General features: G+C 47.4%; 3 protein-coding genes across 4 annotated transcripts; 2 read left to right on the top strand and 1 right to left on the bottom strand.

Annotated features, from left to right (window-relative positions):
* The first annotated feature begins 10,961 nt into the window (after nt 1-10,961).
* LOC127210011 (zinc finger protein 709-like) lies at nt 10,962-18,501 on the top strand. 2 transcript variants are annotated; one of them, XM_051169685.1, is made up of 3 exons: nt 10,962-11,241; nt 16,387-16,513; nt 16,720-18,501. In XM_051169685.1, the coding sequence occupies exons 1-3, from the start codon at nt 11,185-11,187 to the stop codon at nt 18,255-18,257; spliced, it is 1,722 nt and encodes a 573-aa protein (XP_051025642.1). In that variant the 5' UTR covers nt 10,962-11,184; the 3' UTR covers nt 18,258-18,501. The 2 variants fall into 2 exon arrangements, with proteins under 2 accessions (XP_051025642.1, XP_051025643.1); XM_051169686.1 differs by lacking the exon at nt 10,962-11,241 and adding an exon at nt 14,521-14,599.
* A 12,745-nt stretch (nt 18,502-31,246) lies between these two features.
* LOC127210013 (zinc finger protein 709-like) lies at nt 31,247-36,713 on the top strand. Its single transcript, XM_051169688.1, has 4 exons — nt 31,247-31,521; nt 34,498-34,624; nt 34,792-34,852; nt 35,578-36,713. The coding sequence occupies exons 2-4, from the start codon at nt 34,591-34,593 to the stop codon at nt 36,692-36,694; spliced, it is 1,212 nt and encodes a 403-aa protein (XP_051025645.1). The 5' UTR covers nt 31,247-31,521; nt 34,498-34,590; the 3' UTR covers nt 36,695-36,713.
* Nucleotides 36,714-40,922: 4,209 nt separating this feature from the next.
* On the bottom strand, nt 40,923-63,269 carry LOC127210021 (cytochrome P450 4F3). The gene is made up of 13 exons (XM_051169699.1): nt 63,131-63,269; nt 62,562-62,760; nt 55,820-55,964; nt 54,705-54,758; nt 54,491-54,618; nt 50,379-50,500; nt 46,346-46,616; nt 43,780-43,846; nt 43,447-43,576; nt 41,968-42,101; nt 41,815-41,879; nt 41,445-41,527; nt 40,923-41,100 (listed from the first exon to the last, which is right to left on the bottom strand). Exons 2-13 carry the CDS (start codon nt 62,757-62,759, stop codon nt 40,923-40,925), a joined length of 1,575 nt encoding a protein of 524 aa, XP_051025656.1. The 5' UTR covers nt 62,760; nt 63,131-63,269.
* Nucleotides 63,270-70,550: the final 7,281 nt, after the last annotated feature.

Raw genomic sequence — 70,550 nt, 5'->3', positions numbered from 1 at the left:
TGGGTGAGGGAGCAACGCTAATGCCCTCACTTCTTCTCTGAGAAGCTTTTGCATTCAAGAAAAACATTCTTAAAACACCAGCTTGTCCCCTCGTGACTGTTAGAAGTTAATTCTCCACAGTGTATTTTGGTCTGGTCAGGTAGACCCCGGCCCCTTCTGTAAGTGGTACAGAGTCTGCTGACATCCAGATGGACAACAGCGATTAAACAAACACCATGTTGTTAGCATAAACCAACTGGCGTTCCCAGGCTGGTGGGCCCATTGGCATACTGGGTTGTAGGTCATAGGAAAGGCCCAGCAACACACCGGGCGATCACATACCTCTAGGATTGCTTTACCATACAGTTCCAACCCAGCATCAGAGTTGCATTGTGGAAAAAAAAAGTTAAGCATAAATGCAAGGTGAAATTATGATAACTTCTGTATACACATTTGGAAAATTCAGTGTGACACGAACGTGTTACGAGTGTAGATGTGCAGGGCTATGAATCTCAGCCATCCTTCCTGGGAGTGTGGGGCGTGTTTTAGGAGTCTGTGACCTTTGAAGATGTGGCCGTGAGCATCACCTTTGAGGAATGGACTGGGCTGGATTCTTCCCAAAGGAAGCTCCACAGAGACGTGATATCAGAAATCATCAGAAATCTGAATGCTATAAGTAAGAGTGAGACATTCCTCTAGTTAATCAATGAAATAGTAAGCACTTGGCTGACCAATGCAGGTCCATGATTTAGAATGTGAAAGATGCTTTGTCATATTATGACAGTAAACTACCTAAAATATAATTCCTTTAATACTGTAATGATTCATTTTAGGGAAAAAACAAGACCAAATTCTTGAAGATGATTATCAGAATTCAATCAGGTATCCGCCCATTACATTTAAGACTGCAAACAAACAACGTGAATATCAGAGAACGGAAGAGAAACCGTGTGCATGTGAGGCATGTGGAAGCTGCTTCATCTCTCCCCAGTGCTCGGTGATGCGTGTGAACACTCACAACGGAGAGAAACTGTATGGATGTAAGCAATGTGGGGAGCCTTCAGTAGAAATGGTTATGTTCAAATTCATGCAAAAATCACACCGGAGAGAAATCGTGTATGTGCAAACAGTGTGGGGAAGGCTTTGTGATGCTTGCAGGCATTCAGAGACATATGAGCACACACCATGGAGACAAACAGTTTGTGTGTAAGCTACGTGGTAAAGGCTTTCACTGTTCCAGTGCATCTGTGACTTGTACTAGGAGTCACACTAGCAGGAAGCTGCATGCACACAAGCACTGTAAAAAAAAAAAAAAAAGCCTTCGCTTATCCTAGTCTCCTTCACCGACATGAAAGAATACATAATGGAAGGAGACACTCCGAATGCAGGCAACGTGAGAAAACTCACTTATCTCTGTAGCCTCCATCGACATGAAAGAATTCATGGTGGGAGAAACCCTATATATCTCCCTTGGATACCATGAAAGAATTCACAGTGGAGAAAAACCCTATGCATGTACATTATGTGGGAAACCTTATAAGGGATCGAGTTCCTTACAAGCACATGAATGAATTCAGACTGGGGTTCAATCCTATGGATGCAAGATTTGTGAAAAAGCCTTCACTAATCGTAGCTCCCTTCGATATCATACAAGGATCCGCGGTGGAGATAAACCCTACATATGCAAGCTGTGTGGAAAAGCCTTCTCTATCATCATCGCAGTTCCCTTCAGTGTCACGAGAGAGTGAACAGGGGAACTTGTGTGTGTAAGCTCTGCAGTAAATCCTTCACTCATAGCAGTTCCCTTTGACACCATGGAAGGCTTCGCAGTGGAGAGGAACACTGAGTATGTAAGGTATGGGAGACGGTCTTCACTAGTCACGGTTCCCTTCAGTTCCATGAAGAGACTCACAGTGGATAGAAACTTATCAAGGAAAGGTATCACCTGTAATTGCAGCACCTGGGAGGCAGAGGCAGGTGGGTCTCTGTGAGTTCGAGGCCAGCCTGGTCTACAAAGTAAGCCCAGGACATCCAGGGCTACACAGAGAAAACATGTCTCAAAAAACTAAAAACAACAACAAAACAAAAACTACACTGATCACTTGCAATGCCAAGGAAGAGTCACAGTGGAAGCCAACCATATGTATGCAAGCTATGTGCTGTATGAGAAATCCTTCACGTGTCTCGGTTCCTTTCAAAGCCATGAAATTATTCACAGTGGAGAAAACTGTCACAGACATGAGGACAAGTTGTAATGGCTTTGCTTGACAAAATTCCAGAAGCCTCCGACTGTCCAGCACGATCTCTAGACATCCAGAACAACTGCTGAGGCTTTGCTTGACAGAGTTCCAGAGACCTCCGGCTGATCACCACTGTCCTTAAATATTATGAATGGTCCAGGTGTAATTTTGCCTTAAAACTACTCTGAAATCTGCTTTTTTTTTTTTTTTTTTCTTCTAAAACTGTCTTTCTATTTCTCAGCTGTGGAGGAATGCCTTGAGTGTGTGTAGTAGTTGTCAATAAGGTAGCCAATCAGCTGGGCAGAAGGACAGGAAGTGGGAGGGAGGATTTCCGGGGGATGGAGACAAGAAGAAGAAGACGGCAGAGGAAGTGGATGGAAAGAGAGACTGAGGAAATAGAAGCTGCCCCTGGAGTCATCAGACTGGCAAGTTACAGATTTGTATGTGGGCTTTGAGGGTTTTAGGATTAGAGTAGCTCAGATTCTGCCCAGCTGGTTAAAGAAAACTACTGCCTTAATAATTTACTGTGTTAATGTAGGAAGAATAAAAGGTACTTCTACACTCAGATCTAATGAAATTCACACAGAGAAAACTTTTCCCACAAAGAATGTTGAAAGAAGGCCTCTGGCCAAAGACTTGAGACAATGAATCTTGGCTCTGGCCCTTGTGAGAAGTCAGGCAAAAAATGCTTGAAAGAAAGTTAGGACCTTGACATAACAGTACCTGGCTAGGTACTGTTAGCTGTAGAGAGTTCCTTCAGAATCTGCTTTGAGAGCAATTGAAGGTAGGGTTCAAACATCATGCTTTACAGATATTTTACAATAAAGGACACCTTGGCAGTTAGCCTAGGCTTGGATAGCACACCTGTTGGTTTGGCACTGGGAGTAAGTCAAGTTTTTTCTTTATTAGAGAACATTTAGCTCAAGCTATGTTGCTATGACAATCATGTAAACACGATGGCTTTGGCCAGGAAAATTTATGATTGAAATTTCCTGGCTATTGTTTAAAAAATAATGATCAAGCCGGGCAGTGGTGGCACACGCCTTTAATCCCAGCACTCGGGAGGCAGAGGCAGGTGGATCACTGTAAGTTCGAGGCCAGCCTGGTCTACAAAGTGAGTCCAGGACAGCTAAGGCTACACAGAGAAACCCTGTCTCAAAAAACCAAAAACCATCATCATCATCATCATCAAGTCATGCTGACCACTGATTAGAAATCAATTGATCTTTGCTGTATGCTTTATTGTAGTTATCTAGAACTGTTTGTATTTCCTTGTTAGTCTGTTCTCTTGCTTTGTTGATTTTTAAGTCTTCTATTGACTATAAAAGATGAGAAAAATCATGATGCAATCTGCAATAAAAATAATTGAGCTTCTTTTAAATAAAGTAATGGGGTTGGCTCAAGTAGTAACAGGCAGCTAGCAACAGCAAGCAACACAGAGAGACAGAAAAGTAAAGTTCTCCTGGGCTTTCCATTTGTGTTGCGTATGCTGGGTCTAGTGGTTATTTCTTCCTCCGTTCTCAAACTCTTCTCAACAGCTCGTTGCTATAGCCAGTTGTTCCCCCATGGTTGGTTTCCCTTAAGCAGCTGTTCACCGCCTGCTCAATTCTCTCTACAGCAGATCCACCAAGACTTTCTCTTTTCTCCTCTTCACTCTTCCCAGGGCTGGTCTGCAGGAAGAAACTCTTATGAACATGAGCAATGTGGAAAAGCGTTTTCTTTTTTAAATAATGTCCAGACACATGAACAACTTTACACTGGAGAGAAACCCTATGTGTGTAAGCAAACTGGGAAAGTTTTCAAGTATCACACTTCCTTTAGATGCCATTAAAAGGTCCCTACTATCAGGGCTCCGTGGTGCACACCTCCTATCCCAGCACTCGGGAGACAGAGGCAAGTGAATCTCTGTGAGTTTGAGGCCAGCCTGGTCTACAAAGTGAGTTCAGAACAGCCAGGGAAACTCTGTCTTGAAAAACAAAAAAACAAAAGTTCATAGTAGCCAGGCACGGTGGCGCATGCCTATAATCCCAGCACTCGGGGAAATGCAGGTGAATCTTTGTGAGTCTACAAAACACGTGTAGCCGCAGCTACACAAAGAAACCCTGTCACACACACACACACACAAAGTGAGTCATGTGTGGGACAGCCACGGCTACACAAAGAAACCCTGTCAAAACAAAACAAAAACAAAAACAAAAAAACCTCCACAAAAAACCCTACCAAAACCAAAAAGAAAACAAACAAACAAACAAAAATAGGTTCCTAGTAGATAGCAGCGCTGTGTATGTAAGAACCCTGTGTGTGGGTGCTGTTTACCACAGCTCCCTTCAATACCATACCTGGCCTCTGGTGGAGAGAGACCAGACAGCTCCGTTTGGCGCAATTAAAACATTCAGAGCATGTAAAGAAGGTTGGGAGGCAAAGCCTTCCTGTCTGGAGTACTTACAGAAACTAAGCAAGTATACTTCACAGTGAACCCCTCTGAAAGGCAAACTCTGGGAAAGCCCTGTTTTCTTAGGTAAAGTTTTGAATATGTAAACAAACCCATACAGGAGAAAAACTATGACTAAGCAGCATGAGAAAATCTTAAAGGTTCTTGTTCCCTTTCAAAATATAAAATCAGAAAATCCCTGTTCTAGAACGTGGGAAGGCACCATTGTCACAAGATTTTTTTTCTAGGAAATATAACAGTTCAAATGAAGAAAATTCATATCAATGTAAAATGTGGGAACACCTGTTTAATTTAAAAAATATGAAAGAACCCACCATAATGAAAAAGATTATTTTGAAGATATATAGATATATACAAAAGTATTTTGTTGGCCATTTGAGTATGCCTGAGTCAAATCATGTAAATGTGAAGTATAAAATAAAATTGTTTATTGTAAGAAATAATTTGAAAAGTATGAAAAATTGCCCAAAATATAATTCTACCAAAACATGCATACTAAGGGGTAGTCTGATGCTAAGTCATTTGTAAACTGCTCTGGAAATTTCCTAATGTTGAAGAATTTCTGTAAGGATTATAAACATAATGTGCTTATTAGTGATCTGTTCCTAAATCAGGTCTCTGAAATGTGCATTTCTAACTTCAGTCTTCAAAATAAATATGGGCCATTGAGATGGCTCAGTGGTAAAAGCACTTGTTGTGCGAATCTGATGGCCTGAGCTCGAGCCCCCAGAATCTACATAACAGTCAAAAAGTCAAACCAGTTCCACAAAGTTGTCTCCTAATCTCCACATGCGCAGCGTGGCACGAGTACATAGATACTCACGCATCATACATATGATAATAAAGGTTAAAGAAAATAGCTGCACGAAAGCCAGGTTTGTTTGAACAATAACTATTCAGCAATAGCAATACAGAGTTTAATAAGTAGTCATTTTGAATCAAATTATATCATAAACATTTAGTTTTTTGCTTTATGTTTAAGCCATGATAAATTCATTAGTGAATGGGGTGGTTTTCTAACATGTCAATAGAGTTTGTTTTTATATAGATTTTATTATGGTTAATGAGTATTAAAGATGAGTTATTGAGTTCACTTTGACAACACGTATACTAAAATTTCTACTACCAAAAAATATGGTCCCTGCATGAAAATAACATCCATATTCATGAAGCTCTCCATATTTTTAAATGATTTATTGCTGATGTTCTTATTGGAGTGATGTGATCATTTCTTTCATATTTATTCTGTCTTACAAAATAGAATAACTTTTGTGTGTGGATTCACTAGTTTTATTTTTAATGTGTATTTTCCTCAAATAATTTCTGTGCAGTTTCATTACTGTTTCAATCAATGTGTTGATAAATGTAATTTGTGTTTGAGGCAGAGGTGACCATGCTCAAACTATTTTGTATGAAGTTTTCCAAGAACTGGTAAGAAAGCAAGAAAACACCCCTTACGTCTGACCTAATGCAGAGAAAGGTACAATCCATGAGAAAGTAGACAGACAAGGGGCTTGGAAGTTCTGTGTAAAAGTTATAATAATTAGGGACTGCTCTGCCTTTGAACAGTTTAAATTTTAAAAGTCTTAGCCGGATGGCGGCAAAGCAGTGGCAGAGCACACCTCTAACCCCAGCTTTCAGGAGGCAGAGGCAGGGGGATCTCTGATTTGAAAGCCAGCCTGGTCTACCAAGCAAGTTCCAGGACAGCTAGGGCTACACAGATAAAACTAAGAACAGAAAGAAAGAAAGAAAGAAAGAAAGAAAGAAAGAAAGAAAGAAAGAAAGAAAGAAGGCCACTCCTCATCCCTCTTCAGATGAACTGACTCAGAACTGGTAGAGACACTTGGTTAGCTCTAGCAAAGGTGCCCATGAATACCAGGAGGCTTTCCGGGCAATTGAGAAGGTGGGCTTTGTCAAGGCCGTGGAAGCGCCAGAGCCACTGTTTGATGTGCACTGGGTCCACCAGATAAGAAGTGGTCTTTAGTTGCTTTGCTGAACTTCAAAGTGAAACACGATCTTTACAAGGTTCTAAGGCGTCAAGGGTCATGCAGGAGGAACAGCAAAACAGCTTTAGAACTCACGGAATGTGGCCCACATAGTTAGCACAACCACAATGGGTGTCTCAGAGAGGCAGAGCCCCGAGCACCATGTGTCCTGAGGACTTTGTGCTGTTGTGGACCATGACTCTGTATATTGTCTCTGCAGTCTCCACATCCTTCTTAGTTTATGAATTGTATAAAAACCCTACGGGGTCTTCCAGCCCCTCACTGAGCAGTAGCATTGGCACTTACAATAATGGTGCTTGATCATTTTCAGGCGTAGCTGCTGGAGCAGAGTAAAGATTCAACCAACACCCTTGGAAAGAACTTGGAGACTTAGATTCTTGGCCATGACCACCTCCCTTAGAAACAATTTGGAAAAATAGATAGCGAGGTTAACTTAAGATGTTTTTGGGTGGCTCTGCTGTAGAAAATCTTAGGGAACTATTTGAAGTTCAGAAAGGTGCACTCTGAATAGCTGGCCTGGGGACTTTCTGAGGTCAGGGATATGAACCGTGGCAGCCCGATTTGCACTGACTGGCGTGACTCTCACCAAAGCCAGGCTGCTGATCAAGGTGATGATTTATTTGTTGTACCCATTTTGCCCTCCCTGATATGATTTAATAAGAACTGTTAATGAGTAGATGCGCACCTTGAGGATTTAAAGTAGAAATGGCTATTTTTATATAAAAGTTTAGATTTGGAATTCTTTCAAGATTTTTATAAGATCACCTTTTAAGACAAATAAGATAAACGATCCTTTCTTTTTAACAACAAATTACAGCCTGCCACCAAAGAGAAACTGGCTGAAAATTTACCTTGCTTATATAATTACACAGTCTATAACAGGGGGTAAAATGTTTCTCGTGTAAGGTATTAGGGACATGTTGTTTTCTGATGATCATTCACTAAAAGAAAAACAATGTAATCATGATGTAACTTCATGCTTAAAAGATTTTTGCTAAAATGTATCAGCTGTGGGAGGAAATACAGTGGTTAGAGCCTGCTTGCTGGAGTCTGCTCCACCCACCCAATATGCATGTGTGTGTGTGTGTGTGTGTGTGTGTGTGTGTGTGTGTGTACAGTTAGTTGGAGTCTGCCCCATCCACCCAATATGTATGTGTGTGTATGTATTTATGTAAAGGTAGTTGGAGCTTTGCTCCATCCAACCCAATATGTGAATATACATGTATGTATATATGTGTATGTGTAAACTTGCTGGGCCTTCTCTTGCTTCATCCATCAAGTGTATGTGTGTGTGTGTGTGTGTGTGTGTGTGTGTGTGTGTGTTTGGGTGTGTGTGATTCTTTCCCCCTTTTCTTTCTCTATTCTCCTGGCCCCAGTAAATCAAAAGAGTAAAAGAGTATTCCAACAGCCACAGGGAGAACTGGCTCCAGGAAATCTAGCTTTATTCCTTCAGAGAAAAGTCTGCTGAATGATCAGTCACTGACTCTATGCCCTGCCTCAGTTTACCCTGTGGTATAGAAGCCGGCCTTCAACACTGAGGTTTAAAAAGTTCTGAGTTCATGATATTTTGAGGATCTGCTGGATATGAATAATTTAGGCTAACATATAAATCATGTTCGTAAAATGCTAAAACACTGAGGGGCATGGAAAGGGGAAAACAAAAGATGGGACCTATTTGAGTCACTCGGATGCTGATGAAGCAGGATCTTTATGGAACCAGAGTCTGTAGCGGGAACCTTGGAAGCCTAAACAACAATCTATCAATGGTTAACATCCATCTTTGTAATGAAACATTTTCAGAAAGGATGGCCTATGTGTACAAAATAGAGAGTTACAGGGTATCCCTTACAACGCCTGGTTATGGAGTGTTGTTAGGTCTCAGGCTTAAAAATATTGGGCTGGAGAGATGAGTCAGTGGTTAAGAGCACTGTCTGCTCTTCTCAGGGTCATGAGTTCAATCCCAGCAACCACATGGTGGCTCACAGCCATCTGTAATGGAATCTGATGCCCTCTTCTGGTGTGCATGAAAACAGAGCACTCATACACATAAAATAAATGTTAAAAAAAAATATTGTCACCTTCTCAAGCCTTGTTAATGTGGATGCAACAGGCTATTGTATAAGAGTTCAATGTTGCCTTTCCCTCTGAAGAATACCAGCATATAACTCCAGTTTTCATGTGTTGGCCACTCATACCAACTCCAGCTGGCAGGGAAAGACTTCCCTGCCAAGGGCCCCTTCATAAACTTTGTTCAGACTGTGCTGAAGAAAAGACCTAAAGCCTCAAGGCGGGGAAAGTGGCCACTCTGCAGCCTAAGGAGTAGAGACTGAAGGAGGGGCTTGTGCACTGTGTTTTCAGATGCTGATTTCAGTGTCCCAAGATCTAGTTAACTGCCCTGCCACAGGCATTGTTATGAATGTTGAGCCATTTCTTCTACCTATGTGGTATAAGGAATGTTCCCCTACTATCCCTGATTGGCTAAATAAAGCCAACTACACACCTAAGCAGGGCAGAAATGAGGTAAGCATGGCACAGATTCTAGGGCTCGAAGGACAGCAAGGATAGCTGGAAGGAGGAGGCGACACAGCAGAGGTGAGAGGAAGCAGAGCCGCCACAGCTTAGCATGGACAGAAGCACATGGCTGGGTCAGCATGGATGCAGGAAAGCTGCCCAGATGGCAATCATGTGCAGATATGTATAGATAATGGACAGCCTGGAGGTGGGATAAACCTCGCCCTACAAGGAAAAAACAAAAACAGGGCTGGAGAGATGGCTCAGAGGTTAAGAGCACTGTCTGCTCTTCCAGAGGTCCTGAGTTCAATTCCCAGCAACCACATGGTGGCTCACAGCCATTTATAATGAGATCTGATGCCCTTCTGGCCTGCAGGTGTACATGTAGACAGGTCACTGTATACATAATAATAACTAAATAAATCTTTTTTTTTTTTTAATCCCTGAGCTTGCCCCAACACTTAGGCCACATGATCCCTCCAACCCCAGGCCAGCCTGGAAAGCTCTGCTCATGCCCCGCACGTGGGAGGCTTGTTGTGCGGTGTGACTGTGTCGCATTTCCTGGCTCCCAGCTACCAGGATACCTTTCCAGCAGAGCAGTGCGGAACAGTGGCTAGAGCAGAACTTCTAGGGTCAGCCTTTCCCTTCGGAGCTGCAACACTTACATTTAGCCCAGTGAGTCAATGTTGTATTCACTTAGTGGCGTATTTATCTTCTCTTGAATGAAAATCGGTAAGACTCGGGGAGGCAGGGAGCTATTGCCTCATTCCAAATTGTTCAAGAGTGGCAGCAAGCGATGTTAGGATTCTGCTTCGCTCCGCCTACCTGTGATGTCATTGCCTACCTGCCACGGGGGCGTGGCGTGGCCTGCCCAGGGCTATATAAAATGACAGACGTGTGTGTGTGTGTGTGTGTGTGTGTGTGTGTGTGTGTGTGTGTGTGTGTGTGTGTGTGTGTGTGTGTGTGTGTGTGTGTATCTTACCCTTCCTCGCTTTCCTCTCCCCGTACTCATTTAATAAACCTTCTTCTTTTTTTTAATATTTATTTATTTATTATGTATACAGCATTCTGCCTGCAGGCCAGAAGAGGGCATCAGATCTCATTATGGATGGTTATGAGCCACCATGTGGTTGCTGAGAATTGAACTCAGGACCTTCAGAAGAGCAGCCAGCAGAAGCTGCTTTTAACCTCTGAGACCCATATCTGGTATATTCTTATCATTTTCTTATTCTTAAACAAAAAAGGAGATACGTGTATCTCTGTGTTCTGGGCTAACCAACCACTTCTCTGAGCACATGGATTGTCTCCATGGGACGCTAAGTTTGAAATTCTGGTGACTTCGTTTCCAAAGTTGTAGGTGTGCAGAGACACCACACACAAACACACTTAGAGTCAGGTGGACATCCTGCTTAAATGCACTTATGTCCGAGGTCAGCTGACCCTCACCTAGAGAAGACTGGGAATGACTGTGCTGGAAATGAGTAATAGTCAGGTAGGGATCGATTTTGTCACAAAGGGCTCCGTGTGTCCTGTCAGCTCAGGGAGTCCCGGATTGCTCAACCGTGTAGCATGGAGCTGACCCCGGGAATAGTCCAGAGGGCCCCTGAAGCGGCCGTTGTGAGTTGTCCGCTGGAGACCGCGGGCAGGCAAAGCGGAAGGACGTCACCTGCCATCTTTGTGGAGTTGCCCTGGTTGCGGCTGTCAGTTTATGGAGTCCCAAACTGTTCAGCTTCGGTGCCGTTGTTGCTGTTGTGTTTGTTTGTTTGTTTGTTTGTTTGTTTGTTTGTTTCGTGACCCCTAAACCCAGTGTGGGGGTTAGGTCTCAAGGGGACGGGGATTTGAACGTCAAAAGTGGCGATCGGGTGCAACTTGATTTTTCAGTAGCGTCGGAGGATGGAGCGGAAGTTCTTTACCCGCCATCTTTCTTCCTGGCAACGCCGTCCTCGTAGTTTTGTGTAGCGGGTTGAGGGAGTCCCGGGTCGCTTGCTGCAGTGCTATGACTGCTAAATCCAGGAGCCCGGGGAGGCCGCGGGGAGCCCGGAGTGCAGCCATGGTGAGCACGGAGGACGAGAGGCGGGATCGCGCCGCAGCGCGCGGGACCCGCGGAGGCGGCGGCTCGGGGGGGCCCCCAGCGCGGCGCGCGGTGCGGGGTCGCTTTGTTCTGCCTAGTAAGCCGAGTTTCCTGTCTTTCCGGCTCCTGGGAAGCAGCATCTGAAATCACGATTTTGTCCCCCATCTAAATACTTTTTTTTTTCTGATTGACAGTTGAAGCCCCTCAATTCCCAGGTCCTCCCCCACATTTGCAAACTAGCTGGACCGGGCGATCCACCTCTCCCTGTGAGAAACAGGAATCTGTGGCGGTCTGTGATGCAAGTGGACTGTTTGTAGCGATTAGTTTAATTTTTTTATGCTGAGGTATGACTTTATATGAAAAGACCATTACAAATACGGAGAGGGCCCTGGATTGTAAGGTGTGGAAGTATATCAAGGGGCAGCTAGAAGAAAAGGCTTTGCTTGGAGTGATAAGTCAAACAGTATTAAGGCGCTGCTTTAATAGTGCTTTGTCTTTTCTGATCAGCCAATCATTTGCAGGCAACAAGTGAACACTTTGTGAATTGATTTTTCTCCAGAGTCTGAGACAGCAGTCTAATTTCAGGCATCTCCACGTAGAAATCCATATTGCCACCATCATTTATTGAATATTGTATTCTTTCTTTGGTGTATATTTTTGCCACCTTTATTGAGATTCCGCTGGCCAAACGTGTGGGTTTATTTTTATATTCTGTTTTCCTTTGGCCTATATATTTATGACACTACTCTGTCGAGTTTTGTTCTGTTCTGTCCTACTTTGTTTGTTGTCATTACAGACCTGCAGTGTGTTTTGAAATCTTTTTTGCTGCAGGCCACCCCGGGTCTCTTGCGCGTTACTACCAATTTTAAAGAATTGTTTCTAGCCAGGCATGGTGGTGCACGCCTGTAATCCCAGCACTGAGGAGGCAGAAGCAGGCGGATCTCTGTGAGTTCGAGTTCAGCCTGGTCTACAGAGTGAGTCTAGGACAGCAAAGGCTACACAGAGAGACCCTGTCTCAGGAAGAAAAAAAAAATCAACAACAACAAAGTAAAATGTTCTGATAATTAGATGGGAATTTCATTGAATCGGTATTATACTTTTGAGTCATTTTAGCAATATCGATCCTCCTAATCCATGCTCAGGGTTGATCTTCCTCTCTTCTAATGTCTTGTTTAATGCCTTTCTTGGTTTTTAATTGAAGTTTTCTCATACAATACGTTCTGATTACTTTCCCTTTCCCTCAACTCCTCCCCAGCCTCCCCACCTCCACTCACCCAGCTCCACGCCCTTTCTTTCTCTTTATAAGTTCTTTCTTCAGTGACCTAAAATTGCCTTTGTAGAAGATGTTCCTGTCATCAGTGAGGCTTGACTTGAACGTTTTAGTTTATGACACATATTATTTCTTCCTGATAGTGTATCTCTGTGAGATAGTTCATTATTCGCTGAAAGGGATATGTGCTGGGCACTGTGTGTTGATTTTGCACCCTCCTGCCTTCCTACATAGTTTAATGGTGTCTCAAGCCTTTGGGTGTCATCTTTTGGACTGTCCTTGTGTTTCTTGTATATGCATTACTTTTGCCTATGTATTGAAACAGCAATGGTTTACCCCCTCTGGTGTCTGTGAGTGTGTTGGGCAGGTTGCTGGCTGTCATTAACGTTATAATGGCTGGCTTTATGTCATCTTGACAGCGGCTAGAACCGTTGTGGAAGAAGGATTCTCAACTAAGAACATGCTTCCATCATACCACCCTGTGGGCAAGCCCATGATATTTCTTCTTGATTGATGTAAGAGGGCCCACATCACTGTGGTTGGTACCACTTCTGGGCTGGTGGTCCTGCTTACTACAAAAAAAAAACCAGGTTGAGCAAGCCATGAGGAGCAAGCCAGTGAGCGGTGACCTCCATGAGGAGCAAGCCAGTGAGCGGTGACCTCCGTGAGAAACAAGCCAGTGAGCAGTGACCTCTGTGAGGAGCAAGCCAGTGAGTGCTGACCTCCATCAGGAGCAAGCCGGTGAGGGGTGACCTCCATGAGGAGAAAGCCAGTGAGCGGTGACCTCCATGAGGAGCAAGCCAGTGAGCGGTGACCTCCGTGAGGAGCAAGCCAGTGAGCAGTGACCTCTGTGAGGAGCAAGCCAGTGAGTGCTGACCTCCATCAGGAGCAAGCCGGTGAGGGGTGACCTCCATGGCCTCTGCATCACCCCTGCCCTGACTTTCCTTCCTGATGAACTGTAGTTGGTACATGTAAGCTAAACGAAACTCTTCCCTCCCGAAGATGCTCTTGGTCATGGTGTTTATCACAGTAACAGAAACCTTAACTAAGTTAAAAAAGAAAAAGAAAAAAGAAAAGAAAAAAAACTTTAATTGAAACACGGTTGATGACTGCTACATTGTGAATAAATTTTCTCCTTAGATGTGGATCACTTCAAGTTTTGTTTATCTTTCCCATAATTACTTGCTAGTCTCTTTTTTAATATAATATTGAAGACTATACTTTCAGGGATCTTTTCTATAGTTCGTTAATATAATATTGATTTCTTGAGAATGTTATATATACATATAATGTATTTTGATCATATTCAGTTTCATTTCTCCTGACTCCTCCCAGGTTCACCCCCACTTCCCAACTTACTGTTGTACTTAATCTCTTTTTCAATATTACATTATATTTGGCAGAGGTTTCTTTTCATTTATTTATTTCATTTTGTATCATATAGTCATTCTACAAAGCAATTGGCTTCATTTTATTTTCCTCTATTCGTTCCACAAGTACAGGTCTTAAAAACCGCAGCACTGGTGTGTGCTATGGTGCTCAACTTTTTTTGGTTGGTTGGTTGGTTGGTTGGTTTTTGTTTGTTTTTTGTTTTTCGAGACAGTGTTTCTCTGTGTAGCCTTGGTTGTCCTGGACTCAATTTGTTCACAGAGATGAACCTGCCTCTGCCTCCCAAGTGCTGGGATTATAGGTTGCACCATCTCACGCCCAGCTCTGAGCTCAACTTTTTTTTTTTTTTAGTACTAGGGATCAAAATTAGTTCTTTCTGCTTATGTGGTGAGCACTTTACCAACTAAACTGTCTTCTTGGACCTGGGTTTCCTAATACTTTTTCCAAATTAAGTATTTTGCAAATTGACTATTTTTGATCTTATACAATGCAAGAAAGCATTTCAGAGTGTGTTTGGGTTTATTTGTTTGTTTTTGTTAGTTTGGTTAGTTCCTTGGCTTTTTTGTATGTGTTTTGGGATTTTCAAATGCCTAATCACCTAATATGTGATGTGGTTTAGAGAATTTTTTCATCTATGCTGAGAAGACTGTGTGTGTTCTTCAGTTGTTTGATCGAGTTCCTGTAAGTTAAGTGCATTTGATCTGTGGTCCAGTTTAGCTATGAAATTCCTTGGTTGATTATTTTTTTCTTCTTGCTGGGTGATCTATTTGTGATATCAGGGTATTGAAGCCACACACTGTTATTTTGTCTAAACCTTTTGCTCAGTACTCTTTGTTTGTAAAATGTTCAGCTCATTTGTATTTACATGAGAGTTTTTTATGGGATGTCCTCTTTATATTTAGGGATCTTCTGTTAAAGGATGTTTTGGGTTAGTAGTCAGCTGGATAAAGTTATATTGAGAAATTATTATATCACCTAACTAGCTGACAGTGCCGTGCCTCTCGTTTCTGTTTCCTTTAGCATTGGGGAGAGGGGGCGAATAAAATCTTTCTACGTTACCATAGTAGATTATCCTTCACAGGTCTTTAAAAGTATTTAGGTTAGACTGCCTGTAAGACGCCAAGTACAAGCTTTCCGGAGCTTTGGATGTGCACGGTTTCCTAAGAAAGAAGCTGGAGATGAAGCACTTGCTCCGTACTCTCCGTCAGGCCAGCTGATTAGAGACTGATCTTCTAGGGCCCGTGTCCATTCTGGTCAAGTAGGACCCTTCTGATAAGCACATCAGAACCTTGCAGACATTTAGAGGGACAATGGACTAACTAGCGTGTTGCTGCCCTAAACTAGAACACCAAGCTCCTCTCCACAAGCAGGCTAGAGAAATCCATCCAAATACCAGGTCCCAGACCCCAAGGAAAGTTGAAATTTTATCTTTTTTTTTTAATGCATATATATGGTTGCAGATATTTGCACAAGTACACATGCACGTGTGTACATATGTGTGCGTGCATGTGGAAGGCAGAATGACTTCCTTGGGAATGCTGTCCATCTTTTTAGAAATGCTCTTTTTGCCTGAACCCTACCAATTGTACTAGATTGGCTGACTACTATGTACCTGTCTACACCTCCCCAGTGCTGGGATTATAAGTGTGTGCCACCATGCCCAGCGGTTTTATATGGGTTGTGGGGGAAGGGCATTTCAGCTCAGGCCCTGTTTTCAAGCATTTCTTTCTTTTTGGAGGGTGGGGGTTGGATTTTTTGAGAGTTTCTCTGTGTAGCCTTCCAGGAATCCTACAGAGTTCTTGGGAATTCACTCTATAGACTAGGCAGACCTCAAACTCACAGAGATCCACCTGTCTCTAAAATCCCCCAGTACTGGGATTACAGGTGTCACCACCACACCCAGCTCTCAAGCATTTCTAAGATTAGTCTCTGGATAGCCTGTGCTAACTCTATAATGGATACTGACTAATGAGATTTGTGTTTTTAGACAGAGCCTCACTATTTAGCCCTAGCTGACCAGGAACCCAGTATGTAAGGCTGGCCTTAAGCTCAAGGAGATGTGCCTGCCTCTGCCTCCTGGTCCTGGGATTAAATCCTGGCCTGGTAGGATTTTTTTGTGAGAGGTGCAACAGACTACAGTGTAGCCTTTACTGGGGTGACCTGCTTTTCTCTGATAATGTAGTTTCAGCCTGGAAATCACATTCTTAAAGAGCATTAACTAGGACAGTGATGGATTGAACATTTAAACAATACAGCATTCTGTAAACATCGTATGCATTAAGCCAGGTATGTGGTGCACTCGGGAGGCAGAGGCAGGTGGATCTCTGTGAGTTCGAGGCCAGCCTGGTCTACAAAGCGAGTCCAGGACAGCCAGGGCTACACAGAGAAACCCTGTCTGGAAAAACAAACAAACAAACAAAGCATCATATGCATCAAGTCTAGATCTTCAATGCTGTGTCATTTTATAGGAGTCTGTGTCCTTTGAGGATGTGGCTGTGAACTTCACCCCAGAGGAATGGGCTTTGCTGAATTCTTCCCAAAAGAGGCTGCACAAAGACGTGATGCAGGAGACCTTCAGGAACCTGGCTGCCATAGGTAAGGGTGAGGTCATCGCCTTGTTTAGTTAGTTCATGAGTAAAGTGTATTTTTTTTCTGATCAGTGAAGCTCCGTGGTGTTTAAAGAAACAAATTTTGATGAACAAACCAATCATGATCATGTTATACCAAAAGCCTACTTAGACTCTAATATTTTCTATAGTGTTGTATTAACTCAAAGTGATTTTTCTGGATCTGCATTCTAGCAAAAAAACAAGAAGACTGGACCCTTGAAGGTGACGATGAAAATGTGAGGACAATTCTTCCCCTTGCAATTCAGACTGGATACAAACTATGTGAGCATCAAGACTCTTCAGAGAAACCACGCACGTGTGAGCAGTGTGGGCAAGTCCTCAGCTCTCCCCAGTGCTTTCGGGAACATATGAGGACTCACACTGAAGAGGAAACTTATGGATGTGAGCAAACTGAGGAAGGTTTTAGTAGACACAGTTATGTTCAAATACGTGAAAGAATGCATACTTCAGAAAAGCCTTGTGTTTTAAAGCAGAGTGGGAAAGACTTTTTGACTCTTGCTGGTATTCAACAGCCCATAATAACACATAATGGAAATGGGCCATATATATGTAAAGTATGTGATAAAGCCTTTCATTCTTCCAGTTCTTTCTTTACACACAAAAAAACTCACACTGGAGAACAGCTTTATATATGTAATCAGTGTGGCAAAACCTTCACCTATTCCAGTGGCCTTCGCCGCCATGAAAGGACCCATAGTGGAGAGAAACCCTACAAATGCAAGCAATTTCTGAAGGTCTTTCCTTCTTTGAGTAAGGTTGAGAGTCATGAGCAAACTCACAATGGAATAAAACACATGTGGAGTCACTGTGGGAAAGCCTTCAGTGACCACAGCTCGCTTCAGTCCCACGGGAAGAGCCACAGCTCAGAGAAACCGTATGTGTACAGGCAGTGTGGGAAAGCCTTCGCTTGTTCCAGTGCCTTGAGAAGACACGAGCGGATTCACACTGGTGTGAAGCCCTATGAGTGCAAGGCGTGTGGGAAGGCCTTCATTGACTGCAGCTCTCTGCAGTGTCATGAGCGCATCCACAGTGGAGAGAAACCTTATACATGTCAACTGTGTGGAAAAGCATTCAGCCGTCAAGGGTCTCTTAAATGCCATGAGCGGATCCACAGCGGGGAGAAGCCCTATGCATGTAAGCAGTGTGGGAAGCGCTTCATGCATCACAATGCCCTTAGATACCACGAGCAGATTCACAGTGGACAGAAGTCCCACGGGTGTAAGCAGTGTGGGAAAGCCTTTGTGCTGAGCAGCGCACTGAAAAAACATGAGCGAATTCACAGCGGGTTGAAACCCTGTCTGTGCAGGATATGTGGGAAAGCCTTTACGTTTCACAGCTCCCTCCACTGCCACGAGAGGACGCACACTGGGGAGAAGCCCTATGTCTGTAAACAGTGTGGCAAAGCCTTTATGTATCACAGTTCTCTGCGTTGCCATGAAAATATTCACAGTGCAGAGAAACCCTATGTGTGTAAGCTCTGTGGAACGGCCTTCACTTACCACAGTTCTCTTCAGCGCCATGAGAGGATCCACAGAGGGGAGAAGCCCTATGTGTGCACGTTCTGTGGGAAAGCCTTCACTGACCACAGCTCCCTGCGATGCCATGAGAGAATCCACACCGGGGAGAAGCCCTATGTGTGTAAACAGTGTGGGAAATCCTACAGCACGCACGGCTCCCTCCGCTACCATGAGAGGGTGCACTGTGTATAAGCTGGCTAGGAAGACTTTCTCCTCTTTAAATAAGTTGGAATCTCACAATTCAAAGCGGGGAAAACATTTGTTAGTAAGCAATGTGGATAAGCCTTACCGTGTTCTGGTTCCCTTAAGAAAGCATGAATGGAGACGATCTCTAAATATAGAATAAAGAAAAAGCTCCATTATGACAAGAACTTTCTAGCAAGCGTGATGGCGTACTGAATTTAACTTGTATCTGTGTAAAGAATGTGGGTTGCTTCTACTTCAGCTTTCAAAACCCATTAAATGGACAAGAAGATGGCTCAGTCTGTACAGCATGTACCCCAGAAACCTGAGATCTTGAGTTTAAGTCCTCAGAACCCATATAAAAGTCAGACATGACGGCAGCATGTGCCTGCAAGTCCCAGTGCTAGGGAGGCAGAGGCTTGCTGGTTAGTTAGTCTGCCCACATCTGTTCAGGCCCAGTGGGAGAGCTCTCAGCTGTAAAGAGGGACATGATTAAGGAAGACATCCAGCTTTACCTTCAACCTCTGGTCTACATGCAAGTGCAGTGTGCAGCCACACACGTATGCACACTCAGCCACACACGTATGCACATCACATACACACAAAGGAACACACTGTATCAAGAACCTTGATCATGCCAGGCGTGGTGGCGCACGCCTTTAATCCCAGCATTCGGGAGGCAGAGGCAGGCGGATCGCTATGAGTTTGAGGCCAGCCTGGTCTACAAAGTGAGTCCAGGACAGCCAAGGCTACACAGAGAAACCCTGTCTCGAAAAACAAAAAAAAAGAACCTTGATCAGAAGAAATCTGTAAGTCTTCAGTTGACCAGCATATCAAAGTATGCAGTCTAAACCTTATAAATGTAGAGTTGTCGCTCGTAGCATAGAGTGTAGAAGGCTGATGCAGTAGGACTCTGTTAACACAACTAGTGTGAAGAGCCTAGTATAAAGTAATTTGTGTGGAATGCTTCAGAAATTGCGCGCTTGAGAGGAAATGCCCGAGAGTTTATACATGTTTGTCAGTGGCACATTCTTAAGCTGATTGAACTGTGTGCTCCTAATTTTATTCTTGAAAATAAATGTTTCAGTGAAATTATTTAATAACATTGCATGTGCTTAATCTGTAGTTTCAGTATTAGTAAATTCAGTTAATTAACTGGGCTGGGAAAATGGCTTAATAGCTAAGCATCAGGACCTGAGGTCACATCCTCAGTGCCACGTGGGATGTCAGATGTGGCCAAACCTGCCTAGACCACCATTGCTAAAAGCAGGGACAATGCAGGAAGATTACTAATGCTCGCTGCCAACGCTTCTAGTTGAAAAACAAGCTCCAAGATCAGTGTAAGACCATGTCCCAAGCAAACAAGGCAGAGGTGGTAGAAGATGCCTGGTATCCTCTGGCTTCCACACATGCACACTAGCTGCTCACACGCACGTGCACACACACACACACACACACACACACAAGGCAATTCATATTTTGGATTTTCATTCTAGGCTCTTGTCATAGGTCATATATGTATATAAATTCAAAACAAATGCCTTTTTAAAGTGGATTTAACTTTTTCATTTTTAATATTTTTCTCTAAAGATTTCTGTGCATATTTTATAGTTTAACTGTTTTCAATAGTGTTTATATTGATACAGGTTATGTTTTTCATATATTGACAGCGTATCTACAAAATAATCATTAAGAGATCAACTTCACAATTTTTCAAATTTTTCCTTTCATGTCAGAGTCATTATTTCCAAAGTACTGGTGAAAATGTCTTATGTAGTGCAATCCTACTAACTAATGCTCCTTCCCTATGTAAATTTTATCACATTTATGTTGCAGCTTTTTATAATGTTCTTTTCACTTCTCTTACCAAAAGATACATCCCCCTGGTTTAAGTGCACTCTGGTCAAGAAGAATTCACCAGGACTAAGCCTTTGGTCACATTGAATGTAAGGGGTTGCAGTAATAAATTTACACATATATATGATTTGTTCACCAGGAAGACCATTTTCTTGTTTTGCTACGTTGTGTGTATGTGTTGTGTGTAAGCGTTGTGGCTCTGTGCGTGTGTAGGTAGGTGTGTGTGTGTGTACTCCCTTGGAGGCCAGAGGAGGGCGCCGCCGTTCAGCATCACTTTCTGCCTCCTTCCCTTGACACTGTGGCTCAGCTAAGAACCATCCCTCCGTGTCGTGTCTTTAGAGGACTCCGACTAAAGCACTAAGAGAGCAACATGTGGGTTATTAGAACCCTAGTAGCAGAAACCTGGGAAGGGGCTGCATAGCACAGCTCAGTAAAGCTCTCACTGACACAAGTTATGCCTTTCAGAGTAATTTCCAAGGATCTCTTGCTTGACAGCTTTGTAAAATAGGAACACAGAAGTGCTTTAATCATAACGTGAATTAGGAATATACTCTGTGTGTGTGTGTGTGTGTGTGTGTGTGTGTGTGTGTGTGTGTGTGTGTGTGTGGTGCTTTCATTTTTGCAAGACTAGGGAGTTGGTGAACCAAGGTTAAAACACCCACTCACAGGTGACATCATGTCGAAGCCGAGGTCTGGGTCAGTCTTCGCGGAAACTCTCCGTGGAAGAAGCTCTCACTGCTGACCTAGTATGTCAGGCTTGTGTTCTCGCCACCAGCACACACAAACAGGATGATAAATCCTGTTACGTGGTTTAGCAAATGTGATCTCAATTAGTCATTCTTTTTTCACCACTTCTCTGGCTCCGTGCTCTGCAGCACACCAGCGTGTGTTCTGGGCTCCACCTGGCTCCACTCCACGGCTGCTGCTACTCTTGGCGGTCGACCCACAGCACTGGCATCTCTAAAATGCTGGGGTCTTCTGATGCGACCAGACTGCACTTTCACCAACAGCCTCTCACAGGCCGTCTTCATGGTGCCAAGCCTCAACTGCATGACCCCTTTAACTTTGGACCTTCGACTGCCAATGAGGTCTCACCTTCACCAACGGCCTCTCCCAGTGCCAAGCCTCAGCTGCTCTCCATGACCCCTTCATGCCTTCAAAACCACTTGGGTGACTCTTAACACTACCAGATTTGGCCGCCAACACAAGGTACGACGTCAGCTGCTTCTGGGGCACAGCTTGTGTAAGATGACCCTGAGGAAACTCTTCCCTGAAGATTTCACCTCTGCGGTATTGGTGTCTTCTCAATCACCACTAATTCCTTAGCGCCAGCTACCCAGCATCCGTTGCCCCAGCGATTGCAAAGGGTTCCCCCCAACATTACCAGTCCCTTGTCAATCCCAGCAGATTCTCCATCCCCAGCTGACCAGAAGGACAGAATCTCCATTCAAAATAGCAGATGACCAGGATAGAGTCTTTAAACTTCACATGCCAGACTTCTGTCCGCTGCACTGCTGTCGACATTGTTATCTTCCAAGTTCCTACAGAACAATTCAAAGTTCCAAAGTCCTTCCACAATCCTCTCAGAAACTTAGTGCTTCGACTTCTAAGTGGATAAACATCACCTGCTCTCTCACAAGTCTGTTCCTCATCCCACACTTGAGATCTAAACAAAAGAACATGTTTATCTCTCCTTCAGTGGCCTATCACTGAAAAGGGAGCAGGGAAGACCAGAGGGTCCAGAGGAAAAAAAGGAGCTGCGGGTTGTGGCTGATTGGGGAGGTATTCATTAGTGTGATTAGTGGAGGAATCATCTGCTTTGGACTTTATTATTGTTTTTAACAAAATCTTAATCATTCAATTTTACCAATAAAGACTGGGGAGCCAGATGTTGGATCAGAGGCAGAGAAAGCACCCAGCTGACCTTCCTCCTCAGCTAACATCCCAAAAGGAGGTCTCCTCCACATCATCTCAAAAAACCTCTCAAACTCAAATGTCCCTCCCTTCTACTTCCCATGAGTCTCTCTATCCATCATCCTGACTCCCTCTTACTCTCTATGGTTTTTTTTTTCCCTGTGTTCACTTCCTGTCAACTGGTTGCTTGCTCCATCTTTTTGGCCTATGGTTGACTTTATTTAATCTTGTTCAAGCAGAAAGATCTTTGATTAAAGGTGTGTGCTAGAGCTGAGCCACACCACAACTAGAAACAAGTTTTTTTCAGTAAACACAAGCTCAGAGTTCGCAGTGTGCTCAAATATCCTGCAACACTTTCTGGCTAGGAGAGGCTGAGTGGGAGAATAGGGGTGTTGCAGGATTATTGTACACAGAAAACTTAATTGTTAGCAAAATATAAAAGCTTAAGTCGATGTCAAATGCAGTTAGGTGTGTCCTGAGGAGATGCAGCTTGGGTGTGCCTCTGAAAGCCCCCATAGACAAGAATGCTAAAGAATGGAAAGTTCCTGCTGTCTTAAGACAGAGCACTAGGATAATCTTATAAACACTGCAGGAGGGGCCTTGGAGCTGAGACTGGAGAAGACTTGGATATCGGGGATCTCTTTCCATTTCCCTGATTGTTCACAGTGATTGTAAAGATCCTGGGTACCATTAGACAGCCATTTGGCCTGGTTATCTAAGGGATATTAGATCAAGTGCAGGGTGGAAGGGATAGAGGTTTTCTAAAAGGCATGCCAAGGTGAAATGAGAGGGTATGAATGACACCATCCCCATGGGTGAGAGACACACACAGAGAGAAGTGTCACAGTTGCAGCCGAGGGCATCTTCAAAAGACTCAGAACCAAGGGAAGACCGACCCATAAGCAGGCCATCACCACACTTAATGAGGGTCAGGGCTAACACCCTGCGGAGACTCAGTGCCTGGTCCAGGAGCTTTCAAATGAAGCCAGAAGGTGAAAACACCAAGCTCAGGAGCAGGGCCTCATCCACAGGAAAGGGCTGGAACAGAGTTGGTGAAGAGGGCCAGCCATAGTCTTAAATACTGTGGCTGGCCATACCTCTTCCACCAAGAGTACCAGAGGAGTGCCAGATGCTTCATGGTTATTTCCTCAGCCTCAGGGAAACATTTACACCAAGGGGAAAACTTACCAAGTTCCCAATGGTGCCAAGCCATCAGTAAGCTGGAAGGCAAGCCTGTCGCAGGTGGACTGGAGATGAATGTGGCCAGGGTCCCAGTGTAGCTTTGACCCTAAGAGGGAATACAGGCAGAGAGCCTATCCAAGTCATTGAACCAATGAAAAGAGTTTTCTGGCACAAGGGTATCTTAGCAATTGGAAGCCAAGGAATACCACAAAGCCACACTTTGCAACAAACCTCACACAAGAGATTTATTAAGGAGATACACAGAATGGTGGCTGCCTCTGAGCAGGAACAGACACAGCAGTGGGCTGGGCAGAAAGGAGAGGCTTTATAGGATTTTTGGAGCATGAACAAATGAGCTGGTGAGCTAGTGGAGCACTAGTGTTAAGCTAGTGGAAAAGTACAGTGCAGCCCAAAGGATCGCTTGGTCATTAACCTTGACTCCCGGGGGTGGGGATTTCCAAGTCCTAGGTTTGAGGACAGGCCAGGGAAGGGGTGATTTTCCACCAACCTGTTATCCTACAGTCAAAGAAACACCCCACTCCGGGTACCAACTTGTCCTAGAGTTTCTATTGCTGTGATGAAACACTATGACGAGAAACCAAGTTGTGGGGTGCGGGGTTATTTGGCGTACACTTCTATATCACTGTTCATCATCAAAGGAAATCAGGACAGGACAAGAGCCTGGAGGCAGGAGCTGATGGTGAAGGCCACGGAGGAGTGCTGCTCCCTGGCTTGTTCCCCATGGCTTGCTCGGCCTTATTTCTTATAGAGCCCGGGACCAGCAGCCCAGGGGTAGCACCACCTACAATGGGCTGTGCCCTCCCCGCAAGCAATCACCAATTAAGAAAACGCCCAACAGGCTTGCATACTCTAGTAGAGGGATTTTTCTGAATTGAGGTTCCCTCTTCTCAGATGACTCTATCCAGCATAATTGGCAGCCTTCTTCTGAGTCAACACACGCCAGCCAAAAACCTACAGCCTTTGGAGACACAGCATGAATCCTTCCCACTCCCTGTGTGGGGGCCCCATCTAAGGACATCTACCTCCCCCACCAGCTCCTGTGTGTCTCTTCCACTCCTTCCCCTCCACTTCCACCTTCCTGAGCAATCTCTAAGTTTCACTCTGTAACCAAAGCATCTGTTTCCATCCTCCTGGCAATTATTTTTCATAAGTTTCTGTAGAAGAACATGATGGCACTCACAGAATCCACCAAAGCCAATCACGTTAAAGCTCTCCTCCCATAGCCAATCACGTTAAAGCTCTCCTCCTGCTGCATGAAGCCTGCTGGTCCTGGGCCCCTTAGGTCCTGGAGTCAACCCTCCACACTGTTCCTCTTCACCAGGAAGATGCCTGGGAGAGAATACACTTCCCTCATCTTTTTATCTGTCATCAAGATATGAGATAAAGGCTTGATGACTTAAAAGCCCCAGGTGAACTGAGAGGAGGTAGGCAGCAAAGTTGACTTGAATGAAGACACTTGTGGGAGCTTCTGATAAAGAGGATCCGAAAAGAAAACCTGGTATCTACCTCTTCCAGACTCTTCCACTCCCAAAGTTCCTCTTTTTCCACCTTACGCACACACACACACTCTTTTAAAGTCTCAAACTCAGGACAAATGGCTGAGGTGCCTCTAACATAGGCAGTCTCCTCCGTTCCTCAGAGAGGCTGCTACCCTTCAGATCTTTTTATAACGGGCCCCACGCCTTAGCACAACTGACTCCATAGTGGGAGCACTGTTCCGGCTGTAAAACTCAGCTAGTAGACAGCACCACCTGCCAAAACTAAAACAAAAGGCTAATCCACCAAAGCCTATGGTTCTGGGAAACCTTGCTTTTTTGCCTTCAATAGTTTTGCTTCTGGCTAACTAACTGTTCTTGCTAACTGAAGCATGTCAACTCAGGACGTGTTTTGGTTTTTTTGTTTTTTGTTTTTTTGTTGTTGTGTTGTTGTTGTTTTGTGCTTAAAAGCTAACCTTGAGAAAGGCTCAAGGCTACACTAGGATCCTGAACACCCTATCAAACAGAGAACCTTATCTAGCAATTCTGCACAAAAAGGACACAGGACATCTCAAGTACAACACAGACTAAGCACACAGTAGCCTTGGGGATAATAACCACAGCCCTGGGAGGGAGGGGAAGGGACGGTGGGTGGTCTGTGGTAGGCGGAAACCTTGTCTCCCGGACCTTGCTAAGTCTGCCCCTGGACAAGGACACAGAACTAGTGTTCCCTTTGTCCTCTCACCGGGGCCTTTGAGAAAGCCTTAGATTGGCCTGGCCCCCTGCTGTAGCTCTAGCTGGCCTTGAACTTCTAATCCTCCTGCTTCCATCTCCCCAGTGCTGGGATGACAGGTTTATTTTCCGCAAATAAAGCTGGTGTGTGTGTGTGTGTGTATGTGTGTGTGTGTGTGTGTGTGTGTGTGTGTCAGGTTTATTTTCCGCAAATAAATCTGGTGTGTGTGTGTGTGTGTGTGTGCGCGCGCGCCCGCGCGCGCGCGTGTCCCCTTCTTGGAGACGAGGTCTCCTGCAGCCTGACCTCTCACTACGCAGCCGAGCATAGTGTGCATAACGAGGTCTCCTGCAGCCTGACCTCTCACTACGCAGCCGAGCATAGTGTGCATAACCCGCATCGCCAAATCCTCCCGCCTTCTCCTTTAGCCAGGTACACTGGCCCAACCAGATCTGAACCACCTCCGGGGAAACAAGCAGACAGGTGCGGGCACCGATTTCCGGACTGTGCTGGAGGCGATAGATCCCGGGTCCTGTCCATCAGGGCGCCGGGACGCTCCGGAGCCAATCGGAATCGCGTACAGCAGAGCCGTCCAATCAGCAGCGGGCAGCCGCTCTTCCGCCGGGCGCCGCCTTGTGTTGCGCTCACCTTGGGTCTCGGCGGCGCACATGGTTGGTGGTGCTCGCTGGTGCTACCCGGCCGGGCGTAGGGTGGGCAGGATCGGCCGCGCAATGGTGAGTGCAGCGCGGAGACGCGGCGGGAAGCAGAGGGCGGAGGAGTCGCGGGCTCTGCGCACTGCGCAGCTCGGAGGTTCCCGGAACCTGCCGAAAGTTTGCAAACCGACTTCGGGGGCGCCCCTTCCCGGAGCCCGCAGCCGAACTGCAATGGGAAAGGGGGGTCACCGTGTATGTGTGTGTTCAGGGGTTCAAGTGGAAAGGAAGACGTAGGGTGCTCACCGAGTTAATTGCTCTTGGGGCCGTTTCTACTTGCAGCGTGATTTATCTTGTGTCTGGCCCTTTAAAGCATCCCCTGTTGCTGGTCCGCTGGCCCTGTGGGAGTGCGTTGGCCGTTAGAACTGCCTGACCTATGACCTTCAGTGTCGGTTGCCTCTTGGATTTCTGGGAACAGGAGAGGATATAAAAAGCCAGCAGAGGCTGAGAGAGATTGAGTAGAGCTAGCGAAGAGAAGGCAGGCAGCTAATGCAGTAAAGGAGGAGGCAGTGTGCCACTTGTGGACGTGGTTACCAGAGTGGTGGCGGCGCACGCCTTTAATCTCGGGATGGTTTCAGGCAGAGGCTGGCAGATCTCTTGAGTTGAAGGCCAGCCAGAGTGAGTTCCAGGACAGCCAGACAACGTGTCTCAAAAATACCAAGAAAAGGGGGTTGGAGAGATGGCTCGGCGGTTAAGAGCACTGCGTGCTCTTCCAAAGGTCCTGAGTTCAATTCTCAGCAACCACTTGGTGGCTCACAACCATCGTTATAAGATTTAATGCCCTCTTCTGGCATGCAGGTGTACATGCAGGCAGAGCACTGTATACGTAATAAAATAAAATAAATACCAAGAAAAAGAAAAAGAAAAGAGAGCGAGAACAAGCCGGGCACGGTGGCGCACGCCTTTAATCCCAGCACTCAGGAGGCAGAGGCAGGTGGATCGCTGTGAGTTCGAGGCCAGCCTGGTCTACAAAGCGAGTCCAGGACAGCCAAGGCTACACAGAGAGACCCTGTCTCATAAAAAAAAAAACCAAATAAATAAATAAATTAAAATATAAAAAAATTTTTAAAAAGAGCGAGAACAAAGAGTCCTGGATTGTTTACCGAAGGCGTCAGTGGGGCCACAGTTTGCAGTAAATGGAAACTCAATACTGTACATTTCTGATACTGTGTCTGACATTCTCAGATATTCTGAGTTTTGCAAAAGCTTGTGGCTGACTAAAAATTGTAGGATTTTTGATAATCACAAGATTGTGGGCCTTCAAAAGGACCAAAAAAAAAAAAAAATAGCTCTCAATAATTTAATTCTCCATAATCATGTGGGTGCTGGGAATTGGAAAAGCAGCAAGTGCTCTTAACCACTGAGCCATCTCTCCAACCCCTTAAGATGGTCTCACCCTGGAACTCCCAGAGAACCCCCTGCCTCTGACTCGCAGGTACCAGGGTTAAAGGTGTGGTCAGCTCCCTGCGATCTTCATAAGGGGTCATTTTGATCTCTTGAGTCTTTAACATAGGCTTTCCCGCTCCCTCCCTGGGGACGCAGTTCTGGAGTTACCAGGACGCTGAGACCTAAACCTAGAGAATTCCAGGTTCCCTTAGGGCCCCAGGTGCCCAGCTCTGAGGCTCGCACTGAAGCCGCGTGAGCACCAGCCCCCTCACCCCTCCCTGTTCTTAGAGTAGCCGTGGAAGGAGGGGCTGCTGCGGTAGCCTTAGCCTGGGGATAGGTTAGAGTTCTCAGAATCTTCAGGGGGGAAACAAACAAACCTTCCCACCCCCACCCCAGATTTTGAGATCCATCTTTTTGTTGGGTCCAAACTCCGGTGCCCATAACTGAGCAGCTGAAGTGCTCTTACCTCTGGGTGCCCGCCCCCCGCTGTTATGGTTGCCCCTCTCACTCCCTGCCCCCTCCTCCATGAAATCCCCCAGAACTTCCATGCTGTCTTTCATTCGGATAGGATCCTGCGTTTGTGTGTGCACTTGAGTGCAGGTGGCCACAGAGGCCCCTGGGTCTGGCATTAGAGACAGTTGTGAGCCTTGCAACCTGGGTGCTGGGATCTCTGAGAGCTGCAAATGCTCTGAGCTGCCAAGCCAGCTCTTCCCTCCAGCCCCTTTGTGGCTTCCTTGTGTGTGGGTGCCAGACATGGGAGCCCAAGCCCTATGATCCCACCACTGTGGGAAGTAAAGGCAGAAAGATCAAGAACTCAAGGCCAAGCTCAGCTACTGGCTTGTAAGTCGGCGTTGGCTACATTAAGACTCCATCTTCAGAATGCACATTGACACAACTGTCGGTAACTCCTTCTGGCTTCCCTAGGTACCAAGCATGTATGTGGCACACAGACATGTGTACAGGCAAAACACCCATACACATAAAATGTATTAAAGTAAAAGAGAAAAGGCATATTGGGAAAAAAATTAATTTATTTCTAGTAAGCCAGACATGGTGTTGTGCCCCTGAGGCCAGAGGATCAGGTTGAAGGGACATGGGGAAGGCAGGAGCTACTCATCACCTGTGCCTGTGGTCTCACCACTAGGGAAGTAGAAGCAACAGGGTCCAGAGTTCAAGGCCACCCTTTGGCTGCTTAGGAAATGACACCAGCCTGAGCTACATGGAAATTGTTTCAACAACAACTAAATAAGGGGGGAAAAATGATGTGTAGAGGTAGATTGTGACCTTATTTGGAAGGAGTATAGGACTAGGAAGGGAAAGCCCACAGAGGCCAGCTACACAGACAAGAGCGCGCGTGTGTGCGTATGTCCACATGTATGTACCTGGTGTCAACAGAGGCCAGAAGAGGACACTGGATGCCCTGGAACTGGAGTTGCTGATGGCTGTGGGTACCGGGAACCAAACCCAGGCCCTCTAAAAGGACGGTGCTCTGACTGCTGAGCCATCTCTCCCTCCCGCTCCCCTCCTTTATTACAGTAGTTTGTTGTGTGGGGTGGCAGTGGCAAGCACCTTTACCTGCTGAGCCATCTCACCAGCCTCGAGGTTTTCTGCTGTAGTGAGATACAGCACACGTACATTCCTGCTGCTGCCGGGTTGCCTGGCTCAGTCTATGGCCCCTCCAGACAAGAAGTGCACCTGCCTTCAGAATATGGGCTCCCCTGTGAAGTGGCTGCTTTCCTGGGTGGATTTCCTCTCTAGAATCTTGCTACCGTGAAAGTCTGTGTTTAGTGAAGCAGGTGAGAACTTGTCCTAGGTAGGCATTGCAGCCCATGCCAGTAATCCCAGCCCTCAGAAGTGTGAGATGGAAGAGTTGGGAGCTTAAAGACCGACTGGGCTACGTAGCAAGTTCTGAGACAAGTTGGATTACATAATGAAACCTTGTGTCTAAAATTAAAAGAATTCTATTTCATGGTATGATGTAAGATTTTGGTTTTATTTGTTGGACTTGGAAGAATAGTAAGGACTGGACACCCAGGGGTCTCTTACAGCCCAGGACTGGACACCCAGGGGTCTCTTATAGCTCAGGACTGGACACCCAGGGGTCTCTTACAGCCCAGGACTAGACACCCAGGGGTCTCTTATAGCCCAGGACTGGACACCCAAGGGTCTCTTACAGCTCGGGACTGGACACCCAAGGATCTCTTACAGCTCAGGACTGGACACCCAAGGGTCTCTTACAGCTCAGGACTGGACACCCAAGGGTCTCTTACAGCCCAGGACTGGACACCCAGGGGTCTCTTACAGCCCAGGACTGGACACCCAGGGGTCTCTTACAGCTCAGGACTGGACACCCAAGGGTCTCTTACAGCCCAGGACTGGACACCCAAGGGTCTCTTACAGCTCAGGACTGGACACCCAAGGGTCTCTTACAGCCCAGGACTGGACACCCAGGGGTCTCTTACAGCCCAGGACTAGACACCCAGGGGTCTCTTACAGCTCAGGACTGGACACCCAGGGGTCTCTCACAACCCAGGACTGGACACCCAGGGGTCTCTCACAACCCAGGACTGGACACCCAAGAGTCTCTTCCAGCTCAAGACTGGACATCCAGGGATCTCTTACAGCTCAGGCTTACCTTGAGCCTTCATCTTATTAAAATTTCTGTGAATTGGTTAATTACAACCAAGTTACTAAATATGTGGGCCTGAAGCTGTTCATGATATTCCTTCATGGCCCCGGTAATTTCCATTAGCTCATCCTCACTGGCTTGTCTTTTATCATGGATATTGGTGTTTTCTAGGTTGTCTTATTTTTGTGCATTTTTTTTATTTGTGTGTGTGTGCACGCGCACACATATGCCATGGAATGCATGTGGAGATAATTCTGTGTGTGTGTGTGTGTGTGTGTGTGTGTGTGTGTGTGTGTGTGTACACATACATGTACTTGAGTGCATTGCCCAGGGAGGCCAGAAGAGAGCAATGAAAACCCTGGAGCTGAAATTGCAAGTCCCCGTGACCAACCCAATCTAAATGTTGGGAATTGGCTTGGGTCCTCTAGAAGAACAGCAGGTACTCCAGGAGCAGAGCTCTCCCATCACTGCTACCTACCCTACCCCTGCCTACAAACATTCCCCATGGGGGAGTTGCAATTTCATGGACAGCTAACTGCATTAGCATTGTTTGATCCCAGTATTCCTTGTAGTTTTCCTCAAGATTCCGCATAAGTCTTCAGTTAACCCATATACTCCATCCTCCTTTCGGTTAGTGCTAGAAGTACATGTATCTCCATACATTTAATTTTTGTTTTTAAGGGAGAAGCGGTTAACTTCAGCTCAGTTCCAGTTTATAGCTCATCATAGTAGGCATGTCACGGCTGCAGGATCTTGAAGGGGCTGGTCAACTCTGAGATGATTGACTTTTATTTATCTGTCTCTGCATGCTGTGTATGTGCACGCGTGCGTGGTGTGTGTGCACATGCATGCCTGTGTGCGTGTGTGCACAGGTGCCCCTGGAGCTGGAGTTACAGGTGGCTGTGAACTGCCTGAAGTGAATGCTGAGAAGTGAACTTAGGTCCTCTGCAAAAAATGTCAAGTGTTGGTAATTTTTGTAGTTATATTTTTAAGTATTTATTTAATTTTTGAGATCAAGTGTGTTCAGGGTGCCATGGCCAACGGATGGAGGCTGTTTGTGCAACTTTGAGCTGACGTTTGAATATACTTAGAGGCTAGAGCTTGATACTTGGGAATACAATTTATACATTGTGAAATAATTAACATTTGCTGTTTCACATGTATAATTTAATCCCATATTGGTTGTCTAGAGTCTTAATACATGGTCGAGGCAGGTATGCCATGCCGCTTGTGTGGCGGTCAGAGGACACCCTGCAGGAGTCAGTTCTCCCCTTCCTCCATACGGCTTCCCGGGACCGAGCGCAGGTCACCAGGCTCGGCAACAACCACGTGTACTCACTGAGCCATCTCACCAGCCCTCCTTTCCTGGGTAAGCTATCGCTGTTTCTAACCACATGTCCCTGGTGCAGTCCTTTGCCTTAGGACAAGAGCCTAGCACAGAGAGCCCACTGCGCTCAGAGCCGCATGCCTGCACTGAGCTTTCGTTTTGTCTTTTTCTTTAAAGCTTTGTATCTCTTGTCCACACACTAGCCTGAAGCCTAACCCTGGTTTCCCCGGTGTGCTGGGCGACCTCTAACTGCCCCTCCAACCTCTGTGATGACCCTCAAAAGCATGTTCACCTCCCTGCAGCACCTACCAGAATTCTCATTCTGCCTACACTTGTTTTTCCTCTCAAACTTTGGCTCAGGCTTAGATTCTGGTACTAATAAGACTAAAGGGAAACTTTGGTTTTCCCTGGGGTGTGCCCCACTGATGTGTACTTTTTGGCCAGTTGCTCGATTTTTGTTCCTTTACAATATTTAGGTTCTGTATGTTCATGTGGAAGTCAGAGAGCAATGTTGAATCTGTTCTGTCCTTCCACCATGTGAGCTGCGCCTTCACCCAGTGAGCCCTCACTTACCAGCCTGCTCGTGTGGCCTAGGGGCAGCACCTAAGGCCATGATCGTAAACGTCGTAAACCTGCGTGGTCTTTCGTTGCTGAAAGCAGGGCTTGATGACTAGACCCAGCATTTGTTTTGTTCTTCTGGTACTAGGGAAGGAAGCGAAGGCCTCTTGCATTTTGAAATGTTCCACTCAGCTACATCCCAGCCCTCTTTTCCCTTTGAGACACAGTGCTAAATTGCTCATGCTCCAACGGACAGTGCCCAGGCTGTCCTCGAACTTGTGATCCTCCTGCCTTAATCTCTAAAATAGCTGGGATGACGGGCTGTGCCACCAAGCCTGGCTTCTATGTCTTCTTTATCATCTCTGTTGATTATGTGAGTTTTTGTTTTGAAATTGTGTGTGTGTGTGTGTGTGTGTGTGTGTGTGTGTTGTCTTCATGTGTGTGCAACATGTGCATGCAATATCCACAAAGTTCAGAAGAGTCCTCAGATCCCCTGGAACTGGCGTTACAGATCGTCAGAAACCACTGTGTAGGTGCTGGGAATCAAACCTGGGTCCTCTGCCAGAGCATTTGTCCAGCCCCAGTAATATTCCTTTTATTGATGAAGATGATTACCATTGGGGGTAGGGTGTATGTACATGTAAACATAAAAGAAAAACTTACAGGACTCAGTTCTCACCTTCCAGCATGGGTTTCAGGGTTCAAGCTCAGGTCATTGGATTTGCAGAGCAAGCGCTTTCGCCCACTGAACCATTTGACCAGGTGTCTGGTCTGGTTCTCCCATTAAAGCTGCGGAAATCCCTTCCCAAATGCAGATCATAAATGCTGCTGAAGGTTGAACTCTGTGAACTGGCTGCTGGGGACAGTCTTGGAAATACTTATTAACCCCTTCAGCACTCCAGTAGATTGTATTAGGTCCAGTACTGTAGACCCGGGGGGAGATGGCACGATCCAGTCAGACAGCAGGTGAAGGCGCTTGCTGCCAAGTCTTATGGACGCAGTTTGATCCCGAGACCCGCACAGTATAAGGAGAGACCTGCTTCCTGGGGACTGTCCTCTTGTATGCACCCGTGGCCTAATATGGTCTTAAGGAATTAAACCATGCTGGGTGGAGGGGTCGCTGCAAGATTAAAGCTGTGACAGTTTTATTGAGCGCCATCAGACTTTTTATACCTTGACGTCCACGGGAACAGAAAGAAATACAACGTGCCTGAATGTTTTACTGACTGAGGGAGTGTGTGTCTCTCAGGAACTGGAAGACACATTGTGCCCCAGGAGCCACGGACTCAAACCTGAAAAAAAAAAAAGATGGCACATGTTTCTCAAGGCAACTAGGCCAGGCCAACCCCGTGTTTCGTGCGTCCTCTGACCTCCACTTCAGTGTCACAAGTACATACACACACAAACACGCAGATCATTGTCTGCACTCACCAGGGATGGCTGCTCCTTCTGTGTGTCCGTCAGAGCCAGCTTTAACTGTTAACTTGACATAGCCTGGAGGTATCTGACAGCGTGTCATGTGCTCATGTCTTGATTGTTAATTGATATAGGACAGGCCGGACCACTGTGGGCAGTAACATTGCCTGGGCGAACAGGCCTGGGCTATAACAAAGCTAGCCAAGTACGAGCCTTCGAGTGAGCCAGTAACGTTCCTCCATGGTTTCTGCTCCAAATCCCTGCTTGTTTCCCTCCGTGATGGTGACCTGGAAGTGTAAGCCACGTAAGCTGTCTTAGTTAGTTTTCTGTTGCTGTGAAGATGACCGGGGCTTGTTTACAGTTTCAGAGAGCGAGTCCGTGACCGTGGTTGTTGGGAGCATGGTGGCAGCAGGCACCATGTGGCTGAGAGCTCGCATCTGATCCACGCGCATGAAGCAGAGCATGCTGGGAATGACGTGGGGTTTCCAGTGATGGCCATGGACTCCCCTTCGGAACTATAATAAGCAAGCCACGCCCCCAAGTAAATGCTTTCCTAGTGACACACCTTCTCCAACAAAGCCACACCTCCTAACTTTCCTAAAATGTTCATTCAAACCACCACACATTGTTTCCTCGACTAAGTCACTTTTGGTCAGAGTTTTTAATCACAGCAACAGAAATCAAACTAGAACACTGCTTGTTGCTTGAAATCACAGTTGCAGTGTGGGAGAAAGTGTAGGCAGTAAGGCGGATTACCAGGTCCTGGAACTGACTGAAGTCTGCATTATCCTTGAAGTGTAGTGTCAGTGGAGAACAGATAGCTGTTGCTTCAGGCCTTCTTTCTTTCAGGGGAGGGCGGTGGTTGAGACAGGGTTTCTCTGTGTAGCCTTGGCTGTCCTGGACCCGCTTTGTAGACCAGGCTGGCCTCGAACTCACAGCGATCCACCTGCCTCTGCCTCCTGAGTGCTGGAATTAAAGGCGTGCGCCACCACGCCCGGCCTGCTGCAGGCATTCTTATATGTAGTAACATATGGGATGTTTCAGGACTCGGTGACCTTTGAGGATGTGGCTGTGCACTTCACCCAAGAAGAGTGGTCTTTGCTGGATCCTTTCCAGAAGATTCTCTATAGAGATGTGATGCGGGAGACCTATAGGAATCTGGCTTCTGTAGGTAAGCCCCATGTCCTGGTTTCACTCATTGTTGCTAAGTGATGATTTGGAGTGAAGATGGGCGCACCACGGTCAGCCAAGGTTGGCCTCATACATTAAACATCTAATGATCAAGTTATTCTTTTTTTTATTTTGCTTGTTCATTGATTGTCTTTGTCTATATTTTAGGCATAAAATGGGAATGCTGGGATTTGGAAGCTTATTACAGAAGTCTAGAGAGAACCCTGAGGTAATAAACACCCACAAAGAAATAGCTGTGTCCTCAAAGAATCAGTGGATGCTGGGAAAGTGTTAAAAACAGCACAAATTCACACAATTTATTATTTATTTATTTTAATCTCTCTAAGCTCTGTACATGAATGTGCTGTGTTGTGCTATGGGTGTCCGAGGTCTACAGAATAGTTTATATAGAAGCAGTATTCCAGGGAAATTCCTATCGGGATGTAAATAGTAGCTATGGTCTAGCCATCATACAGACTCTTGAATCCATTTGTGTTCAGACTTCTCTCAGTCCCATGCCCTGCGTGATTTGGCCCTGGAACCCTGCCCGAGACCACAAGGGAGTGAGGAAAGGACAAACACAACACACGCAAAGGAGACCTGGAGTTTGGTGGGCTGAGGACACTCTGACAGAGTGGCACCAAGTCTGCAACAACTTTTGTTATGTCCACCACAGAGCTGCTGAGGCAGCAAGCTCAGGCTGTCTCCACACACACTTGCACACAGTATCGACATTGCATTCAGGCTGGAGGAAGGCTTGGCTGTGCTCCTTAGTCTGAGGCCTGCCCGAGCTGGCAATACACATCCACTCCAGGCATCCATGTCTGCCCACACTTCCAAGCATAAATGCCTCTGTTGCCTTGTGAGTGCTCCCACTGTAAGCCTAGTATCTACTAGTAAATATACAGTCATTAACAAGCAAACCCTTAAGGTTGCATTTCTCAATTTTTGCAGGCTCCAGGTGGTAAAGAGAGACTGTGAAGTGACGGATAATGGCCAGTGTAGAGAAGCTGTCACCCAAAAGCCAGTCAGTATCACAAGCGTGAAAGTGCCAGACCTGAAGCTTCCTGAATGGCGCGCCATCAGTCAGCCATCGCTGAAGAGGCATATTCCATCCAGGCCTGAACACAAGCCGTGTGACTATCAGAAATATGTAAAGAAATACTATGAGTGTGAAACATGTGGTAAAGCCTTTACGTGCTCCAGGTCCCTTAAAAAACATAAGAAGACCCACACTGGCGAGAATCCATATAAATGTGAGTATTGTGAGAGGACCTTCAGTTACCGCCACTGTGTTGAGAGGCATATGCTAACTCACAGTGCAGACAGGCTTAAGTGCATGCTGTGTAGAAAAGCCTTTCCTAATTCTCTTGCCCTTAGAGAACATAAAATAGCTCACTCTGGAGAGATACCTGAATGTAAAGAGTGTGGGAGAATGTTCTGGACCTCTGCTTCCCTAGACTTGCATGAAAGGGTTCATACAACAGAAAAACTTTATGAGTGTAAGCACTGCGGGAAAGCCTTCACGAGGTACTGCTCCTTTCAGCTGCATAAGAGGACCCACACTGGGGAGAAACCTTACGAGTGCGAGCTGTGTGGGAAAGCCTTCAGACACTCCAGCCACGTTCAGGCGCACAGGAGAATTCACACCGGAGAGAAACCTTACGAGTGTGTGCAGTGCGGGAAGACATTCAGTTCTGGCCACTGTGCAAGAAGACACTTAGGGACGCACGGCGGAGCCTGGCCTCACACGTGTGACGTGTGCGGAAAAGCTTTTCCCTACATCTATTCCCTTCGAAACCACAAAAAATGTCACTCCAAAGAGAAACTCAATACATGTGCGCAGTGTGGGAAAACCTTTAAATACATTGCTTCCTTACGGAACCACGAGACCACTCACACTGGAGAGAAGCCATACGAGTGTAAGGAATGTGGGAAAGCCTTCAGTTGTCCCAGCTATGTCAAGAGTCACATGAGAACGCACACCAAGCCCTGCTATGAGTGCAAAGAATGTGGGAAGGTGTTTACATATTCCAAAACTCTTCAAAGGCACATGAATATACACTCTTAATTGGAGATGGATGTTTTTGTTTTGGTTTTTTTTTTTTTTTTAATCTGTATGGATACTTTGTCTCCTGTTAAGTCTACACACCAGAAAACGGCATCAGACAGTTGTGAGCTGCCATGTGTGTGCTGGGAATTGAACTCAGGACCTTCAGAAGTGAGCAGTGAGTGCTCTGAACCACTGAGCCATCTCTCTAGCCCCTAGATGCATCATTTTAAGTATAAGTTATGTAGAAGAGCGCCACACATTCCAGCTCATTAAAACAAAACAAAAAAAAAAAGTCATAGTGAAAAATGAGCCTAAGAAATTACCAGAGTCTCAGTACACGCCACAGTTTGATGTGCCAAAACCGTGTAAATTGAAAGGATGCCGGGAAGCACTTCCGCACTGAGGACTTACTGAAGATGACGGCTGCATAGAAAACCTGAGAGCTTTGACCATCCTTGCCAGCACACATGGGAAGAGAGCGAAGAGAAAACTCCTCAGCTCTTAGCACTATGGGAAAATTTGCCTCCTACTTTGCCTTGAATTTCAGTACTGTGAGAAAGTCTTCAGTACGGTGCAGCCTTATGTTGTGTGCAAACCACCGCGGATCCAAAGTCTACAAATGGGAGAAATGCTTGGACTCTTGGAAAGTTAACAAGTGTTTTCAGATCCAGGAAATGAGTCCCCAAATCTTACAAACCCAAGAAGCACAAGACCTGCTGATTCCGCTACCTAGAAGCCACAAGGGGAAACAAATATGGTAATGTCACGTGGCCTTCCTCAGTAGCTCACACCTAAATGTGTCGGTATTCTGTGGCTTTTCGACTCTTAGTCATAATTCTGTTGGTGTTTGGGGGTTTAGTTTTGCTTTTAAATGCCTTGTTTATTCTTTTATAAATGCAAATATATGCATACTATCTTGATTTTGTCTAACTTAAGTCACCCAGACACTCAACATGTCCCTCCCACCTTCATGTCTGTTCCCCACCCACTGGTTTTTGTAACCCATCACCTGACATGGGTACCCATAGTTTCAGTGTGCTGGTGGGCGCAGCAGCTGCACCCCGTCCAGAAGGCAGCACACTTGCAGTCCTCAGCTCTGTCCAGCCCCTTCTGTAGGTTTTTTTTTTTTGGTGGATTTTTGGTTGGTTGGTTTGGTTTTTTTGAGACAGGGTTTCTCTGTGTAGCCTTGGCTGACCTAGACTCACTTTGTAGACCAGGCTGGCCTCAAACTCGAAGCGTGTTTCCTAGGAGGCTGGAGGTGGGGGGCGGGGATCACATGTAACACCCAGGTTGCGTCTAAACCTTCCAGTCCCTGTTCTATCATAGCCATCTGCCAAGATCCCTGGGCTATGCATGTGTGTAATGGGAGTGTTTTTTCCTTGTCAGCAAAATTTTATTTATTCCACCTTAACAAAGCTAGATTCTCAAGTAAAAAACTTATTTCAAGGGCTGCCAAGATGACTGTGGACTAAGGTGCTTGCTGCCAACCCTGATGACTTGAATTCAAGTCCTGGAAAAGGTGAAAAGGACCAACTCCTACACGTTGTCTCCTGACCTCCACACACCATGGCATATGTACACACAGTGAGAAGTCAGTGTAAATATAAAATACAGTTCAGTTTGCATACATTAATCAACCTAATTTTAAGTGCTTTTGTGGTTAATGTACCAATAAAAACTAACTGTAAATTTCCCAGATTTTGTCACAGGCTTCACTCAACTGGCTAGTTGTGGCTATGTTTTATCATTTATTTTATATTGTCCACATTTGTTTTCTAATAAAAGTGCCCTTCTTTCAGCACTAAGTTTACTCAGTCATTCATACTAAAATAATACCAGTTTGTGTGTTTGTTATAATGGGAGAGAGTGTGCATGTGAGTTCAGGTGCCCGCAGAGTCTAGAAGAGGACAGTGGATCCCCCCATGCTGAACTTAAGGTGCTGTGTGCCACCTGGGGGCCCAAGTAGGCACTGTGTAAGAGCAAGTGCTGGGCGCTCGCTCCTGCCCACACGTTCCTTCAATCAGTTCATGGTCCTCTGGAGAACCTTGACTAACACAGCGGCCTTGTCTAAGGAGGTGTGGGTCACTGTGGGTCAGGGAGACTTTGAGGTTTCAAAAGCCCAGGCCATTCCCAGTCAGCTCTCTCTGCCTCATGCTTGTGGGCGAGACATGAGCCCACAGCCACTGCTCCAGCACCATGCCTGCCTGCCTGCTGCCATGATAGTCATAGACTCACAGCCCATAAATGTCGAGGCATGCTTGTTGGAGGATGGTCTGTCTGATGTATTTTGATGCTAATTACTGCTTGCTATCTCCGTCACCCACCTTATGACTACTAAAAGGCCATCACCTAGACAGGGCTGGCTAAGGTTCTGGGCCTTAGAGAGACAGACAGAATCTTAGGAAGAGGAAAGACCTGAGGAGACAGGAGAAGAAGGCCACCATGGGTTAGGTGGGAGAGAAGCACATGGCCGGCGTGGATGGAGGATTTGGCCCAGACAAAGAACATTAGCAAGCATTTGGGATTATGGATGGGAGGTAGCTTGACAGAAAGTATTAGAAGCAGATGGCATGGGATTGAGGCAGGGATCCCATACTTGTCCCACTATGGGAAGTAGTTTAGGGGGTTAATGTCTGCCCTGCCCCAGGTTAACTGAGGCTGTTTTAAAATATAGCAGGTGTCTGTGTCCTGATTGATTGCTAGCGGGTTTTACTGAAGTAATGATAGTAATTATAGGCCTGATAATAAACCTTTTTAGGCCCTGTTGATAATTAAAAACAAGTGGTGCCCAACACGGTAGGCATAATAATAATGGTAATTTAACTACAACACCTGCTCTTTGGCAAAGTTGCAGCTATTTCTGTATTCAGCTTCCATTTTGTTGAAAAGGTAAAAATTAAGTTCAAAAAAATTTTTTTAAACTTTTCAGTTCTGCTTCCTAGAAGCAGTTGTTCATGGCTAACACTTTACGTTCCCTGCCAGAGTCTGTTTGCGCCCTTGTTATCCATGATTCAACAGAGCCATGACTCACACTTTGCTGTCTACATACTGTTTACAGTTTGGGTGTCCCCTAGGCATTGCCTCACTTATCTCATTTAGGACCAATCAAACTAAAGGGCAATTCCAACTGCTTGTTAGCAAGATGACCTGACCACCCTGTTCCACCACCTGCCCCTCTGTATGAGATAATTGAGGGTTTTGCCTTTATAAACCGACTCTGGGAAACAGATCGATGTCACAGTTAGGCTCCCGAGTCCTTTCTGTGGCCCTGAGTGCAATCAGCCTTGTCTGGTGCGGTGTTCACTCAATAAACCATATCTGACTGAGACTGGACTCTGAGCAGTTCATGCATCTCTTCTCGGACTGTAACAATAAACTGTTTCTTCTATAGTGTAGTATGGAATGTCTTGGTATGCTATCTCTTCACAGCAGTAAAGAGGCTTCTCACTTCAAGGTCACAGTCCAACACGAGTGGATTGGTGCCTTACTGGGAGGGGGAGGCAGCTGGCCACATGCCCACCACCGTCGAGAAGCAGAGGTGAATGCCGATGCTAAGCCCCCTTTCTCCTTTTTGTTTGTTTAGGATTTATTTTATTTCAAGTGTATGGGTGTTTTGCCTACACTACACACATGCCTGGTGCCTGCGGAAGTCAGAAGAGGACACAGGATCCCCTGGAACTGGAGTTTGTGAGCCGCCATGTGGGTGCTGGGAGCCAGTCGGTGCTCTTAACCTCTGAGCCACCTCAGATGCCTCACTTTTAACATTTTATTCAACCCAGAACCCAAACCCAGCAATGGCGCCATTGACATTTAGGGTTTGTTTGTTTGTTTTGTTTTTCAAGACAGGGTTCCTCTGTAGCCTTGGCTGTCCTGGACTCGAATTGTAGACCAGGCTAGCCTTAAACTCACAGGGATCCACCTGCCTCTGTCTCCTGAGGGCTGGGATTAAAGGCGTGCGGCCACCGGCATTTATACCGGATCTTGCCACCCTAGTTGACTTATCCAGATAAATCTCTCACAGGTATGCCCAGAGCTTTGCCTCCTGGGTGACAATATTAATTTCCATGTCCCTCAAATCCCTCTACTGCTCCAACCCCTCCCACAGTTCCCTATGGCTCACAGTGGGGCGCAACCTGCCGGGATCCCCAGCGGCTCCCTGCTGATGTTTGATGAGGCTCAAAGATTTTTATTCTTGCGAAAGCGCAGGTGGGTGGGTGGTTGGGGCGGACCCTGGCCAGGTGTGGGATCACTGTGCGCCTCTGCTCAGCGGCTCCATCCGCAGCCATAGTCCGCCCTCAGCGCGCAGGATCAGCTCAGGCTGCCTGCGAGGCTCCTTGTGGTCGGGCAGGACGCGGAAGCGCAGCAGCGTCAGTGCCAGCGCCACCTTCATCTCGCTCATGGCGAACGTCTGTCCAATGCAGTTCCTGCGGGAGGGTGGCGTGGGAACTCTGTGTTCTTGACCCTAACCCAGACCAACACACAGCAGTAGAACCTGGCCTGGCGGCCGGAAGGTATCTGGGACCAGGCATGGGCGTCGTCCAGACCAACAACGGAACAGGCTAGGGAAGGACTTTGAGCACACAGAAAGGCTCTGCACCTTCTCTCTCCGTTCCCAAACCTTTACACAATTCCTGTGCAGAGTAGCAGGAGGGAGATGCTAATCCCCACCCACCCCAACTGCTCCGCCCTCACTGTCACTCCCGGATCTCTTCCCTCCCCTCCCCCCCACCCCCCCCCCCCCCCCACGCCCCATCACTCCTGGCCTCACCTGGGCCCAGCCGAGAAGGGAATAAAAGCCAGGGATGACCTGCCCTTGGTCTTATCTGTGTCAAAACGGAAGGGGTCATAGACCTGCAGGAGACAAAGCGCCATGGCTAGTGAGGACCATCTGCCAGCGCAGCCAACTCCTCTGTGTGCGGTGGAATGCAGCCTGCTGGGATACAGCTAGAAGCACCAGCATAAAACTGATGGCCACACACGTGTCAGCCCAGCAGCCCGGATATGGAGGCAGGTTATCCTTGGCTACATAGGAGATCGAAGCTACACGAGACATACAAAACAAAAAAACAAGCAAGCAAAAAGCCCCTCCCCTCGAGAACCCCAGCCCATAAGTGTAGGATAATTAAGAAGAACAGCACCTCCGGGTCTGGCCACACAGCTGGATTGTGATGTGTCCCGAAAATACTTATTCGGCAGATAACACCTGTGGGGGAAGTGAAGTGATCAAGACAAACTGCTGCATGCTGGACCTACTGTCTGCCCAGGACCCTCCTCCCTGATGCTGTGGGCACCTTTAGGGATGACCCGGCCATCTGGGAGCACAACGTCCTGAGTGCAGCAGCGGGAGACAGCAGTGACCGGAGGGTGCAGCCGCAGGCTCTCCTTGATGCACATGGTCAGGAAGGGCAGCCGGGCCAGGTCGTCCCTGAGGGACGCAACCCAACCAATAGTTAGCCAGATCACAAAGGAGAGAACTCGTGCTCCTCTTTCTCCCTGTAGTAAGTCCTGAGATCGGTGAAATACATAGGAATTGGAAAAACACAAACTGACTAGACAGCTCAGCGACGAAAAGCCCCTGTCAGGAAGTCTGGAGACTGAGTTCAATCCCCAAGAGCAACATTAATTAATTAATGTAATTAAAAAAAAGAAAACAAAAACAAAATTCTAACAATGGAAAGTCTGAGACAGGAGGATTAAGAGTTCCAGGACAGCTTATGGCACACAGTGACATTCTGTTTCAAAAACTTTAGCAACTAATGAAGAGCCAATGATGTGACAGAAATCTTTAATCTGTCTTCTTTTGGTGTGCTGTGGTTATTTAAACTTCTAGGGCCTGATGCAGCTCATGGGCTCAGAACCTGAAGTCTGTCATATAGCCCAACACCATGCACTCTCCTCCTGCAGGCTGCTGGGGTGCTAGCTTTCTGTTTACTTGTTTATGTATCTCTCCAAGGATGCCTTTTTGTTTGTTTTATTTTTTTAAGTATTTTAAAGTGTGTGTGCACGCGCGCGTGTGTGTGTGCGTGTGTGTGTGTGTGTGCGCACACGTGCACACGCCCCCATATCAGCATGCATTTGCCTGATGAGACTGGCAGATTTGGATCTTGTGGCACCCGGGAACAATCCAGCATGCACTTTGCGTCCTCTGCAAGAACAATCGTGCAATCGTCAGCACGAAGCTATTTCTCCAGCTTTTTTGTGTTTTTGAGGTGGGTAGGGTTTTGTTATGCTGCCCAAGCTTTTCTCTAACTCTTTCCTCAAGTCCCAACTAGGTGGGACTAAAGGTGTACCCCAAGATACCCAACTCACCTGATGTTTCAAAGAACTCCAATAAAATAAGCTTAAAAAGAAAATTTGGAAGGCTAAAGGACTGTACAGTTAGGTCGATCTGAAAATGAAAGATTAAGAAGAGAGCCTTGGAAGAACCCAGCAGGGACCTTATGGTACACAGAGCTGCCCTGACTCTGCGCGAGTCCTCCCCCTGGCTCCCTGGTACCTTTGGGTTAAAATGAAAGTCACTAACATTGTTCTCCTAGCCTTATCCTACTGGCCTCAGTTTCTGCCATCTTGGTTCATCTCAGCCACACACACCAACACCTTCTTCCTGTCTCCCACTCCCTCACTCCCTCTCCTCCTCCTTCACCTTCGTCTCCCAAAGCCTCTCTCCCCCATCTAAGCGCAGACCTCCTATCTTTTCTTCTCCCATCTTCCTTTGCTGTAGAGGAAAGAGTCAAGGAAATGGGCCAGAAACACATGAGCACCTGACTCACCACTCAATCTCCTCAGGCTCACGGTCCCGCAAGAGCTCCCGCACCTCCTGCCGGCAGCGTTCCTGGTATTCTGGGTGCCTCGCCAGGTTGTACAGAGTCCAGCAGAGCCCACTGGCTGTGGTATCATGGCCTGAGGGGCAGACAGGCAGCCTGGGTCTCTGGGCTGCTTCAGCACCACCAAGTGGACAGCACAAAAGTAGCTCACCCACCCACACCCCACCAGGAAGAACAGGGAAGGGGGAGAAACGCAAGGATCCAGGGTCAGCCTACCATGAGGTCAGGATGCCCGGACCCCTGCCCTCTCTCTAACAGTTCACGGGAACACTTATTCACCTCCAAACATGAAGGTGTCAGCCTCCGCTCGGATGTCCTCATCAGACAGCGCCTTTCCATGTTCATCCTGAAGACAAGGCAAAACATCTAAGCCAGGACAGTCTCTGAAGACCCCTGGTCCATCTGGACACCTGTGCCCGCTACACCCCTGCAGTGTGTTTATTACCATCACCAGAGTTCCCCACACCAGCGACACCATCCCTGGCTGCTGGCCTCTTATCCAGACCTTGGCTGGGGGAGCCAGCAACCCATCAGTGGTCTTTATCCCTGGGCTGCCAAGCGTCTGGAGAAGTGAGTGGTAACCTGGGGTGTAGGAGTTGAGTGGGGATTGACTCTGAAGTCAGAGCAGAGCGTTACTCCAAAGAGAAAGGCCGTGAGAGGGCTCTGTGGATAAAGGCTCTTGTCATCAAGCCCAATGACTTGAGTTTAATCCTAGGATTCACACAGAAGGAGAAAATCTATTCCCTCAAGTTGTCCTCTGACCCCAATATGTACACTATGGCACAGGCACTCACACACATAGACACACAAGAAAGAAAGAAAGAAAGAAAGAAAGAAAGAAAGAAAGAAAGAAAGAAAGAAAGAAAGAAAAGTTTTTAAATGCTATTAAAATAGAGCCCTAAGAATCTTATCTCCCAGTAGGCATTTGGGTTGCATTCCTGTAGATGTCACTAAAAAGAGCTGGTTCACCGTCCATAGCATAGCTCCCCCCTCCTTTCCTTCTTCCTCTACCCTGACACCGGTCCACACTCCTCCTTCTTCACAGAGAGGAGGATACAGATGTGACATCTGTCCTATATAAGCCCCAAGCCTCACAGCATCTGAGCCTTGCCTCCTGAAGATAAAAGCTGTTACCAGGGCAGTGACAAACGGCTCAATTGGTAACACACTTGCCACTCCAACATGAGGAGGTGAGTTCACATCCCCAGCGCCCATGTAAAAGCCAGGCATGGCGCCACCTGCCTGTGATCCCAGCACTGAACAGGTGGAGATAAGTGTATCCCTGGAGCTCTTTAGCTAGCTAGTGCAGATGATCTGTGTGCCTCAAAAAACTGGTGAGAGGGCTCAGCGGGTAAAAGCTGAAGCCAGAAGACCTGAGTTTGAGGCCAGGGACGTACAAAGTGGAAGGAGAAAGCCAGATCCTACAAGTTGTTCTGTGACCTGTGAGCACACGTGAGCACACATGAACACACTTCCCCAATGAACAATAAATAAAATGTAATCAAAATCAATGTGTCAGATCTGGAGAGATGGCTCAGTGGTTAAGAACCCTTGCTGATCTTTCAGAAGACTGGCATTCAATTCCCAGTATCCACATGGTGCCTCAAAATCAGTAACTCCAGCTCCAGGGGACCTGAAGCCATCTTCAGGTCCTTGGGCACCAGGCACATTCATATATGTAAAAATAAAATAAATAAATCTAAAATAGTATTTTTTAAAAAATCAAGGTGGAGCGCAATTAAGAGAAACATCCAGTGCCAACCTGTGTTCTCTGCATGAGCATGCACACAGGAACATGTACCCTCCTACACATATGGGCAAACAGGTGCACAAAGTTTTTTAAAAGGCTACATATACAGATGAAAGCACTGCATTGCCCACTAAGGGGACCCTGGAAATGGAGGGCTTTGCCATCATCCTAGCTGCTGTCACTACAGAGAGAGCTGTTCTGCTCCTGGGCACTGAGACCGCTGTCCATGTTGCCATAGGAAGATGTAGATACTGCCCAACGACACTAACTTCTAACACCCAAAGATCTCCAGAGCTTTGGCTATGGAGGTCCCTGTGTCATCATCTCTGAAGCCACTGATGCATGCTGTGTCCCCTCTGTCCCCAAGTGCCTTCCCACGGCTGCCCACTGCCTTGGCATCAAGATCCATCTCTTTCTTTTCTTTCCCTCAACTCACGTTTAGACAGGGTCTCGTGTACCCCAGACTCATGTTTAGACAGGGTCTCGTGTACCCCAGACTCATGTTTAGACAGGGTCTTGTGTACCCCAGACTAATATCAGACTCATTCTGTAGCCGGGGACAGTCACAAGCTTCTGATCCTCACCGACCCGTGAGTGCTGGAAGGATCAGCTCTCACTGTCCCTGGCATGTGAAAGACTCTGTCCCTGGCTGGGCTGGGAAATGCCACTCACCCACCATGGCTGGCTCTCTCCTGCATGTCTAACAATCAAAGGCAGCCCGTCCCATTGTCTTGATTCCCTTCTAAGGCGGGCCTAGGTGAGCCCAGGGACCTGGGGTGGTTGGTGGCATCAGGGCCTGATGAGTAGGGATGGGGAGGGTTGGTACGGTTGGTGACAAATTTTGTGCAAAGGTTTAGACCTGTAATTGAGAAGTCAAGAACATCCTCCCTGTGCTCAGAGCCTTTTCCTGGTCTGAGCTAGTTCAAAGGATATAGAAAGTTCCAGACATCTTACTTTGCCTGGTGGTGAAAGACTCAGGGCCAGGTTCCAGCAAGTGGAGCCTGCATAGGGCCTAGGACACAGTGAGGGCAGCACATGCTTGGTTTTGTCACCCCAGCCCCAGGGTCCTCCTCTCTGCTCTCCTTAAGGAGCCACCTTGCTCAGCAGCAGCACATCAATGAAATCCAAAGTCTTGGCCTTGGCCTTGGCCTTGAGGCCATCATCACCACCCTCATCGGGCAGGGTGCGGCGACGCTCCCGGATGACAGCATCAGTGAAGTCATGCACTAGGCGGCAGGCCTTCCGGAAGCGCATCCCGTCGCAGGTGAGGTGGTAGAACAGGTCGAAGTGCTGAAGCAGCTTCTGGTGCCTTCTGGCCACTAAGGCACTGAGTTCTAGGATGGCAGCGATGTATTCACTAGGCTTCCTGGAGGGTGTAGGCACAGAGGGGGTGATACTTTACCATATGCGAACACCGAGAAGCGCCTCAGCAGCCAGGAGCAACTGCCCATGGGAAATGGAGCCTCCATCTTGGACTTTTCCCAGGAGCCACGGCAACTAAAGCAGAGCAACACAGTGGTCCCTAGGTCTATGGTGAGAGTAGTGCCCCTAGCGGACAGAGGAACAGGAGGGCCGGGAGGCCCTCACCCAAGAGCCATCTGCTGCAAGTGATCTCGCCAGACGCAGGAGTATCTAGACAGTGGGACTCCACGAACATCGGCGAGATCACCATCCACAGCAGGTGGAACTCGGTGACAGTGGAGCTGTTTTAGGGTTCGCTGTGCTCCTGTGAGTAGCCACGCTCCTGTGCTTTGTAAGTAAGTCTAGTGGACCTGGGTGAAGGAAGTTCCTGGAAGAAATTGCAAGTGGTCTTGAACTTTCTAGAAGGTTAATTCAATGATGAGAATCTCAGTAAATGGGGAAAGTTGGGTTGTGTCAGGTCCAGAGTCTAAGTACGATGTGTCTCAGGCTGTCCTTAGGCCCCATAGTAGCCGTCATTCCTTGCCCATCTCTGTGTCTGGTGTAACATCCGGTAGCTAACAAGTAAAACCTTTTGCAATGTAGGTACTTAACAAAACCATAGGCCAGGTGTAGTGGCGCATGCCTTTAATCCCAGCACTTGGGAGGCAAAGACAGGTGGATTGCTGTGAGTTCAAGGCCATCCTGGTCTACAAAGTGAGTCCAGGACAGCCAAAGCTAACACAGAGAAATCCTGTCTCGAAAAAACAAAAACATAGTTTCCACAAACCAAAAAAGACTAAGTGTGTTATCAACTAACACCTGAGCTCACAGCAGAGATCGCCCCCTGCACAACCACCCACCTACCCAGTGTCCCCATCGATATGGTTTTAAACTGCCTTGATTTATGACTCTTTTTTATTTAATTTATTCAACGTGTATGAGTGTTTTGCCTGCATGTATGTATGTCCGTGCCTGAAGCCAACAGAGATCAGCAAAGAGCATTGGATTCCCTGGGACTGGAGCCACGCATGGTTTTAAACTACCTTGGGGGTGCCGGGAACTGAACCTGGGTCCTACACAGGTCCAGGGAGTTCTCTTAATCACTGAGCCATCTCTCCACCATCCCCAACTTATGACTTTATAAAAACTTCATCAAACTGTTTCTATGTTTGGCATTCTGTTTCTGAGCCACAGTCATTCACATTGGGTGCCAGAATAAACAGTCTCTTCTCCTCTTTGGGGTGACAGCTGTTTGCCTCCTTGGTCTCACAGAGGTGGACTTTGCTGGGCTCAGACTTTGCTCTGTCCTGAGTGCCAGTCTTGGGGGAAGAGGTATTTGGTTGAAACTCACAGGGGAAAAGTCCATTCATCAGCCACAGGGAAGAGCCCTGAGACCCTCCACCTCCTGTCCTTAACTGCATTCTGTGAGCTGCCTTCATGCCCCAGGGCACAGTGTGGACACCAGACTCCTCCCCTGCCTCCTCCACCCAGGATCCAGACTCCACCCACCTCCTTTCTCAAATTCAGTGCCCACAGTGGACAGTTCGCTTCCAAACTGTTCTGGGGCTAATCTCTCTTTCAGTGTTCCCACCTTTAGAGCAGTCAATGTCTACAGAGCTCAGCTGCGCATCTCCCGCCCAGCTGCCCTCAAAGCTCTATACGTGGTGGTCAAGCTTGGGAGCCTGTACAAGGAAGTCAGCTCAGAGGAGGGGATATTGAGACCCTACTAGTGCTAATCTCTCTTTTATAAATATTTTTCTTAGCATCCGTTGTACACAGTGATGGGTTTCATTGTAACACTTTTCACTCATTCATGTTTATTATGTATTTTGACTATATTCACCCCACTACACTCTCTCGTCCCCTTCACACTCCTGCAAATCACCTTTTTCTCAACTTGTCTTCTTTCCGCTCCCATGTCTGTAATTATTAACTGTTTTTACTGGTGACTGAATGAGCTGAATTAGGGTTTATTTACAGGACTGTGGACATCTTACCAGTGTCTACACCACAGAAGAAGATGTTTTTCTGTCTTATTGTATGGCAAATTCTTCTGAGTTGTAGCATTCTATTCCGGAGCAAGATTCATTAAAACTCAGGAAGTAGGAGTGGAGTGATGGCTCGGTGGTTAAGAGCACTATCTACTCTTCCAGAGGTCCTGAGTTCAATTCCCAGCAGCCACATGGTGGCTCCCAACCATCTATCCTGGGATCTGATGGCGTGCAGGTGTACATGCAGACAGAGCACTCACACAAAAGACTCAGGAAGTAAACAACTCTCAAGTCTCAGGAAGTCCCTGAAACTCACCAGGTTCACAAGGTCCCTCCTTCACCAACGTTACATAAGTAATAAAGACTGCTGGGAAGAGGAGACACTCTGACCTATAGAGCTGCAGCTCCAGAGTTCCAGCTTCGTGAGCTGTTGCCAATGCTGGGGTGAGCTATGGTAATGCACCTATCATCTCTGCCTCTGTAAATAATCTCAATAAAACTCATTGGTTCGCCAAGTTCGGCTTTGGCGGTGTCCATACTTTGGTCTGTCACAGGTTCCTGACCTGAGGTGAGTATATGTTTGTTTACATCTCGCCAAGAATAGTGTCACACTACATGCCTACACACCCCCAGGGCTATAGTCCCTGATGGGGACTGATGACCACCATGCCCCTTTTGGTTTTTTGAGACAGGGTTTTTCTGTGTAGCCCTGGCTGTCCTGGACTCATTTTGTAGACCAGGCTGGCCTCGAACTCACAGAGATCCACCTGCCTCTGCCTCCCTGAGTGCTGGGATTACAGGTGTGTGCCACCATGCCCGGCTTCCCCATCCCTCTCTTTACATTCAAAAAGCCCCTCTTCTCCATGCTCCAGTTTTGAGGTGCTGCCTCATCACAGGAGACAAATGATCACTGACTGAAGCCTCTGAACCCTGGGTTCAAACAAACCTTTCTTCTCTTGATGTTTTCTAAGATATTTTGTTACAGAAATCTGACTATTATAAACCCAAACACCTTCAGTGGGTTCCCTGAAATCTCATAACGAACTTCACATCCCTTGGCCTAGCTTTTCGGGGGCCCTTAGAATTGAGCCGCCATCTCCTCATCCCTCATTACCAAGGTGCTTCTTCAAACCAGAGGCGTCTTTATGCCACCATCTGAACAGTCGCACTGTAGGAACCAGGCCCGACTGGGCTGCCTGCCTGTCTTGCTGTTTCATGTCCTGTTTCTAGCAGCTTCCATGTCTATGTTTATCTTGGTTAGCTAGTCATGTTTACTGCTCTGAGAACGCCCCCTTTCCTCGAGACTTTTCCTCCTGTGTGCAATCACCTCTTGAGGGATTTCACCTGGGAGGAGAATTCCTGTTTGGCTGCCTATAAGAAGGCTCGTTGAAACTCTGGGAAAACGAGGAATAATAAACCGCTGCCGCGGCTGCTGCTGCAGCTGCTGCTCTCTTAGCACGAAGGACCCGCTGTGTTATTGTGTGTGTGTGTGTGCGCGCGCGTGCACGCGCGTGTGTGGGAACATGAGTTAAATCCGCAGTCCCTCGCCCTCGACTCGGTACCCTGGTGGCGCGGGCACCACATCGCACCTCCTGGAAAGACACCTACTCTCTCCCTCCCGACTCCTTTAATGCCAGGTCTAAGCCACCTCCTCCATGAACGCCCTTCTCCCCCCTCTGTCCAGTCCTCCCTCCCTGTGTCTATGGCCAGGTACCCAGGCCAGGACAGAGACTCACTCCTGGCAATGGCTGTCGAAGCTGAAGACACACTTCTGCAGACTGTCCAGGGTCATGAGGCTGATGTGTTCAAACATGTCCAGACGGGACCTGCCCTTGGAAGCTAGGCGCTGCCACTTGGCCTGGTCAGAGAAGGGACAGGAATGAGGTTTGGCCTTGACACTTTGAGCTCCTTCCCAACCCCAAACACCAGAAAGGAGCTTCTGAAACAGCCTCTGATTTAATCTGATTTGCTATGTGCCAAACTAAAATGGAACCTGTACTCCTCTGTAAAGGAATTTTAATCCAGCAAGATGGCTTCTCTGACAATCCAGCATCACGTCCAAAGACCTTCTAGGTCTATACGATCCAGCCAGAATGCAGACACAGCCTGGGTTACAATATGATCTGGATAGGATACAGATACAACCTTAGTCCACACCTTTAATCCCAAACAATGAAGGTTAAGTTAGTTTATAGAAGGAAACATCCATGTTTAAAAGTGAAAGTGGGGGACAAACAAAGTCATGAATCAGAGAAAGATTTGGCAGAATGAGTAAGAGACAGGACAGCACCCAACTGTCACAAGAACCAGACAGGAAAGAGAGTCTACTTAAAAGCAGCGCAGGGAGAAAGGGTTTTTTAGTGGGGCAGTTTTACAAGCAGGTTGCAGACAGAACAAGCTAAACACAGGTGAAGACAGAAGGAGCTGGAGAATGAGGAGCCAGAAGACTAGAACAGAACGCCAATGTTAGAATGAGGGCACACAGAGAAAATCAGTCAGAAGCCAAGAGAAGCCAGATTGAATCCGTCGGCTTGGACAGGAATTTTTGAGCCAAAACAGATGAAATGAACCAACCAGCAAGAGTTCAGAAAGTGCTTGAAAGGGGGTGCTCAGCAGTAAGTCTCAGAGGCTGAAACATTCTAGGCCTAGGTTGGCAGAAGCTGAAGTCTTCGAGGTCTGGCTTTGCCAAACATTAGGTTGTACATGGGCTAGAAGCTTCCAGGCCTAGACCTAGTGATAGTTATAACAGAGGAAGGCACTGGGCTCCCCAACCATGTATCTGTGGAGCTTGGGTATGCTTCTCATCTCATCCCTTCATCTGAGGAAGTAAAAACAACATTCACATCTGGTACGCAATGTAGTTGGAAAAGGAGATAGCCCCCCCCCCCCCCCAATGCTGCAGGAAGCAGAGGACATCTGACGCAAGTGCGCAGAGGAGAAATTGCCTGGGATCCTCTTCAGAAGAAGCATCAGCTCCAGTTTGACTGGACGCCTAAGGAAACTTGGGAGAGTCCAGAGCTGCAGGAGCCTCTGAGGCAATGAAACACCCCAAAGACAATTTTAATTATTATATAGACAGGCTCTTCTCTTCGTGCATTTAAAAAGGTGAGAAGCTCCATTTCAGATCTCTCGAGGGCAAGGACAGGACTCGAGTGGATAGAAACATTACTTGAAAAAGCCATCACAGCCCTTATTACAACTGTGCCCACCAGAGTAAACTCTTTTCTACTTCCAATTTCAATCTTTAAATATGTCCTCTCAAAAAAGGTTAAAAAATAACTGTACAGTGAGAAAAATTAGCTATGATAGTACAAAGGCTGAGCTTTTATGCTCTACCGTCACTAGATGACTTTTTTACCTGTGTGAACTTACACAAGCTCCCTGATGCGTCAGGCCTTGAGGTTCACCCTTACTGGGTAGAAACACCCACCACTTGACAAGCTTGTGAAAGTTAAAGCAGACAGCAAACACTACAGAATCAGCACGTGAGACCATGTTTGACACACAAGGTGTTCTGTCAGTGTTAACTTTCTTGATCTTCACTGATATAAATTGATTTCAAAAACATCCCTGGATGCTGGTGAGATGGCTCAGTCAGGAAAGTGCTGCAAGCCGACCATGAGGATCTGAATTCAATTCCCAGAACCCATGGTTTTTTTTTAAAGTGGTGGCATGCATTTGTAATCCTAGCTTCAGAGTGGAGAGACAGGAAGGTCCCTAGGGCCCAAAAGCCAGCTAGTTTAGCCTAACTGGTAAGCTCCAGGCAATGAGAGACCCTGTGTAAAAAAACAAGGTGGATGGCAACTGAGGAAAGATACTCAAAGTTGACCTCTGATCTCCACATGTATACACCCATGTGCACATGCACACAAACACACAACACACACGCACACACTGTGGTGTTTGAAAGGTTGCTGCCCTGATAACAAGAATCATTTCTAGGAAGACTAATAATTCACTGTCCTATTATTCCTCACCTAGGCCATTCCTCAGATGTGTTTGCAGAGGACAACTCAGAGAGCAGCGGTGACTTCCTTGTGTTTCATATCACAGCCTGGCATGGCTACTCGTGCCTTTAATCCCAACATGCAGGAGGAAAGGACAAAATGCCCAATGCAAGGTGGCTAGGGGTACTAGCTGTATCAGTGAGTTCTGGGTTTGATTGAAAGACCCTGCCTCAATGAGTAAGGCTAGGGAAGATGACAGAAGATTCCTAACAGCAAGCTTGGGTTCTCACGTGCACACAGACATGAACATACGTACACACATGTACATACATGTGAAGAGAAGAGGGAAAGTACTCTAGTGACATCCATCTTCTCTCATTCCTATGGAACCTTGTGCCATGGGAACACCCCCAGATGACTTCTGGAGGGAAAGAGCCAAAGGGACAAAACTCCAAGTGTCCCTTCTGGAGCCATTCCAAAGATTTTTAAAGAATTTTTTTATTATGTGTGAACAAGCATCTGTCTGTGACTATGCACATAGGTGCAGTGCTTTTGGAAGCCAGAAGAGGGTGTCAGATCCCTTAGAGCTGAAGTTACAGGCAGTGATAGGAACCCTAGTTGGGTAGAGTCCTCGACATGAAAGATCTGAGCCAGAATCAGGTGACATTCTCACCTGATTAACTCAGGCCTTATACAAGAAGAGCAACCCCCAACCCACCTACATCCTTATCAACAGCAGCATCCCTTCTTGCCTCCAACCAGAGGGTTTAGAATGATTAGCGAGCCGCTCGTCAGTATTTTCTGTGAAGTCTTCACTATGACTGTTCAGTTTTCAAGGTGACCTTGTGGGAAACAAGCTAACTCCTTCTAAATGTCCACTGTGTACGGGGCCCTGACTCCATGGTGTCATCACAGGCACAGACGAGAGATTTTTAACCCCATTTTGCAGTTGTGGAAACTGGGGGGTCAGAGATAATTAGCAATGACCCATACAAACTTTCTGCAGTGATTAATGTTGATTGCCAACCTCACAGAGTCTGAAATTGCCTAGGAGACAAGCTTTCTGGCATGCTTGTGAGGGACTATCTGTATTGGGACACCTTCTGGGCATGCCTGGGGGTGGTTATAACAACATGCTGCCTAGTTTTAACTGTCAACTTGACACAAGTTAGAATCACCTAGAAAGAGACTCTCTCTCAATGAGGAGTTTTCTGCATCAGGTTGGCCTGTGGGCATATGTTAGGGAAATTGTCTTAACTGTTTATTGATGCAGGAGAAGACCCATCCTACTGTGAGAGGCACATCCCACTGTGAGCAGCACATCCCACTGTGAGCAGCACATCCCACTGTGAGCGGCACTATTCCCTAGGCAGGGGTTCCTCAACTTGCAGAGAGGAGAAAGCTGACAGTGAGTATGCAAGGGGATCCATGCGCTTAGTCTCTCTGCTCTTGACCATGGCTGCGACATTTTCGGTTCCCACTTTGACTTCCTTGCAATGATGGATTTAAGCCAAAACAAACCCTTTCTCCCCTAAGTCGCTTTTTGTCTGGGAATTTTATCGCAGCAAGAGAAATAAAACCAGGACCCTTAGCTGGGTTAACTGAAGTGCAACAATCCATCTTGAAGTGGGCGTCTCTGTCCCTGGGGTGAGACCCTGGGTCGTACAAATGGAAGAGTGTGAGCCAAGTGCCAGCACTCACCCCTCTCTGCTTCCTCACTATGGATGCAACGGGACCAGCTGCCTCACACTCCTGCCACTGTGACGCCCCAAAACAATGGATTGTAACCTTGAACTGTTGCTTCTGTCAGAGTAGTTTATCACAGCCTCCATCTGAGCGAGGCCTGGAGACCAGACATGTCTACAGCCCTTTCCTCACCCGGGCTCCAGCAAGGGACTCACATGCATGATGTTGGCGCTTTCATTAAAAATTTTCACATAGGGCTTCAGGGTGTTGAAGTGGAAAGCAGGTGTCAGCATGCGACGGTGGCGGCTCCACTTCTCACCAGCACTCAGCAAGAGGCCATCCCCTGATGGAGCAGCTTGGCAGTGGGCATGGGTAATGTCTCCCCACGCGCCCCAAGGGCGCTCCCAGGCCCTCACAGCAGGTACTCACCTAGCCACGGCTTCAGGAAACTGTAGAAGAGTGTGTCTTTGGGAGCAACTGAGGCTGGTGTGAACAAGGACCGTCAGGAGCCATGGTGGGAGGGAGGGCATGAGAGAGATAGGCCCTGCTATGTGGTCTGACATACCTGCTGAGCACAGCATCCACCCTGCAGCATGCCCACCCCTGCATGTGCTGACAAAGTCATGTGACATGGACACACATAGGCTAACGAGACTGAAACACACAGGACATGCCCCAATTGTGACACAGATGGTTAAACACACCTCATCACACCCCACTGACAGTCCCCAGATGTGACTTGAAAGTCTACTTTTAGGACAGGCATGGAGCACGCCTTTAATCCCAGCATTCTGGAGAGAAAGAGGTGGGCGGATCTCTGTGAGTGTTAGGCCAGCCTGTCTGCATAGTAAGTTCCAGGCCAGCCAGAGTTAAATAATGAAAATAAAATATAGTGTTTAGGAAAATATAGTTTTAGAGGGGGAAAAAGTTCATTTGGGGTCAGCAAAATGGCTCAGTAGGTAAAGGTGCTTGCAACCAAGGCTGGTAACCTGGGTTTGCGTCCTGGGACCTACATAGTGGGAAAAGAGAACTGACTCCTGCACATTGTCCTTTGACTTCCACCCTTGATTTACAGTATACACACATATGCATACAAAATAAATGTAAAAATAATAAAAATATTAAAAATAACTTCCCTGATGTAACCTAAACAGGTTTCAACATTACTCCGATTTTTCACAAATAAGGCCTCTCAAGCTCCAGACACTCCAGTCAGGGATTAGACACAGCCAGGAGAAGACAACTGTTTCTAAGGACACCCCAGACAAGAGCCCAGTCAGAACCCAACATGCCCCAATTGTTTGTGGCCCCAGAGAGAACCACTGTCAAATGAGCCCAGGTGGGAACCGGTCCCAGCCAGACAATAGCACACACCAGGAAGGTGGAGGCCACCCAGAAGACATCACATGAAATGCTCCAGACAGGATCCACATGGCCACAGGTGAGACAACAACAGCAGGGACATTTCTACCATAGCCCTTCCTGGCTGCGCTGAGGTCACCTGAGGCCTCAGATGTGCAAGCTGGGACCAGCATGGTGTCTACCTGGAGCCAAGAGCACAGGCTTGATGAAGGCAGGGTGGAATACGCGGATGACGGGATGCCACGGCCCCGCCCACCAGCAGCACACATCCCTGAAAGTTTGAACCAGGTTCTGGATGTACAGGAGCCCTTCCTCCGAGCTCTGGATCTACAGAAGAAGAAGAGAACTGGTGTAGAATGGAAAGCCACAGGGAGCACAGCACAGAGCCCAGCCTGCCCGCCCCCCACCTCCACACCCCACCCCTGCACACACACATGCTCAGGACTGGGACAGAAGACACATACTCACGTCGTCCCCTAAACACTGTATTTCATTTTGTCTTAATTTATTTTGTTGTGTGTGAATGTTTGTATGTGAACATGTGCATACGATCATGTGTGTGTGAGTGCTGAGGTCGTAGTTGAACCTCAGATATTCTCAGATGCCATCCAATTTGCTTTTCAAAAATATTTTTACTACATCTTATTTATTTTGTGGGCCAGTCATGTTCTAGAGTGAACATTGTGGAGGTCATAGGACAATTGGCAGCATTGGTTCTCTCTTCCACTATGTGAATTCCAGAGATTGAACCCACATCACCAGGCTTGGTTGAAAGCACTGTTGGCTGATGAGTCATCTCACCAGCCCCAATTTCGTTTCTTTGTAGAGTCTCACTGGCCTGGGGCTTGCTGATTAAGGTAGGCTGGTGAGCTCCAGGGACCCAGCTCAGCTAGTCTGCACCTCCCCAGTGCTGGGATCACTCTTGTGCACCGAGCACTTTACTGACTGAGCCATCTCCCCAGCCCCTGCTGTCTTCCAATCCATTTTCCATGTGGAAATAGTTACCCTGAATCACCTTACCCACGTTTCCCACACAGCAGACAGCATGTCTGTATCCTCAGAGTCTCATGCAGAGACTTCATGCGGACCCTGCCTGGTGAATGCCACATACAGGAACTCCAGGGGGCAGTGACCTCTCTCGTGGAACTGAATCTCTAAGATCCATCATGGTGGGCATGCCTGAGGGGGACTGTCTTGGTTGGTAACTGATGTAGAAAGACTCAGATTTCTTGGAGCAGTGCCATTTCAGGACCTGATCCCTGGCCCAGGTCTTATTGTTACTGTGATTAAAACCACGACAACAGCAAGCCTGACCAAAGGCAACTTTGGGAGGAAAGGGTTTGCTTGCCTTATAGCTTCAGATTACAGACCATCACTGAGGAGAAAGTCAGGGCCTGAGCTCAAACAGAAGCCTGGGGCAGAAACTGTGAAGGAAAGCTGACTGACTCACTCTAGCTTGTTCACTGGCTTGTGTTTATCTATCTTATGCTGCTCGGGCCCACATGTCTAGGATGACACTGCCCACAGTGGCCTGGAATTTCCTCCATCAATTAGCAATCAAGAAAATGCCCCCAAAGACACCAGACATGGCCATAGACCAGTCAGATAGAGACAGTAAAATTCCCTCCTTCATGGAGTGCCTCATTTCATGGGCACAGTCATTACCTCATGGGAACAGTCACTGCCTCATACACACAGTCATTATGTCATGGGCACAGTCATTGCCTCAGGGGCACAGTCATTGCCTTGTGGACACAGCCATTACCTCATGGGCACAAAAATTGCCTCACAGGCACAGTCATTTTCTCATGGGTACGGTCATTACCTCACTAGTGAGTGCATTCATTACTTCATGGGCACAGTCACTGCCTCATGGACACAGTCTTACCTCATTGGCACAATCAATACCTCATGGGCACAGTCACTGCCTCAGGGCAGTCATTGCCTCACGGGCACAGGCACTTCCTCATAGGCACAGTCATTACTTCATGGGCACAGCCATTACCTTATGGGCACAGTCATTGCCTCACCAGAAGCAGTCTGTCAGATGCCTTGGGCCGGCTGGCTGAAGACTGGATGCCCCAGCAACGGAGAGGAACTTGTGACTGTCCAGAAAGTCAGCTCTGTCCTATCAATACTTTTAGAATTTGCTTGCCTGCACTTCCTTCATATTAGATAGTTTTTCCTTCTGGGGTCTCTCATGGGGTTAAAGACTAGGTAACGACTGTTTTTCAACGTTTTCTAACCAAAGAAACAACTTACAAACATTGGAGATGTATTTCTTGAATTTCGTTAGAAATGGTTTTTTTGCCTAAGGAGTGAGGCCTTAGAGTACACCACTTTTGCCTATCAATGCAGTTGTACAGGTTCTGAGTATGTGACTATGTTTCGTGAAATCAGCGTTTGTCTCACTCTTCAGGGAGCAGAGACCTTAGTTTTAGTGACAAAAGCTCACAAATGTGTTTCTCCAGTGTGTTCAGTTTTCCATAGAAACAGTGACATTGCTTTCAGAAATATGCGTTATAGTGTTGTTTCTTCCTGAAGCAAACACATGTGTAGAAGTACTGTGCCTTCAAAAACGTCTGTTTTTCCATGTTTTCTAAACAACAACAAAAAAAACCAAATTACAATACCTCATGGGCACAGTCCCTTCTTCATGGACACAGTCATTACCACATGAGCACAGTCACTGTATCATGGACACAGTCATTCCCTCATGGGCACAGCCACTGCCTTATGGGAACAGTTATTGCCTCACTAGTACAGTCACTACCTCTGAGCACAGTGTTTGCCTCATAGACACAGTCACTGCCTTGTTTGCAAAGTCATTACATCATGGCCACAGTCATTGCTGCATTGGCACAGTCATTGTCTCAGCAGCACAGTCACTGCCTCATGGACACAGTCATTCCCTTATGGGCACAGTCACTCCCTCATGGGTACAGTTATTGCCTCATGGGGACAATCATTGCCTCATGGGCACTGTCACTGCCTCAGTGGCACAGTCATTGCCTCATGAGCACAGTTACTACCTCATGGGCACAGTCACTGCCTCACGGGCACAGTAATTACCTCATGGCCATAGTCATTCCCTCATGGGCATAGTCATTGCCTCATGGATACAGTTATTGCCTCATGGGGACAGTCATTGCCTCATGAGCACAGTTACTACCTCTTGGACACAGTCACTGCCTCATATGCACAGTCACTGCCTCATGGGCACAGTAATTATCTTATGGGCACAGCCACTGACTTATGGGCACAGTCATTACCTCATGGCCATAGTCATTGCCACATGGGCATAGTCATTGCCTCATGGGCACAGTCATTGTCTCATGGACAGGTCATTACCTCATGAGCACAGTCATTACCTCATGAGCACAGTCATTACCTCACTAGTACGGTCATTACCTCATGAGCACAGTCATTGCCTCACTAGTACAGTCATTACCTCACTAGTACAGTCATTACCTCATGAGCACAGTCATTGCCTCATGGGCACAGTCATTGCCACATGGGCACAGTCACTGCCTTATGGGCACAGTTACTGCCTCATGGGCACAGTCATTGCCTCATGGGAACAGTCATTGCCTCATGGGCACAGTCATTGCCTCATGGGCACAGTCACTGCCTTATGGACACAGTCATTGCCTCATGGGAACAGTCATTGCCTCATGGGCACAGTCATTGCCTCATGAGCACAGTCATTGCCTCATGGGCACAGTCACTGCCTCATGGGCACAGTCATTGCCTCATGGGCACAGTCACTGCCTCACGGGCACAGTAATCATCTCATGGGCACAGTCACTGCCTTATGGGCATAGTCATTACCTCATGGCCATAGTCATTGCCGCATGGGCATAGTCATTACCTCATGGGCATAGTCATTACCTCATGGGCACAGTACTGCCTCATAGGCACAGTCAGTGCCTAAGGGCACAGTCATTACCTCATGGCTACAGTCATTTCCTCATTAGTACAGTCTTTACCTCTGAGCACAGTCACTGCCTCATGGGCACAGTCACTGCGTCATGGGCACAGTCAGTGCCTAAAGGCACAGTCATTACATCATGGCTACAGTCATTACCTCACTAGTACAATCATTACCTCTGAGCACAGTCATTGTCTCATGGACACAGTCGCTGCCTCATGGGCACAGTCACTATCTCATGGGCACAGTCATTACCTCATGGGCACAGTCATTGCCTCATGGGCATTGTCACTGCCTCATGGGCACAGTCACTATCTCATGGGCACAGTCATTACCTCACTAGTGCAGTCATTATTGTCTGAATTCTCATTTGATTCTGGACTTTTGAGTCCTTCTAGAATTTCCCATTGAGTTCTGTGTTAGTTATTTTTATGAAACTGAGAGCTGAGTACCGAAGAGAGCAACTGAAGGGATAAAAGACTTACTTCGCTCACAGTTTCAGAACCTTTAGTCTAAGATGGCTTGGTCCTATCCACCTGATGTTTTCCATCATAATGACAGGAGCCTGTGGTGGGGGGTTTCTCTACATCACACGAGCAGAAGCAAAAAGGGACAGGACAGACAGAGGCCAGTGTGCCCCCACGGAGCTGTCGCTAATGGTCTACATCTTCCAACTACAACCCACCTCCTGAAGTTCCAGAACACAGGGCACTGGGCATCCCGCACAGGCAGGTTCAGTATGTATTGTATAATTGTTTTTTTTTTCTTTTGTATTATATAATTGTAAGACAATTATTTTCTCTAAATTGAAACATTCCCTCTGGGGAGTTGGGGAAGAAAGCTCATGAGATTCCAAGGTATAAACGCACATCAGGAGTCTGAGAAGGGGGAAACACACAGGATTGCCAAAGTCCTCTCCAAGTTTCAGAAGTAGGAAACAACTGCCATGGGTAGACACTGAGCAGCCTGCATGTGGAGAAGATTCTCCAACCTGTGAGCTGCCCACAGTCATGCAGTGAGCCACTGAGTCACCACCCGGCTTTGGGGCTTCCCTGCTCCACAGTTCTCATCCATGTCCCTATTAGCGACTCCAGTTAACTCACTGGCTCCCTCATAGGACTTTGGTAAGAAAAAAAAAAAAAAAGCGGTTACTAGCTTCCCCATCTGGGCTTAGTAGACCTGTGTGGTGTCTCCCCAGGAAGAGGCTCCCACAATGGTATCCAGAACATAAGCTGCACAGTTGTCTCCCTCTCACAGAAGGGAGAGTCACAAGACTCACTAGGCTGCCAAGCTGAGAACCCAGGAAGCGTACAAAATGAATGGGACTCACCAGAGCAGGCCCTGACAGGGATAGTTAGTAAACAGTTGCAGAGGCGGGAGAGACCCACTCTTTAGTGGAGCTGCCCACATGCTGAAGTTAGTGTTTCAGTGATGCAGCTGCCTGAGTCCCCAACGTGCCTGTGTGTAACTGCAATACTCTCTGTAGCTCGCCAAGAAAGATTTGAGGGGAGTTGCTTTGTTACCCTGACCTGGGTGCCTTATCCTGGATAAAGAGAAGGTATCTGATGTCTCCCCAAGAAAAGTCACTGAGTGCCATGGTGTCCACCTTGGCTTTGGAGCCTGGATTTTTCTCCTCCCAGGAGCAGTCCCAGCATTGGGGGCCACTGCAGGAGGAAATTCACTTTGGAGAACAAGTGGGTAGTCGTGTGGCTGTAGGACTTGTGTCCCAGGCATCCTACAGGCCCGTTCTTACATGACACTTGTCTCTCTAAACCTAACAGGATGCCAGCTTCAACTTCTCCTGGTAGTCATGGCAACTACAAGGGCCCACTAGAGCAGTAGCCAGGTCAGCCGCGATGAAGCTGTCAGAACGCTGGAGGGAGGGTCAGGAGACCCACTTCCGGGACTCCAGCTAGGCCTCTCTCCCCCAGCAGCAAAAGAACTTGGGATATGCTAGAGTGTTCAAGAAAAGGAGGGTGTTTACGTCAAGACTTGATGGTGGGACCTCCATGAACTTATCGCCCATGATGGGTGGGACCTTACAATGATACATCTGTTTTGAGGTCACCCGTGAGGTAATTCCCAGCCTGTTCTCTGTGAAAAAACAAAACAAAACCCCCAAGAAGCCCATTGTGTTCAGCAAGCTGCCCACCTGGAGTGAATGCACATTTATTCACACTTCCTAGCAAAGTTGCGTCCTCTGGTGACTCCTGTGTGGAAGATTCACATCTGGGCATTTTGTAGCCTTGGCGGGCCCTCGGGGAGCAGAGGTGACCTCTAAGTTTCCACCAGGGTGGCCACGCTCACCCATCACTTGCTGACACAGGCTGTGGCAGAGCAGCCTTGTATGTGGCCCGGCTGAGCCTCTGTGCACACGGCACCACGCACTTACAAGGAAAGCAAATCACACAGGGAAAAGTGGAGTTAAACCGGCATTCGAGATGTGCAGTGCTGCATGGGTTCTGGGAAGCCTCCTGCAAGGGGAAGTGGGTGGCCAACTCTTATCTAGATTGAGCAAGAGGACTCATTGGTACATCTCAGTGGAGAAGCCAGACATAAGAGGAAGATGCTGACGCATGGGGGTGTAGGAAATCAGCCCCTAGAACTCTCCTGGACCAGCTATGTCCTGGGTGTGCCCAGGTGGGGATTGCAATTCATTTCTGTGTCCAGTGGGATGCCAGACATGGGCAGGCCATGGTCTCCCCTCAGGAGGCCTCAAGTCCAGCACAAAGAACTTGGGAGCATCAGAGTCTTCCCTCTGCGAAGCCCATGTGGGGAGCCCTGCCACACACCCATCCCCACAGACAGGTGGGGATGGACTCAGAGAAGACTTGAGGTAGGAAAGGCTCAGGACAGGGCATCTGTGGGATGATGTCATCCCTGCCATCCTAGGCCCCAGCACACCCCTGTCCCCAGCTCCCTGAGCCTTGTTCCAGGTACCTCACAATTCCTTCCACCCTCTCACCCCAGGCCCACTTCACTGCCACACTCACCAGGCCCAGGTGGCCAAGGAGCCAGTTTCGTCTGCGAGGCTGAGGGAAACAGCGGAGGAGATGAACATTTTCGTAGACAGCATAAACCTTGGTCAGGATATAAGCCAGGAGCCAGGATGCCCCAACCATCATCAGGAACAGCAACAGAGAGACCATTGCAGGCCCTAGGTCCAGCCAGGACAGGCTCAGCTGTGGCATCCTGCAGGGCAAATGCACACAGGATGAGATCTTGGGGCATGGAAGAGAGGGGTGGGGTTCAGGGGCAGTGGATGGGAACAGAGAATTATAGAGTTGGGGATAAGACCTAGGAAGGTAGAGAGACCCAGGGGAATGCAGGGAGGGACAGGGAGGAGGAGGGAGAGAAGATGGTGAAGGAGGAGATAGAAGAGAAGAGGGTGGAAGAGGAAGAGGAAAAAGATTGATTAGAGTCTGAGTCCTATAACGCTGGCCAGGGACTATTAGCCAGAAACCAGCATCTGCTGCTGACTTCCTGTTTCGCCCCAGCCTACGAGGGCACCCTTCCCACCTCAGGCTGGGACTCTTCAACCCCACAGCCTGTAACCTGGTACCTTCTCTCAGGAAGTTCTCACAGGAGCCCTGTGTTCCCCAGATCCTTGTCTCCCCCTCTCTGGCTCCTGACCAGGAGCTGATAGAGGAGTCTGGGCTGGGCCAGCCAATCGCTTACAGGCCCAGCTGCCTCCCCTTCCTGGGTAGATGCGAAAGTACTGGGGGGCGGAGCCAGCCTAGAACGGAGGGGAACTAATTCAGGGCCACACAGCATGAGTCCCGGGTCCTCACGGCTTCACACCTCTTGTGTAAGGAAGAGCTTTGGAAGAAGCAGTGCACACTTCCATGGACATAGAGCCCCCAAAAGAGGGTGGGAGGAAACAGGCTGATGACCACAGCTGGACTTGTTGAGAGCTAGGACTCTAATCCTGGTAAGAGCGTGAAGAAAGTCTTCCCATCACACCTGAGTCCTCTCCCTAAACAATGTCTCTTGCGCCTGGCTAGTCCACATCAACTGTCTGCTTTCTTCACGTGCTCAGCATCCTCGCAAGGCCTGATGGTTCCCTCCACACTCTTAAGAAGTCTGGACCAGAATCCTGAGTATCAACAGAAAAGCAACTGAAGCTCAGAAAGGGGAAGTGTCTGAGCCAAGTTGCACAACTCGAAACAATCTGAGGCTTGTCAGAAGCTAAAAGCCCAAAGTTTTTCTCTCCACAGTGTTGTCTCTGGGGTCTTAGAAGCATTCCCACACACTAGAAGCACCCTGGGGCCTTTTAATGGCCTTTGGCTTCTCCTCCCACACCCAGGATGTTCTGACCAGCAGGCTGCCTGCTCCCATCCTGGCCCTCCTGAGATTGTCCTGTACAGCTTGAAGGATGAGCTCCAAGCGCAGCTGAAGAAAGAAGGTAAGAGGGAGATATTTCCATCTACAAGCTCAGTACCTCCTACAGCCCAGCCAGCCAGGACATCAGGAGGCTAGAGTCATCAATAGAGACACGGTGTCTGTGAGAGGAATGAAGTTCTCGGCCACCTTGGGCCACAGGGAGAGCCTCCACCATAGCTCTAGCTCTCCTGTGGCCTCCAAGAGTGCCACATTCACACGCACATACCTACCCAAAGACACAAACACATGCACACATAATTTTAAATAAAATCTTGAAGGACTTGTGAAGTGGAAGTTTCTGGTCTCTTTGAAAATGTGGTGCGTCACGTGGCGTTTTGCTGAGAGCTTCTTGTGAGAGGGCATGTGATGTTTTGCTGGGAGCAGACACGTGAGAGGGCACACAATAGTGGGAAGAGGTATAGAAAGAGCCATGAGCAGTGAGACAAGGCTTTTTGCATCGCTGCGCCGTGGAATGCTTTGCTGGTCTTCACTGGTCTTTGTTGGTCTTCACTGGTCTTTGCTGGTCTTCATTGGTCTTTGCTGGTCTTCACTGGTCTTCGCTTCACAGAGAGAAACGTTCCAGAGAACTTCTCGTGGTACTCCGGCTGATTCTGGCCACATCCACTGACTCATACCAATTCGCTGGAGCCTGGCAGTGTCTGCCACATCGCGCCACCAGTACAGATTCATGTTGCTGTTGGTGTTTGCTATTGGACTGGATTGCTGGTATCCTGACAGTGTGGGATGGAACTGGCCCAGGGAGCTACATCTAAACAGGCCCACAACTCCCTTTTTTTTTTGTTGTTGTTGTTTTTTTGTTGTTTACGTTCTTTCTTCCCCTCCTCTAGTCAGTGGGTTAGAAGTGAAGTCAAATTGTTCAAGAGCCCTAAATAAAGTAGGTTCTGAAAAATCTAAGCCTACAGGCATAGTAGCCCCTGTGTTAGTCACTGTTCTGTTGTTGTGAAGAGACACCATGACCAAGACAACTCTTAGAAAAGAAATAATTTAATTTGGACTGGCTCACAGCTTCAGAGGTTAGTCCATGACCACCATGGTGGGAGTATGGCAGCACGCATGGCACTGGAACAGTAGCTGAGAGCGTTGCATTCTGATCCACAGGGAGGTAAGCAGAGAGAGTCAGACTCGAGCCTGGTGTGGGCTCCAGTGACACACTTCCTCCAACAAGGCCACGCCTCCTAATCCTTCTAATCCTTTCAAACAATTCCACTCCCTGGTAACCAAGCATTCAAATATATGAGCCTACGGGGCCCATTCTCATTCAAACCACCACAGCCCATGACTTTAACCCCAACACTCTGGAGGTAGAGGCAAACAGATCTTTGTGAGTTCAAAGCTAGTCTGACCTACATAGTGAGCTTCATGTCAGCCAGGCTACATAGTGAGTCTCTGTGCCAAAAATAATACATAAATAACATATTTTAAAAACGACAACAACAAAAACAATCAAATGAATTAGTAAGTCTGGCTGGGGAGGTAGATCAGTCAGGGAAGTGGCTGCCTGGCAACTGTACAGAGTTGAGTTTGGACCCTCAGAACCAACATAAAAAGCCATGTGTGTCATCAGACACATGTGATGTCAGCCACGGCAGGTCTTAGGGGCTCATTGGCCAACAAGCTACATAGGAAAGCTTCCATATGACCTTCATGAGGATGCTCCAGAGACTGTCTCAAACAAAAGATGGAAGGCACATGAAGGCATGTCCTCTAGCCTACACACACACACACACACACACACACACACACACACACACTGAGGAAACTTGGTCCTGCCTTAAGCCAGGAGTTGAATAAACTTCCTGGAGGAAGTGAGTTTTCTTTTATAAAAGTTTATTTTTAGTTATTATGTGCATATGTATCTGTGTGTGGGTTTGTGCACATGACTGCTTGTGTTCAGAGAGTCAGAAACAGATGTCCCATCCCTGCAGCTGGAGTCTCGGGCAGTTGTGAACAGCCAGGGATGATACTGGGAACTGAACTCTGGTCCTCTGCAAAAGCTGCCGGCACTCTTAACCTCCGAGCTATCTCTCCAGCCCAGAAGGTGACTTTTCAACAGAGACAAAGGAAGTGTCTGAGGACAGGTGTGGGGTGCAGCACACAAGCCACTTCATCCTTGTGTCTCTGGTACGTGCCGAGGTCACCAGTGTGCAGGATTAAGAAGGTCTGGCTCCACACTGAAGCCTTGAGCAGCTGTGGTTGTGACTGAGGACCCCTTTAAGCAGTGTCCATAACTGTGGGGGACAAGGAAGCCGAAGCAGGGCCTGTCTTTATGGTAAGCTCTCAATTCTGGGAGGTTCGCATCTCCTCATCCCACAGGGAAAGTCATCAGGGAAATGGCACAAGCCAGACCCCAGAGAAAAACGGGGTCAGGGGAGGCACTGGAGCACCCCTGCTCACCTTCCACCCAGTGGACAAAGGCATCAACTGTTGCAGTCAGTCCCAGGAGGACAGCCCTTCAGCCATCACCCCTGAGCCTCAGTCCTCATAGCTGAACTATGGGTCTCATAAAGCTTCCCAGGGGATTTGGAAGAATTCTATCAGACAAACACAGGACCGGGGCACAGCTCAATAGGTTAAGGCTTGCCTTGCAAGCATCCTCATATAACCCACATTTTTAAAAAAACAATAAAAAACTTTTAAAGCAACAACAACCCACAAAAAAAATGGTTTGGTGGTAAAAGTGCTTACCCAGCAAGCACGAGGGCCCTGAATCCGCAGCACCCCTGGAAAAAGCTGAGTAGAGGCCAGTGAGGTGCTTGCGTAGGTAAAGCTACTGCCCTCAGGCCTAACTTCAAGCCTGAGGCCTAGGAAGGTGAGAACCAACTCCTACAAGCTGTCTTCTGACCTCCACGTGTTCCCAACACACGCACACCACAAATTTTAACTAAAAAACAGAAACAGGCATGGCTGCCTATGCCTGTAACCCCAGCAATAGGGCATAAAGGCAAATGGGGCCTTGCAGCTTGCTGGCCAGCCAGCCGAGCCTATCTGAAGAACTCCAAACCAGGGAGAGACCCTGACTCAAAACACAAGGTGGACAGCTCCTAATGAGTGACACAGAGGTTGTCTTTTGACAGCCACACACAGGCACACACATGTGCACATGCATCTGCACACAAATACATATGTATACACAAGTGTACGTGCACACGAAGCCTAGCACAGTGGTGCATGTGACAATGCTCCTACCTCAGTCTCCTGAGTGCTGGAATTACAGTTGTGTGTGCCACGGTGCTCCTGGGGTCGCTTTACACCTTCATGCATGCTACCTGCTTCTAGAACCTCACCTGTCCCTTCCTCAGTGGCCAGAAAGAGGTGACTTTCAAAGAGGAACTGAGTTCAAGCTGGCTGTGCAAACTCAAGCAAGTAGCTGCCTTCTATGAGCCCCTTCTCATGCTCAAAATGGACAGGTGAGGTTATACCCCCTTTGGTGGGCCACTTGAGCACCTACGATGTCCCTGGCCTGCAGCTTTGGACTCAGGACACAGAATCGTAGTACACACAAGGACCCTGTCATCACGGTGCTCATGTCTGATGGGGGAGGCCAACAGGTAATCAGATGGTGGAGGCTTTGCAAGGAGTTAGCAGGTTGCTAGAATGAGGGGCTGTGCAGGACGCAGTGGTCGGGAAGGGGGGCGGGGGAGACAGCCACAAGAGGTGACCTCAGAGCAGAAACCTCAGTGGCACAGAGGAGTGGGCTCTGTGTAAGTCTGCAGCCGCATCACGGTCAGGGCCATAGGCAGAGCACCTAGAATACACCTACCCGCCTTCCGCCCTTCCCTGCAGAGATAAACAAAGTGCCACAACTTCCTGTCCCTCGGTAGGAGGAAGAGAAGCCACAGAGAAGCAAACCGCACTGCACCACGTCCAGCTCCTTTTTTAGTTTTTTGTTGCTGTTGTTGCACTTATTTATTATTTATCATGTGGAGCCTGCACAAGATAAGTCAGAGAGCAACGTCCGCAAGGCTGTTCTTTCCTCACCGTGTGGGTCCCGAAGACTGAACGCAGGTCAGTCTTGGTGGCAAGCACCTTTAGCTGTCCACATTGGTTGGTTTCTGAACGGGGTGGTGCACACCTTTAATCCCAGCACTCGGGAGGCAGAGGCAGGTGGATCACTGTGAGTTCAAGGCCAGCCTGGTCTACAAAGCGAGTCTAGGACAGCCAAAGTTACACACAGAGAAACCATGTCGTGAAAAAGCAATAAACAAACAAAGAAAGATGTCTGGAATAAGTCATGATGTATTTCTTCTTTGTATTTTATTGGGTTCCATCTGCTAATGTCTTGCTTTTAATTTTTGCACTTTTTATTTCTGTTGGGGTTATTGCTTTTGAGATAGGGTCTCGTGAAACCTGGGTGGTGGTGGCCTTGAACTCCTGAATTTCTTACCTCAGCCTCAGTTTCCAGCACAACAGATGTGCACAGCCACACCTGGCGGGCTCTCTGCTCTGACTGGAATGGAGACAGGTCTGTGATTTATTATGATATTCATTTGGTTCCAAAGCTGTTGCAGGCCTCCTAGAATGAGTAAAGAAGCCTTCCATCTTGTCCTCCATTCTGAAGGAGTGTTAGTATGTGCCTCACTCCCCACCTGAGGAGCCCCTGCCAGTTATCAGCAGCTGGGAAGGAAGGGACATTTTCTTTGGTGGTTGGCTCCTCCCTGTGCTCCTCTAAGCGACCTAATCAGACTCACTGGCTTTTCAAGGGCTGGATGGTGGTGGCGCACACCTTTAATCCTAGCACTTCGGAGGCAGAGGCAGGTGGATCGCTATGAGTTCTAGGCCAGCCTGGTCTACAGAGTGAGCTCCAGGACAGCTGGGGCTAAACAGAGAAACTCTGTCTTAGGAAACACACACACACAAAAGTCAAGAAAGGACATGACAGTAGAACGTCTGGCTGGAAGAGGAAGGAAGTAGGAGGAAATGGCAGGGGACAAAGGAAGGTGACGAGGCCAGTGAGGTGGCTCAGTGGATGAGCTGCCACGACTAAGCTTGGTGGCCTGAGAAGTAACAGCATGGAAGAGAGTGCAGTGGAGGCAGACATGATCAAATGCACTGCATATGTGCGAACTGTGTCAGAGCCCACGTTGTTACACGTAATTAATATAGACTGGGAAAATAACTTTTCAAAAACTAAGCCAAGGGGCTGGAGAGATGATCCTGTGGTTAGAGGCACTGGCTACCCTTGCGAGGGGCCTGGATTTGGCCTCCAGTATCCACAAGGCAGCTCACAACCATCTGTAACTCCAGTTCCAGGGATCCAACCCCCTCCTCTGGCCTCCACAGCCACTGTGTACCTGTAGGAAACTAGAGATAAATTTTTAAAGTATGTCTCCTTCTCCCCATAAATTAATTTGACAAATGAGCTCATCTGATCCTGGAGTTCTCACTTTGTAGGAATGTTCTTGGTAGCAGGCTCCATAATGTTCATAGATCTGTGATCATTTTTCATTTCCTGCTATGAATGATTTTGAAATGCCTTTAATATACATCTGTCTGTGGATCAGCAGCACTGCCGTCAAGCTGGCAACTCAAGTTCAGTCCATAAAACTGATGGTACAAGGAAGGAATGTGTCCCGGAAGCTGTCCTCTGACTTCCACACGTGTGCTGTGATATGTGCACACCTGCACACACACACACACACACACACACACACACACACACACACACACCAGATGTGACCGTGTGTGTGTTTGTACATTTTTATTGATGCACTTTGGAAACGTTGATTACATTTGGAATGCTCCCATTACAAGGGCTGGCGTGACGGATCTCGCAGCTCTTGCAGAGGACTTGAGTCTGGTTTTCAGCGCCCACATCAGGTGGCTGACAGCCACCTGCAACTCCAGTTCCAGAAGATCCGAAGTCCTCTTTTGACCTCCGACAGAATCTGCACACCGGTGCTGTATACTCACACAGACAAAGACATATACACAAACATAAAAATAAAATCTTAGCTAGACACAGCGCTAGACACCTTTAATCCCAGCACTCAGAAGGCAGAGGAAAGCAGATCTCTTTGAGTTCAAGGCCAGCCTGGACTACACAGAAAGCTCCAGACCAGCCAAAAATACACAATGAGACCCTATCTCAAAAAAAATGTTTTTGTATGAAGGTCAGTTTTCTTTCATTAGTTATGTTCTTAAGTGTATTCATCCAGGGGATTTTTCCTTATTCTGAGGTCAAACTAGGGCTAAGCAAGCTTTTCCCTTTACATGAACTGTCATTGTATTTTTACTTCTTTTTACATGAGAAAAGAGGAAAATGATGGCTGAAATGTCCTTCGTATTGGGAGGTGATGACACTTTACGATGGGATACAGTTGGAACAAACGCTTCCACTGACCAAAGCTCCTCTGTTTTAGTGTTGTTGGCTGTAGTGGGATAGACCCCGCCCTGTTCCTTTCAGTGTTGTTGGCTGTAGTGGGATAGACCCCGCCCTGTTCCTTTCAGTGTTGTTGGCTGTAGTGGGATAGACCCCGCCCTGTTCCTTTCAGTGTTGTTGTTACCCTTCGAGTTACTTCCTCTCAAGACGCATCTTCCAGCCTGCCCCACGCGCTCCCTGGCAGCAGGATGCTGGCTGC

This window comes from Acomys russatus, chromosome 27, assembly GCF_903995435.1.
Source record: "Acomys russatus chromosome 27, mAcoRus1.1, whole genome shotgun sequence".
NCBI lineage: Eukaryota > Metazoa > Chordata > Mammalia > Rodentia > Muridae > Acomys > Acomys russatus.
Note: the sequence above shows the minus strand (reverse complement) of the source record. Positions and strands in the feature narration are given on the sequence as shown.

Coding starts and splice junctions, on each gene's coding strand:
- LOC127210011 (XM_051169685.1), top strand. CDS start 11,185: ATGACTGCTAAATCCAGGAGCCCGGGGAGGCCGCGGGGAGCCCGGAGT. Junction 11,242..16,386: donor GAGCCCGGAGTGCAGCCATG/GTGAGCACGGAG, acceptor GTCATTTTATAG/GAGTCTGTGTCCTTTGAGGA. Junction 16,514..16,719: donor CAGGAACCTGGCTGCCATAG/GTAAGGGTGAGG, acceptor TCTGCATTCTAG/CAAAAAAACAAGAAGACTGG.
- LOC127210013 (XM_051169688.1), top strand. CDS start 34,591: ATGCGGGAGACCTATAGGAATCTGGCTTCTGTAG. Junction 34,625..34,791: donor TAGGAATCTGGCTTCTGTAG/GTAAGCCCCATG, acceptor TCTATATTTTAG/GCATAAAATGGGAATGCTGG. Junction 34,853..35,577: donor AGTCTAGAGAGAACCCTGAG/GTAATAAACACC, acceptor CAATTTTTGCAG/GCTCCAGGTGGTAAAGAGAG.
- LOC127210021 (XM_051169699.1), bottom strand. CDS start 62,759: ATGCCACAGCTGAGCCTGTCCTGGCTGGACCTAGGGCCTGCAATGGTC. Junction 55,965..62,561: donor TCCTTGGCCACCTGGGCCTG/GTGAGTGTGGCA, acceptor CTTCTTCTGTAG/ATCCAGAGCTCGGAGGAAGG. Junction 42,102..43,446: donor GAGCCTGAGGAGATTGAGTG/GTGAGTCAGGTG, acceptor TGCGTCCCTCAG/GGACGACCTGGCCCGGCTGC.